Raw genomic sequence first — 72089 nt, forward strand, 5'->3', positions numbered from 1 at the left:
TCATTTTTAGGAAATTATTTTTTAATAAGTGTCCAATGAGAGTGTGTCACATGTTAGGTAATTGATGATATTATATAAACTCTCTTAATTCTAGGTTTTAGGGATCTTAGATCTTTTTTCGGAGAGTTTGACATGGAAGGTGGAAGAAGACAAGAACTTTGGTTTGTTTTCTTTTTCTTCTTTATTAAATATATTATTTTAGGTTCTTTTGATTCAATTTATGGATTTTTACCCTATTATGGATTGTGAATGTGACATCACCCCCATGAGAGGCTAGGAGCCAACTTGGGGCTTGAAGCATGAAAACCTAAGGGATAGGAAACCTATAAGAACAATGGGTAAATTATTATAACAATGAGATTAAATATTGGTTGGGTGACAATTTATCGATTTTTTTATCCTATCCTTGTGAGTTAGTTTAGGGAATTATATGATAGGTCATTACCCAATACTAGTGATTCTTAATAATTCTTGATCATTAGTTATTTTCTTCTTCCCTATCGTTATTTGCCCCAAAACAAAGCTATAAGGAGTAGAAAGGGTTAAAAAGTCAAATTTTAAACTAGTAATCAATCTCATTCATTTGATGGTTTTAGGAATTTGTTTTAAAAAAGAAAAATTAGGTTTCGGATGCAATTTTGAGTTATAGAACTCAACTTGATCTCAAGCAGCTAAGGATCCCAAACCCTAAGATCATATTACTTAAAAGACCCTTGTTTTCTCTAATTTCTATACCCTAGGTTGGATTGTGGAAACCCCAAACTTGAATCAGTTGAATTTAAAATCAATATTTATTTTTTTATTAATTTAATTTCTTTTACTTAGTTTCACATTATTCACATATTGTTTTCACTTTAGGATTTAAACAGAAGCAATTCATTTATTCTAGTATTGACAATTTCCATAAGCCAATCCTTGAAGACGATCCCCAGAGTACTACAAAAGTCGTAGTGACTCTTTCTCTAGTTTTTCTTGACCAGAGTTGCTACGTAAAAAGGCTAAGTATTTTGGTACAACAGAGAAGTTCAGTCAAGAAATTGGCTCGTTGTCGGGGATAGGCAACCATCATAACTAGGATATAGTGCATTACTTTGTTTTAGTTCTTTTATTTTTTTTTTCTTTATATATATTTTTCTTTTATTTTATTCTTGGTTGGGAAAGAGATATTTCAAGTAGACTTCAAAGAACAACTGAGGAATCTCAACCAATATGGAGAAGACTAAAGAATCCAACAACAATAACAACAAACCACGACCACCTATGTAGGACCAAAGAACTTTGAGAGAGTTTCGAAATCCTCCCAAGTGGAGTGCACAATCGTGTTTTACACTACCTCCAAATCACGATCATGTTACCATTTGGCCTCAAATGGTATCTCAACTACCCATTTCTAGGGGGACAAAAAAAGAAAACACATACTCTCACATCAAGGAATTTGAGGACATCGTTTCAATTTTTTGAGAAGCCAATACTCCTTTAGAGATCTTCCGCATGAAGTTATTCCCCTTGTCATTGAAGGATAAAACTAAGACTTAGTTAAACAGTCTTAGACCCTATAGTATCATAAATTAGGGGTGATTTACAATAAGTGTTTCTGCAAAAATTCTTTCCAACACATAGGACTAGTGCATTGAAAAATGAGATCTTGAATTTCAAGGCTATAGAGAATGAGAAATTTTTTGCATGCTGGGAAAGATTCAGGGAGATGGTTACAGCATGCCCCTATCATGGATTTGACAACTGGATGCTAGTATCATATTTCTATGAAGGCATGTCACCACCAATGAAACAACTTCTCGAAACTATGTGTAGAAGAGATTTCATGAATAAAAACCCCGATGAAGCATTTCAATTCCTTGATTATGTTGCCGAGGTATCTAGAAGTTGGGAATAACCAATTGTCAAGGAAACACCTAGAGATAAAACAATGAATAAGGCAAGAGCTAGTAGAGTGTATACCTTACTAGAGGGTTTAGATGTCCAGGAAAAGTTTGCAACCATTATGAGAAGGTTGGATGATTTGGAAGTCAAGGGAGTTCAAGAGGTACAAATACTCAATGAGGGAATAACTCAACCATGCTTGATATGTAAGTCTATGGAACATGGTGTGCAATCTTGTCCCACTCTACCTGCAATGCAAGACATGTTTTCAGGGCAAGCCAATGCCTTAGGGACATACAAACAATATTTTAACAATTCTCCATATTCCACACTTATAATCCAGGTTGGAGGAATCATCCAAATCTATCATGGAGAGGAGGTAACAATGACTAGTTTCAGCAGCCAGGAAACTGATTTCAAGGTAATCAGACTAATAAGCGGTTTCAACCACAAGGTATGTCATCTAAAAATTTTCAACAACAACATCAAACCTCATCATCTAACTCAAGCTTAGAAGATATGATGAGAAAGTTTATACAGAAGCAAGACAAGTGTAATGAGGATCAAAATAGGATAAATGCTCAAACATCTCAAGAACTAGCAGACATTCGAACCACTTTGAGCCAACTTGCTGCAAGTTTATCTCAAGAGAAAGGAAAGTTCCCAGCTCAACCACAAAAAAATCCGAGATGAGTAAATGAAGTTTCTAAAATGCAAAAGAAAGATTGCAATGCAATTATCACACTCAGAAATGGGAAAGAATATGAAGGACCTAAGTTATCGATAATTGAAGATATTCCTACTAGAGATGAACCAACCATGGAGAAAAATGCTAGAAATGAGAAAGAGTATGAAAAATATGAGGAAGTCATTGTGAGCAAAGATAAAAGGAGTGTTTCCAATCATTTTCTTTTCCCTTCAGCTTTGCAGAAACACAAAGTGGGGGATAAGACTTTGGAGATTTTGGAAGTTTTGAAGCAAGTGAAGATCAACATTCCACTCCTTGATATGATCAAGCAAGTGTTTGCTTATGCAAAGTTCCTTAAGGACTTATGGAATATGAAGAGAATAATTAAATTAAGCAAGAAAGCATTCCTCACCGAGCAAGTTAGTGCCATCATTGAGAACAAGGCAATGGTGAAGTACAAAAATTCAGGTTGTCCTACCATCTCAGTCTAAATTGGCATTTGATTCCGTGCCCAGCTGGTGTCTTCTAATTCAGTCCTCAGACGAGAGTAATCAACAAAATTTATAACCTATTTCACCATGTACTAGGATAGCCTCATCTAGCATAGCATAATGGCTCTAGGATCATTCACTGGGATGGGTTTTCATTTCACACCTGATATTAGTTTAAAGAATTGGATTGGTGCTTTTTCTTTTCTAAGTTAGCTTTAAAAGAAAACATAATCTTTGATTTGGAAAAGGCTGGTTTTAAGCTAACCAAAAAATAGTAACTGAGTTTTAATTACAAAGAAAATGGTCTCTTGGATTTTCAGGTTACTAAGTTCAGGCCTCTTATACAAAAGTGGAGATTCCGGATCTTTCCTTGCATTAGGGATTTAACCTATAGTTATCCTCCCAACCAATGTGTTACAGTTGCTTCCCATTAATGGTTTCAACACTAATTCTCTCTCACTGATGCATCTTGCAATGGTTCATGCCTCTCACCTAGCATTTGCCATTCAAGGTGATCCTTAACCTTGGATTACCCTTCACAAGCTCGCAAGAGATAACTAATGGATGTCTCCTTAGAGTCTAAAAGCTTACTAAGTGTTGGCTATTCTAGAAAATCCTACCTTTAAACCACCTACCAAAGGCTCGCAAGAAATAAATTAGTGTAACTCAATGGATGGAGTCCACTTGCTTTACCAAGTGTTGGCCCAGGTGATTTTAAGGCGTTTTAAGTTAACTAAAAATATAAAAACCATTAACAGGTCACAACTTCCTCTTCATTAAAAACTGAAACAAGGAAAACTCCCACTTTTGTAGTCGGGTCCCTTACCTAGCTTCCTTCAATCCAAGAAACAAAAAGAGCCTAGCCACTCATCCTCGAGGCCTCCGAGGATGTTGGCTAGAAAGAAAATGAAAACAAAAATGTGAAGGAAAAAGCAGAGCAAGTGCTCTGTAGATATATTTCTTACAATCCTCCTCCGTCTATTACATTACATACCTTCCTTTCTTTACATGATATCAAAGATATCTATAGAAGATATTTCCTAAGAAATATCCAAAGAGATATTTTTAACCTCCCTTTAGATATCCTAAACATCCCAGAAATATCTTTAGCTAATTATAAGGAGGAAATAAGTAATTTACACAAAATATCTTGAGAAAAAATCTAATTGAGTCGGTGCACAAATATTTGAAGATTGCATGAAAATTTCGCAAGTGGTTGATGGTGTAGTGAAAATTTCTCATTTGGATTTGTTGGTGCGAAAATTTTCTCATTTGAGAAAGGTGATGCGAAAAATTTCGCACTGGAGAAAGTCAATGCGAAAATTTTCGCATCAGGGAATGTCAATGCGAAAATTTTCGCATCAGGAAATGTCAATGCGAAATTCCTTTTCAACTTTGCGCAGTTGCCTTCAAATAGCCATAACTTCTTCATTTCAGCTCCAAATTGCACATCGTTTAAGCGTTGGACTCCTGACTTCCCGAGCTTCGAAATTATATATAGTATGTAGACAATGGACTCCAGGAAGTGCTCCAAATTTGCCTTGAAACTGCTATCCTTTGAATTTGGCATAGCATGTGAAGATTTCGCATTACCATGTGAAATTGCTTCATGATAGATTTCTTTCTCTGATCCTCTTCCTTGCATCTCTTGATTGGCTTGGAAGCTCATTCCCAAGGGTTGCACAAAGTTCTCCCTCATTCTTGGCTTGCTTTAATGATCAAAAAGCTACCAAAAACACCAAAACTAGCCAAAAATTGATTAAAAACATTTGCAAGGGTCCTTAATGTGCCAATTGAGTTAAAAGATATTAATTTCTACTCAAAAAGGTTTAAAAGAGTTTATAACAAGCTATAAAAGAGCACTTTTTGAGTAGTAATCAAGACTCATTTGTGGAAAGGGCTTTGTTAGATTTGGGAGCTAGTGTAAATTTGTTTACATATTCAATCTATAAGCAATTAGGATTAGGAGAGCTTAAGGCTACAACCATTACACTCTCTTTAGCAGACCGTTCAATTAAAGTACCCAAAAGAGTAGTCGAAGATGTCTTAGTGCAAGTTGAAAAGTTCTACTACCTAGTGGACTTTGTGGTGTTAGATATAGAACCGTTGAAAAATGGTTTGAATTCTATTCCAATTATTCTTGGGAGACCCTTCCTTGCTATAGCCAATGCTCTCATTAACTGTCGGAATGGATTGATGCAGTTATCTTTTAGGAACATGATAGTGGAAATGAATGTCTTCAATTTATGCAGCAACTGATGGACCATGATGATATGGAGGATGAGGAAGCATGCCTTATAGAGGCCTTGGTGCAAGAATACATAGAAAAGTTAATGGAAGAAAATATAGATGAATTTTTCTCTACAATCGTTAAGGAAGAACATGTTGAAGTTGATACAAAGTGGAAAGAAAAATGTACCAGTCAGTCTTTGAACAGTGTTGAGAATGATGAAGAAAGCAAAAAAAGGGAGGTTGAGATTAGAAAACCAGAGTTAAAGCCCCTACCACATGGTTTAAAGTAAGTTTATTTAGATGAAAATGAAGAAAAACCTGTGGTCATTTCAGCTACATTAATTGAAAAGTGAGAAATCAAACTTTTGAGTTTAAAAAGAATGAAATAGCAATTGGTTGGTCCATTTCAGATTTGAAAGTGATAAATCCCTTGATTTACACGCATCATATTTATTTGGAAGAGAATGCAAAACCAGTAAGGTAGCCACAAAGAAGGCTAAATCCCCTTATGCAAGATGTAGTTAGAAAAGAGGTATTGAAGCTTTTAGATGCAAGTATTATTTATCCTATCTCTTACAGTAGTTAGGTGAGCCTCACTCAAGTAGTACCTAAGAAAAACGAGATAACTGTGGTGAACAATGATAAAGTAGAGCTCATCCCTACAAGGTTGACTATAGGTTGGCGAGTATGCATTGATTTTAGGAAGTTGAATGCAATCACCAAGAAAGATCATTTTCCATTACCTTTCTTAGATCAGGTTTTCGAGAGGGTAGCTGGTCATGACTATTATTGCTTCTTGGATGGCTATTTAGACTACTTTCAAATTGTCATTGCATTGGAGGATTAGGAGAAAACCACATTCACATGCCCATTTGGAACCTATGCTTATAAGCACATGCCTTTTGTTCTTTGTAATGCGCCGACCATATCTTCAATGACATGGTAGAGAGAATCATGGAAGTTTTCATGGATGATCATACAATTTATGGGAAGACCTTTGATGATTGTCTCTTAAATTTGAAAAAAGGTTTGAAAATTTGCATTGAGAAAGATTTGGTCCTAAATTGGGAGAAGTGTCACTTCATGGCAACCTCAGGGGTAGTACTTGGTCATATTATTTCTAGAGATGGCACTCAGGTAGATCCAACAAAAATTGAGCTCATCTCAAAGCTACCTTCACCTACTACTATTAAAGAGGTGAGATAATTTTTAGGGCATGCAAGTTTTTATAGGAGGTTCATACAGGACTTCTCAAAAATTTGTCAACCTCTTTGTGCTTTATTGCTTAAGGATGCAGAATTCATACGGACTAAAGCATGCCAAGAAGCTTTTGAGAGGCTAAAGTCATTTCTCACTACTGCACCAATTGTGAGACCTCCTAATTGGTCTCTTCCATTTGAATTGATGTGTGATGTCAGTGACTATGCAGTGGGAGTCGTATCAAAGGGATGGAAAACCATATGTGGTGTACTATGCTAGTAAGACCCTCAATGATGCTCAGAAGAACTACACAACTACTGAAAATGAGCTCCTTGTAGTGGTGTTCGCACTTGATAAATTCAAGAACCACCTTTTAGGAACTTTAATAGTAATTTTTACTGATCATTCGGCCTTGAAATATCTACTTAACAAAAAGGATGCCAAAATAAGACTTATTAGATGGATCCTTCTTCTTCAAGAATTTAACATTCAAATCAAGGATAAGCAAGGGGTTGATAATGTGGTTGTTGATCATCTCTCCCAAGTAAAAGTAGAGTCACATTTCAAGGAAGCATAGATTAATGATGAGTATCCTGATGATGCACTTTGTGCAGTGGAGAAGTTGCCTTGGTTCACAAATATAGTCAACTACTTGGCAACTGGAGAGCTTCCCTCATAATGGAACATGGAGACGAAGAAGTATTTTCTTTCGAGAGCAAAACACTATGCTTGGGATGATCCATATTTGTATAAGTTTTGCCCAAATCAAATTATTCGGAGATGTGTTCCAAAGGATGAACAACAAGACATATTATGAATGTGCCATGAGGGAGCTTGTGGATATCATTTTGCTATGAGGAAGACTTCAACAAAAATTCTATAGAGTGGATTTTATTAGCCAACTATGTTCAAGGATTGTGACACTCACTGCAAAAGTTGTCCACAATGTCAACAACTGGGGAAATCAACACAAGGTATCAAATGCCATAAAATTATATTTGTGTTGTTGAGGTCTTTGATTGTTGGGGCCTTGACTTTATGAAATCATTCCCTCATTCTTTTGGTAATCTCTATATTTTGGTGGGAGTGGATTATGTTTCTAAATGGGTAGAAGCAGTGGCATGCAAGAGCAATGATCACAAAGTGGTGGTCAAATTTTTAAAGGAGAATATTTTCTCTAGGTTTGGCATTCCAATAGCAATCATTAGTGACGGAGGTTCACACTTTTGTAACAAGCCCTTTTCCACTCTTTTGCAAAAATATGGAGTGAGGTATAAAGTGTCCACCCCATATCACCCTAAAACAAATGGGCAAGCCAGTCCTATCATTTTGAGTGGGGACACATGTGAAAAATACAGATCCACACCCACCCTCCTTCCTTCTTCCCAACCCCCCTAGCCACCACCCACCCCCTCCTATTTCCTTTTCCAATGACCCCTATTCCCCCTCCCTTTTCAGATTATTTTTATTTACTTTATTAGTTCATCTCTATTATTATTTATTTTATTTTTTATTTTTTATTTTTGAACTTTATTATTTTTAAAACTTATGATTTTAATTTAAATTAATGAAAGCATTATAATTTTAAATAAATTTTTTATTTTAAAATAAGTTTTGATTTAAAAATAAATAATTCTGATATTAATTTAAATTTCTAATTTGAAACTAATTTTCTGATTTTCAAATAAAATTTTAATTTTTAAATAATACATAAATTATATATTTATGACTTCATCGGTTCCACCACTAGTCCAACTAGTGAACCATGAACCAGTAACTTTTCGATTTAATAATCAATTCGATTCTGTAAACATTTGATGAAAAGATAAATATAAGTGTAGGTTAGTATACGAACCTTAGGAGAAGTACACTACTCATCTAAGCAAATCCATGTAATTTTTTTTTGAAAATTAGTGTAGTTCTATAGGTAATTTTTTATATATATAATGGATTTCATATATGATTTGCTATTTCTTTTCCTTCATGAATATCATAACCGGATCAAAATAATACATAATCAATCAAAAATCAAATTTTAGATTTTAAAATAAGGATATTAAGGAAAAGAACTTTGTTTATTAATAATAAAAATAACATCCAATATCTTTAATTTAAATCGGTTTTTCCTGTGTTACCTACTACCTTCTTTGCCTTGACCCACTCTAAAATTGATTTTGAAATCAAAATTTCCATTTCAAGCATTGCCAATGCGCTTCTCTTGTGACTCTAAATCGATTTAAAATCAGTTTTCCAATTTTAGCCACCGTCTTTGGGCCTCCAAACTGAAAATAAAATTGGTTTCGGTGTTCTCAAATCAAAATTTGTGTTTTGTTTTAAATTTTAGGTGAAGGTTATCATAGCTTGGCAGACAATTGGTTGACTTTAAGCAACTTTGCCATGTGTCTTTTGCTGTACTCTCCCACTAAGTGAGATGACTTAATATAACTTAATAACTTAATTTAAATTATTAAATAAATTAAAATTATTTGATAAAATAACTTAATATCACAATTTAAAATTAAAAATAACTTTAAATATTAAGTCAAATTAATTAACTTATTCTTAATCTCTAATCATTTTCACCTCATTTTGTCATATATAATAAGAGTGCAGTTTACAACTATGAGTTTATATTCACGGTTCTTATAATAAATATTTTATAATTACCTTATGTATTTATAATAAAGATAAATATATCAATTTGATGATTAAAAATAAATTTTAAGTTAACTTTACTAAACAACCTTAATAATCAAAATAAGAAATAAGAAATAAGAAATAAGTTTCAAGTTAACAACTAAAGAACAATTTAACTTAAAATCAACTTAAATCAACTTAAATCATTAAATAATAAATCTTAGATTTTACCAAATATAAATCCCTTTTCAACTAATTTCGTGTAGACAAATAAATTGCTATTACAACTACTACACAACTAAGATATGAAGCCATCCAGGTGAAAGCTCTTGGCTATATGAGTGTCAAGTGAACTGCATCAGCACAATTCTTATTCATGTACTATATGAGGGTCTAAGCCTATTCTCTTCCTTGTTTTTCCAACAAACAAGTCCCTTGATTTGATCATACCAGGAATGTGTCCAATTGTCGTTGTGAATGGGAGTTGTGCCACTGCTTCTCTCCTTCCCAGTGAAACTGAAACAATCGCCTTCATTGATTGAGGCTCATAAGTTGCCATTTTGCTTTCTTTTCCTCCGCCCATCAATAGCTTCAAGTTCGTTGCTACCACTTCAGCATGTTTTTGTGCCAGATACCCTTGTTTGATTTCCTGTTTTAGTTTTTTCATACAACAACGAAGCATCAGATTAATTCACAAAAGAAGAAAATAAATCATGTGAGAAGATGTTGGTTATTGTTATTTCTACTAATAGAAACTCATGTTGACACGTACGATTAATCCTTGCTTAGGAATATATCTCAATTTGTAGGGACAGGAAAAGCCCTTGAAATTGTGAAAGTTTGATGCTTCATTTGCTTAGTTTTAGTTTTGCTTTTCTCCTGGAAAGAAGAAGGGAGAAACATAGGCCTGCTCCCTGGTGGCTCTCTTGCTGTTAGAGGTGAAATAGTTTTCCCAAGGCTTCAGAGGCACAGCTATGCAATGAGCCTTGTAAATGACTAATCATCTCCCTTAAACCCCCTAGCTAAGATTTTATTCTCAGACCTTAAACCTTTGGCTTATAATTGTTGATATTAAGGCCAAGGAGTGCTTTTTCAGCCAATGACTCGACTGACTCCTCTCTTAGCAGTGTCTTATCCCAAAACTTTGGTGGTGTTGACTGGGTTTGCCAAAATTAGGCCACAACTGCCTGCAATTGCCTAACAGCATTCTGTTTTGTCCCTTACAAATCAGTTGGTCTTTTATTTAAGGTTTACAAGGGGCACCTATGGATCTGTCTCTTTCTTCAAGAGAACTTGATGAAAATAAAATTATCATAGCAACCAAACAGAAATGAGATCAACAGTCAGCGGTTAGTACTTACTGGAATATCGGTAATATCCCCAATGGCGAAGATGTTAGAGTGATCCTTGACTCTCAAGTTTTTGTCAACCATCAATCTTCCATGAATATCCAATTTATCCTTCAAGAAAGTCTCTTTTAGCCATGCTGAACCCAGTGGACTCCCTGTGCACAAGAAATGGCAATCTGCTTCGATGGTTTCTCCAGCAGAAGTTTGATATGTTCTGCTTCCATCTGAAACCGAATTCAAATTGACTGATTGCTCCAACTTCACTTCAACTCTCTTTGATCTCAACCAATCTAGAGTCTTATTGGAAGCTTTTGGCCCAATGAATTGCATCAACCTTGATCCATTATGCACCAGAGTGACCTCCTTCTCTGGGAAGTCAACAGCAATCTCTCCAGTGAGTTCAACACCAGTGGGGCCTCCTCCGATGATCAAAATGGAACCTGCTGATCTTATCTTTTCATTTTCTGCCATTGAAAGATAACCAAGTTATTTAAGAAAGTAATATTAAAGTAGTATAAGGCCCTAGTGACTTTATGCAATGGGTCGGGAATGGGATTGGATACCAGGTTTGATTCCATATAGCCAAAAAAAAATGTTAATTATCACCTATTTTTCAGGACTCATTAATCTGAGTTATTTCTATATGTTTCATGTTTTCAGAAGAGATTTTTTAGTAGCATCTTTCTTATTTTAATGGATAAATGATCCAAGACAAGTTTGAGTACTTAGACCAGAGTGCCCAAACTCAACTTACATGATAAGGCTTGGGGGTTGGGTAGACTCAGACCTCTAAACTTGTCTTAGTGCTACTGGTAGCTATGGTTTGAGTGGGACAAGTTTCCTGGGAAACCTGGCATTGTGGCAATTCACACAAATAAGAACATTCCTACACAACTTTACCTGTTTCGTATTGACTAAGCCTCTCAGTTCTAGTTCTGGGGACAGAATACAAATGGCCAGTGGCAATGACAAGATAGTCGTAGACAAGTGCACGGCCCTCTGCAGTCAAAACTTCTTTGTCAGTAACATTGATTGCTCTGGATGTAATGATCCGACCATTAGTGAGATAATCTCTGTGGTTGATGACTGATCTCTCTGCAAATGACGGTTCCACCATTGCCCTCAAGCTTGCCCATGGGATCTCAAAGTATTCCTTCCTGATTTCAGTTTTATTTTGGACTTAGCACCCAAGATAATAACAAAGGTATATTCTTCTAGCTAGCTTGTTTAATGAATTAATGAATTATTATTCAATTTTTCCCAGAATTAAAAAACTACAAATAAAAGATAAAGAAGTGATGAGAAAACCAAGAGAAGGATGATCCTCAAGGATTAGGTTCCAAGGGAGAACATGTCTGTTGGGACGTCATTTGTCTTATCCGGGCAGGGCCACGGAGTATATTTGGCTCTGTGTGATGCTCGAGTCCGGAGACTACACGTTTCCCCACAAAGTGGCCTCCCCAGGATTCGAACTCAAGACCTTAAGGTCTTTTGGGTAGCTCAGATGGTACCAGGAGGGCAAACTAAAAGACCTTAAGGTCTTGAGTTCGAATCCTGGGGAGGCCACTTTGTGGGGAAACGTGTAGTCTCCGGACTTGAGCATCCCACAGAGCCAAATATACTCTGCGGCCCTGCCCGGATAAGACAAATGATGTCCCAACAATGTCCATCATATGAGTGGTATCAACTGTCTCCTTTTGGGGTAGTTCTGGGGTTCCATCTTTTGACCAGGTTTCACCCCGCCTAAAATGAGATATGTTCAAAACCAAGCCCAGGCTTTGAATCATATTTTGGTATTGTTACAATCATTTCATAGCTAGTATCAGTGAACCAACTAATTTTAGTCTCCTCTCCATTCCATTGTTTGAAGCTTCCCTCAAGAAGAGCCTTTGTCATTGGTTTGAAGACACTAGACAAGAGGGGTTATCTCTATCATTTTCTAACTTATCTTCTATTGTCCAAAATAGATTTGGTCTTGGATTAGCACTGGTGCATATGAATCAATAACATTCAAATCTTGTTCATTATAAAGATGTATTTTTCTTGAACTTCTCTCAACAAAACAGACTGGGAGTAATTGGCATATGAAATTTAGACAAGCGTTTGATCAGTTTCAGACATCTCTTTCACCGTCCACAGTGGGTTTGGTTATGGATTAGGATTAGAGGTAACACTACCACACAAAATTGGAAGACATTCTACACAATTTTGTGAATTGGGAAAGATATGCAGGAGTCATAACAAGAACAGTGGAGGTTACATGGCAACCCCTAAGTTTTTTCAATTGTGGATTCCCAAACGAATAATACCCTTCTCTACCTCTCTCTTTTGTCAACTTTTATAGAATTTTCTCCTGGGGTCACCAGTTTTTTCCCATTCCAATAGGGTGCCCTACATAAATTGATTGTTCTGGGCTCACTCGTGTTTGTTTTGAAGGAAAAGAATGAATAGAAAACAAAGGAGAGAAAGAGAAAGATACTCACGGATCAAGAAGGGTAACATCAGCATGGAATTGAAGAGATTTAGCCAGGAGAGAGCCTGCAACACCCCCTCCAATCACCACCACCCTTCTATTCTTTAAGTTCATCAATTCTGTATCCATGTTGTCAACACCTCCAAATTCGGATACGATTGCAGAGAAGAGATGAAGAGATGCTTGAGAAACAAGATTTCAGAAGGCAGTAGGTAGCTTCATTTATATAATTATTAATGAGAAGAGGTAAATATCAAATCCTTCGTTCATGTGAATGAATGTCAATGTCTGCTTTCTATTGCCGATGCACCAAAGTCAACACGGTTGGAGGGACTTGGTATTTTCTGGGCGTATTCCTCTAATACTTGGTCTTCGTTGAACTTTCCGATGATTATGCATTTCCCCATTTCGAAGGGTCTTTTTTGTCTGGGGGTGGGGGAGGGGCGTAACTGGGTAATAGGAAGCAGATCAGGTGAAGATTGGGCTGGGTCAAACAGCCAAGTGTCTATCATTCACCAGAAAAACTTCAATTGTTCTTTAATTTATTACAACTCCCGATAAATATTATCCTTCCGACACTTTTCCTCTTCAAATTTGACAATCCCAAGAATTATTTCTCCTCTTCCTTTTGTTTTTTTGGTCACCTTCAAGAATCATCATCCTCCCCACTTCGTCCTTCTCAATTTTCCCTTTTCTCTTTTTGGACTTAGTTTTGTTATCTTTTGTTATGGTAAGGAATGGCACGTCCAACGAAGTTTCTACTTCACACTTTCCAAACTGACCCATACCCAAAGGGGCCGCAATTGGGCCGGTCCCACAGCTGGTTTGTATTAATCATGGACTTGTGGAAAAAGGCCCACCCCACCCAAAGCGGATTGGGCTTTGTTGAGACCGTGAGCTACCAAACCCTACACGAGCCCAATACATGTTATGGGGATGATATAAAAAATTTATAATTCATAATTATAATTTTATATGATGTAAAATATTGAAATCAATTCGAATTAATGTTCTACAACCGTATACAAATACTTTATTTGTATTTCTCATTTGGTGTCTTTTACTTTGTTCACTTTATCTCATCATTTAAAATATCAAGCATTTTAATAATTTTTTTCCAATTTTAAATTCTTTCCATTGTGTCGAACCAAAAATTATTAACATACGACATCAAAATTATAATTATAAAAATAAAAATAAATATTAATTATAACACCTACAAAGGAAATCAAGTGTTGCCCAAGTTCAAGTTCCTAATGCCTCAACCAAATTTGATTCAGACAAAATCAAAATTTCTCAACCCAAAATATTTTTTTAGGATTTAGATTGCTCGTAGGAACAAAAAATGTGCTGAAAGAATATTCTCCTTTGTTTCTCAATTGAGTCCCCTCTTGTGAGGATTAAGCAACTACCATGCATGTCATGGTCAAGTGGTACCCACAAGTAAGACAACTGATGAATACGGTGATTTGTAAATGACAAATAATTGTCAAATCATACCACTTAGTGGGCATAATCTCTAATATTTTCATGGTGTAAAGGCAAGTAATGAGTCTTTTAAGAACACGGCTAGCATGATTGCTACAAGGAGAATGACAATCTTCTTGGATAGAACTCGGATATTTAGGTATAATAATGTAATATTATTCTGAATCAATTATGAAATTGAGGAAGATCACATGTCACAACTGGATTGAACAGGGGAACGACTGATTATTGATTCTCATAATCCTCAAATTTTCAGCATATGTTTGGTGGTATGATGAATCATTAAAAACCCGTTCCATAATTATTATCAAAAACATATTTTTATATTTGAGAACGTAAAACACAATTTTAAAGCAGACAACATGTTTGACAAGAAGAGAGTGAAAAACTATTTTTTGAAAAATTACTCTAAAAATAAGGTGTTTTCATAAAATACCTCTCAAGTTGTTTTTCCTTATTTTTGATATTATTGTAATAATCTACTTCCAACCATATAAATATTATCTGTTTTAAGTTCAAAGGATCATTATGACTTCAAACACGTTTACAAGGTTAAAAATAGTTCATAATTATGTAGTATCAAAAACTTTTTTTCTTATACGATATAAAACATCACAAATATTCTTCATATAAATACAACATCTTCATTGTGTTATATGAAATTGTAAAGTCAAATAAATAAACATTCTTCATAGGTCAAACAAACCCCTACATTAAGGTCAATGATTGGATCTAATACCATTTATAATGACTTGCTCTCAATCGTGTAAATATTATCTATTGTATACTCAAAAGACTTTCACAACTTTAAAACGCATTCATAAGATTAAGGGGAATTCATACTTATACATTAGAAACTTTTTTTCTTTATTTAACGTGAGATATCAGAATTACTATAAGAACAAAAACCAATCAAGTGAGCTATTCTAAGAACAAGAACAAAACAACACATACCATTCCTTCTTGTTCTTCAGCTTACTTCTCTCTTCTTTCCTTGTTGTTACTGGTTTATGTTCCAGACTTCACATTTTATGTTGCTTTTTGATTTTACAAATTCGAATATCTGTGAACTAAATATTTCATTTGTATTATACAATTTTTAATTTGCATGAATGACCCACCTCGGGTTAATCTATCTCAGTGTTCATGCAGTAAACAACACACATACATGTAGACTTTGTTTGTATAATCGAGACTCCGGATATTTATTAATGAGATCACATGTAACCATATTTCTGGATTTTGGATTTGTGCATTAAACAAGTACAAAATTGCGGATTGAATACAAGATTTCACAAATCATACAGGTTCTGTAACCCAGCTAATGCACACAGATAAACAATCTTCTCAGATGCCATTAGCTGGAGGACATTCTACCTGAAAGACTATAGACTAAATAAATCACTTTCTCAAGTCATTTTCTCCCATCCATGGCTACGTGAGAAACTAGGAAAAAGCATATGGAGCAAATTGGGGTGGACTTTTGGGTATATATCGAAGGCCCCAGTCACCAAACTTGGAATTGGAACCGGAATCGGGGGCCCGGCCATGCCCACACCGATTCCCAAAAAGATAAAAGGAAAGAAAGGAAAACAAATATATAATTTTAAAAAAAATAAAGAAATAGCTGGCCCAAACTCAAATCATCCGAAATTATTTGATTGCAATAATTTTTTAGTGTGTTGGATTGGTGGGTCAATGCAGTAGTATTCACTGACAGTGCAATCCACTCTCCATTGAGAGATGTCACGTGGTTTGTGGGTGAGGATACCTGCAACTCCAAACCACATTTTTTGTTCGCTTCCTTCTGCTTTGTTTTGTCTCACTTAACTTTTTTTAATCGCAATAATGAAGTTTGTTCACTAGAACAAAATGTTCAAGTCCTTTGTAAAAAGACCCAACATACATTATCATAACACTAAGGTGTGATGTTTATTTTTTTTATTTTTTGTTGAAAGTAATTTGTTTTCAGAATTTAGTTCCTTTGTTTTTCTATTTTTTCATAACTTATTATAAATTTTTTATTAAATAGAAAAAAACTAAAATATCTAGTTTTTTCTAAATATAAAAAATAATATATTATTTTTTTTTACTTTTTAATAATTAATAAAAATAAAATACTCCAAAAATAAGCAACCTAATATTTAACACTATTAAATATTAAGATTCTATTTAAAATTAAGTAAAAAAACAAACACCACCTAAATTTATGAAAGGAGATCAATATTTCAATAAGAGCTTCGGGCTATGTTTGAAACAGGTTTTTGAGAATTATTTTGAAAATATGATGTTTTTTGAAAACATATTTAATTATTTTTATTTTTTAAAAATAATTGTATTAATATGAAAAATAATTGAAAATAAAATATTATGTATAGGACTTGATTTTAAAAATATTTGAAAACATAAAAATCACATTAATAACATTTTCAAAAAATACTAAAGGATTGTTGATAAAACTCATTATTAAAAACTATTTTTTTTAAATTGTTTTCTAAAATATCGTTTTAAATAATGTTTGATATTTTTACTTAATTTTAAATAGAAATTAAAACTAAATAATATTTAACAGTGTTAAGTAATAAGTAAGTCGTTTGTTTTTTAATATTTTATTATTATTAAATATTAAAAAATAAAAAAAATGTATATATTATTTTTTACTTAGAATAAACTAAAATTTTGATTTTTTTAATTCGGTTAAAAAATTATAATAAATCATAAATAACATAAACTCTAAAAACAAATTACTTTCGGTAAATGGATAAAAAAACAAACACCATATTACTCTTTTTAACAAGATGGATATTTCAAAAAGGAAGAAAGAAAAAACAGAAATAATAATAATGTGTCATAATAAGTATTGGAGGCATGTGGTGTTTATAACTTAAGGTGCAGGGAAAGGACCACCACGTTGTTGAAATCGCACCAAATCAGGGGCAGCTTTGAGAGGAACATGGCAGAGGCTCTGCCATGCACATGATAGTGAAACTCTCCTGTCCAATTTTATATCATACAAGTATACATCTTCTCTCGTCAAAGATTCCATTGTTGCTACTTTTATTAAAATGTTAACCCACTTACCTAATTTTTTATCAAATATGATTGACAGTGGCCCACTTTCAAACTCCACTAGGGACTTTGGCTCCTCTCAATTGGGATGTATACCTACCTTCTTAACTGTTGTATGATATATATTCAAAGTGGTAATGAATACTAGTGGCATACTCTCCATTACTAGATCTCCACACTTGCACTTTCATAATCACATTAGTCTGTAAGCAACGGCCGGAGATTGGTTTTATATAGTACAATTTCCATCTTAAATAATCATGTCTATGATTGGGTCACACACATGTCATCTTGCTTCCAAGTGGCTGCAGATGAACTGTCCTTGATTTCATTGTGACAGTCCAAGTGCATGAATAAACATTTAGTAGAGTTAGGTGAGGGCTCTAATAATGAATTTTACATATGCCGTGTTTCAAATGCTTAAATTGATTTTATAAGTAAGATTCTAAAGATCACCAATGATCATCTTGTACGATTTTGGATGAGTTAAAAAGAGATAGACCTCGTTGGACTTGCTGCCTAATTTTGACTACTCCAAAAACTTAAAATAAAAAGTTTAATATAAAAATTAAGAAAATATTATTTCTTGTAAAAACTCGATTTTAAGTCATATAAAAAGTTTTTTAGTGTTTTCTATCATTTTTATATTATCAATATTGCTTTTTACAAATTATGACTTTGGTTCGAATCATACCAACTTCTTGGTAAAATTAAAATATAAAACTATCTAAAAGAAGGCTTAAAAAGATTAAAAATATTTTCTAATACTTAAAAATACATTTTCTTTATAAATAAGCGTTTGACATATTGACGAAGATCACCTTTATTAATTTAAAGAATGCTTGAAAATCACTTTTAATAATCAAAGGAATTAGTGAAAATAATTCTTATATTAGTATTTAATAAGTATTTTTATTAGTCTAAGTTTTTTTCTATTTGAGTTTTGATGATAATAAAATAAGGTTAATAGCACTAGTGATTTCATTAAGATTAATATTTCAATTTTCAATAAATTTAATCAAGCATCAGACATGAACAATTTTAAATCAATGAAGGCTTCGACATACACATTCAAAACCCTATGGAACCTTACGTAAGATTGTTTCATAGTACACTAAGATTGTTTTGAAAATCCCATGCACCTAAAAGTTTTCAAACTCATTCAAAATTTGTCTAAATTGAGCTTGAATTCCAAAAATTGGATGAATCTATACTTTAAATGAAATTTGAGCTTAAATCATCTCAAAATCATGTTTATAGGGTTTATAAAGTGCTTTGAAAGCTTAGTTGTCATTTCTCATTGATAATTTGACCTTAAAACTTATAAAATCATTTCAAAAATCATCAAGTACAAGGGGAATTGGTTCAATTGATTAGGCTCATATTAGCATAATGATGATTCAATTGATTAAGGTAGAACCTCAATTAATCAAGGACCAATCAAATTGTATTTATGATATAAAAAACTAGTACATTTATTACTTACTTAGCAAAAACTTTTTTTAGTATACCTTGATTAAATCCTAACTTCTGATATATTTTGTGAGATAATCTTATAAATTGAGATTACTTTGATTTTTTTCTTTCACTTTGAAAATCTCAGGAGTGATATTAAAGTGAGCCTATTCACTTGCAAAAGAATTGTAATGGAGTATTATAATCATAATATAATGATACAAGTTGGAGGCTTAAATTGAAGTTTTAGAATAATGCGTCTTAGTTAGAGTTTGAGAAGAGTGGGCATAGGTCGGGATCAAACCAAATCACTATAAAATGATATTTACATTTTTCTTCCCTTGTCTCTGTTTCAATGATCATATGTTAAGGCATTTAACGTCTAATGATTAATTAATCAATTTAACTAGTTATTCAATTAATCGAGCCCAAGTGATGAATCTAAGGTTTTGGAGTTGTTCATCTATATATCAAAGTATTTAAGAGTTTTTACAAAAGAAAATACCTTGATCCGTCAATTGCTTACTTATCATATTCTCTCATTCAAAACCCTTTTAGTGCATTCAATTCTCAACTTGTGAATCTCTAGCACACCTTCAACTCAATCCTAACTTTCCATTGTGTTGTGAGCTCAACTTGCTATACTAGTATTGAAGTTTTTCAATCTATCTTTTATTCATCTTATAAAAAGTATTTTTTAAGTGAAGTAGATTAGTTGAGGCATTTGTGAAAATCCATTGGAATTTTAAAACCCATACAGGATGTAGACAAATTGGACTCACCCTAACATGAGCAATTGTGCAATTATATACTTGATCATGATACAAGTATTTTTATCAAATTCTGATTAAAATTTTTTAATAAAAGAGTTTATTTGATATTTAGGTATAATTTATTTGAGATGAAGTATAAAGGTGATTTTTATAATTTACTCTTAGTTATTTTTTATATAAAATTAAATAGAATTAATATATTTTTAAAAAATAAAAGGCTAGGAGGAAGTCATACCCCAACACGTAGAAATAAAAGGTAAACATTATGCAAAAGTGCAAAACAAATCATAGTATTTTAAATTTAGATTTTCTAGAAAATAATTTTGGGCACATACATCTGACTGAGCACGTTAGCATTTGGCAAAGCCGTGGGTCCTGCGCCACCGCAGACCACCAACGGAGTCACCCCAAGTTATCCGCGTCGTTTTCCGAGAACTGCATGTGCGCATGGTAGCCAAATCCAGCACTTGCCGGAGCATTACCAGACTGCACCAAACCCTTAGGGGGGCTCCACCGAGGGAACTCCGGCGAGCCAAAACAAAAACCCCCAACGTGTCACCTAGTGCATGTTATCATTTGACAGTTGCGAATCCACTCATTCACAGCCTACATGGCGTACGTTAGAAATGGAGGCAAACTACGTGGCTGAGAATAGCCCGGACACTGTGCTGCATTACTGCACCTTATTATATTGCGAATGGATAAATACACTAATCATTGATTCGATGAATTGTCAACTTGCTGGACTGCGTTGGTCTTTGGTCAACTATTTACAGGTGGTAGATTTTAATGTTGGGGGGCTGGGATCTGTAGATGAAACGACGCCGTACGTATGACGTTGATCTGCCTAGATGATGGACTGGACCTCTCTCAAATTAACATTTTTGACTCCGGAACATTAACATGGGCCCTGTTTGGTTTTCGACAAAAAAAGGCATTCTATTAAGGCTTCATTCAGTCACCGAAGGATAGTTTGGTTTTATTGTCCTTAGAAAGTAACTTGCATAAGGATTTATCTTCATTTTTTTTAATGCTCGTTTGGAAATGTTTTTATTTTTATTTAAAAGAGAATTATGTTTTAGGGCATGAAAAGTAATATTTAATTTAAATATAAATTTTTGACATAATAAATTTTGAATTAGAAATAAATTTACCATAAATTTTTAAAACTCAAACTCTTATAATATAAAAAACCAAAATAATCTAACTATTATCATTTTTTAATAAAAACTCCACAACATATCTATTAGAATTAATAATTCTAATCATTTTTTTTTAAGTTAGAATTTGATACTCTTTCCCACATTAAAAATCCAAAAATTAATGAATTAATTTCAATGATAAAACACATTTCAATCACCAATGCATGAATCCAAAGGTACAATATATGAAAACAATTGTTGATTTAAAAACTTCCAATATTTTATTAGCCATCAATCATAATTTAAAAATTTAATTACTATATAATTACTAATATCTTATTTCTTAACTATTTAAATGTTTAATCATTATACATTTTTTTTTATCATAATTTAAATTATGATATTTAAAATATTTTTATTTTTTTTCAAATTATTAGTTTTTAAATTAAACTAAGAACAAATATAACAATCAATTTTATAAAAAAAATTTAATGCTTAATATTAAATAAATTTAATATTTAACACTTAATAAAAACAAACAACTTATCATTTCGTATTTTGTCCAAACACTAACATGATGAAGCTTTATTTAGAGGGTATTTGATAGTGATTTTATTCAAAGTGTTTTTTAGGAAAGTATTTTATTTGAAAGTGTTTTTAAGAAGAAACATTTATTAAAAGCTTGTTTAACAATAATTATAGAAAGTATTTCTAGTCTTATTAGCACTTGAAAACAATTTTTTTGATAAAAATTCTCAAGCGTTAGAAAGCTTAATACTTGAAATTTTTTATTATTCAAGTACTAAAAATGTTAGAAACATTTTATAGAATCACTGTCAGTTATTGATTCTAAAAAACGTTTTTGGTTTTTCTAATACTTGGAAATTTTTATTTTTAAAGTATTAGAAATATTGAAAACACTTTCATAAAATCATTGTCAAACGCAACTTAAGAGTGTGTTTAACAATGATTTTAAAAAGTGTTTTTAACATTTTTAATACTTAAAAGATAAAAATTTTCAAAGTGTTAAAAATATGAAAAAAAAACTTTCTAAAATCATTGTAAAAAACGAGATTGCATTTGGTAGTGATTTTAGGAAGTGTTTCTAGTTTTTTATTTATTATTATTTTATTTTATTTTTATGCTTGAAAGATAAAAAAAATTAAGTTTTAAAAAGACTAGAAATACCTTTTAAAATCACTATCAAACACATCCTAAGTATTTTTTAAAAAACATTATAAGTTATTTTTTAATATTATAAATTATTTTTCAAAATTTTAAAAATATTTGTTAAAATTTATCAAGTACTTTTTTTTTTAAATATATATTTTAAATTAAAAATATTTTATAAAATCACTATAAAACTGACTTTTAATTAGTAATATTGAGGTGACCTCTACCGTGTGACCATTTTCACTAGTTTGTTGCTGATAGACTCCTTTGATGTTTCAAAGGCACTTCCTATTTTTTAACAAATATATTAGGATCTTCTTTCTCTAAAATCTCTCAAACTCTCACACATTATATATGATTTATCATATAATTCTTTTTGTCTAAAATTCATTTAATTGTTGAATTTCGATTCATTTATTCTTTATAGCTTCTTGAAGGTAATTAAGGACCTCAAATTTTGTTTTGAGGATTACAAGAGTTCAAGTTGAGACAATATTGATGCACTAAGATCTCTATTGATACCTGGTCAACTGAGGATGGATTCCTCCCTTAGACGAGGCAGAGAAAACTCCTGTTCCAATATCAGAATCTGGGTTTTATGCTTCACTGCACAAAAATGTCAAGACAAGTTGTCCGGACACACCCTTCGAAGTTCAAGTTAGATTTTTGAAGTGAATAGATGCCCTTGGAGAGAGAAAGAGAGAGAGCGATCATAGAACTCACAGTGTCCCCGCCTCCATCTGTTCTATTTTAGTAGGGTTTTTATAATGTTCAAATGTGGAGTTAGGCTCTGTAGTGCTGAGTTGGCCCTTGTAGTGATGATTGCGAAGTAGTGACGGGGCAATCATCACATCTGCAGGCGGTTGGGGGCTACGTCAAATGGCACGTCATGACACAGATTGTCGTCCCTTCAACCTTGTTGATGGCCTGAGATTGAGCATGCTTATCTATTGAAGTAGACGTGAGGATGGAAAGAGTCCCATCAGTCAATCTGGTGTCAGCTAGTCATGGTCTCGTATATCAGAGAAGATTTGAGGCTATCAAGGAGATGTGGGCCGCTTCAGCAGGGCAAACAGTCTAAAAAGGATGTCTCTGGATGCCTTGAAGGTTGTCTGAGTAGTGATGAAGAATTGACAAGTGGCCCAGCTGGGGTGATGCCACGTGGATAGACACGTGGAAGTACTTGTGGGTGGACACGTGGGATAAGGCCCCCACAATACCCCCCTCAGCACGTTTGCTTATGTCCGGGCAGGGGTGGACAAGCTGAAATTGTCCCTTGGAGTCCTCCAGTGTGGGTGAGACATGTCAGATGTTTATAGGAAGGCTACTTCCACCAAGGTGTTTTGTCAAGGGGTGTGTCGCTTCGGGCTATGTCCCCTGACGACTATCTTTTGGGATCCCTAAGGTTTTGGTCCCCTATAAATATAGGACCCTAGACCTTTTAGGATTCATTTGGACGTTTCTTGTCTCCAAGGCTTTCTCTTCTCTCGCCATTATCTTTCTGCATTCTACAATCTCCAGTCACCACCGTCGCGTTGCCGTACCATTCATTTTCTCTGACGACTCTTGCATTCTGTACCACTACAACTCCAATGGCGATCCATCTTTCCGGTGACTCCGCCACTTTCCCTAGTTTTAGCTCAAGAGGGCTTAGCTTTTACCAGTAGTGTTACTTCTGAACCTTGGTAAGCCTTCATTCCCCATATTGGTTCTGTATTTTTATTGCTTGATTGCTATTGGGGATTTTTTGGAGTTTGGAATTTTTGTTTAGTTGTGGTGTACAAAATGTAGAACACTTTTGGTTATTTTTCGGGTAAGGCGGCCACTGCCAATGATTGGTTTGGTGAGGTCTTAATAGGACCAGGGCTTTTTTAGTTTGGTTTCTAGTTGGGTCAAGACCTTTGTGGGGTATGGTTAAAGGAGGAGACTCTTGGATGGGGTCTACCCTGTAGGTTGCGCTGCTAGGGCTCTGTCCGCATATGGGCTTTGAGCTAGTGTAGGTTATCCCTTGCACAACTGAAGTATTGCTTACAAGCAAGAGGGCCAGGTGACTACCTTATAACATTCGGTTGTTGTGTCGTGCGGGTCTTACTCAGCCCATCGCTTCAGCATGTCATCACAAGGGGGTACTGCTTCTACCAGTGAAGTTGGTAAAGGTAAGAAAAACGTGAAACCAAGAGAAGACGTCAGACGGATGAATGAGGAGAAGCTCATCAAACTCTTTACTACACAGGAGTTTAGGGAGCGCTTCTGTGTGTTGGGCGGGATTGTTATTCGTTTGATGGATGGTAGTCCCGTGTCAACCGAGGAGGAGTCCTTTAATGCTATCATTTTCAGCAAGGAGTAGTTTAATGTCGGGCTCCGCTTTCCTCTTCCTTCCCTTTTCAAACAGTTTCTCCACTTTGCAAAGATTCCCCCAACCTTTCTCCATCTGAACGCAGTGAGGATACTGATGGGGTGTAGCATCTTGAATATGCTATACCACTTGGACCTTTCTTTGTTGGAGGTTCTATTCGTCTATACAATCAAGATGAGTCAGAAAGAAGTTTTCAGTTTGTCTTCTCATATTCCGTCACTACAATTGGTGACTGGACTTCCAGATTCCACCAAGGGCACGACAAAAGGACATGTTGTCATTTCGAGCCCTTGGGCTGGTTCATATGAGCATCCGACTCATGCTTTTGAACCACGTCGTTCGTTGGGGATTCCTTACTTGCTCAACTCTATGGCCCATTTCAGCATTCTTCCAGACATGTCATGTTTATGCAAATTTCTGAGTGGTTGATTTGTGAGTACGGTTACCTGATGGGCTTAAAAGTAAGGATTGAGCTTCTATGCTATACTCTTTAAGGCTAAAGTCGTCTACTCCATCTTGGAGTATCGTATTTCTGCATCAACCATGGCCTTGCTTACATAGTAGATGGGTCTTTGTTCTTTATCTTTTTCGTGGTGAAAGAGTACAACAATGACAGCTCAATCAAATACTACTAGATACATGTACAACTCTTCGCTGGGCTGAGGGTTACTTAGAATGGGTGACTGCGTAAGATAGCGTTTAATTTCTTCAAATGCTTGCTCGCAGTCACTTGTCCATTCGGTCATGCTGACTGCTTTTAGTGTGAGAAAAAAATGCCTTAACTTGTTTGTGAAACAGGCTATAAAGTGCCCCAACGCAGCTAGATGGCCAGTGAGGCACTGCAATTTTTTTTTGGAACTTGGGGGGAATGTCTCCATGACGACTTTGATTTGGTTTGGATTGACTTCTATTCCTCTTTGTGTGACCATAAATCCCAAGAACTTGTTTGTGCTGTCTCCAAAGGCGCACTTGGCCGGATTCTGCTTCATGTTGTATGCTTTTATCAAACGAAAGGTTTCTTCTAAATGTCAAGTGTGCTCGCCCCTGGTTTTGCTCTTCACCATAATGTCGTCAATATACACCTCTGCAGTGTGTTCGATTAGAGGTTTGAAAATCTTTGTCATCAACCTTTGGTAAGTGGCTCCGACGTTCTTGAGCCCAAACGGCATGACTCTGTAGCAATAGAGTCCATGTGGTGTTATAAAGGCAGTTTTTTCTTCATATGGTTGGTACATAGGAATTTGGTAGTACCCGGAAAAAGCATCTAAGAAGGAGAACATTCCATGTCTGGCGGTGGAATCTACTATTTGATCCATCCGGGGCAAGGAAAAACTATTCTTTGGGTAGACGTCATTCAAGTTAGTGTAATCGACACAAACTTGCCATTTTCCTCCATTTTTGGCACCACGACCACATTTGCCAACCAATCGGGATACTCGACTTCTCTAATAAATTCGGTTGCTAGCAACTTGCCTATTTTCAGTCTGAATGATCTTTTGTCTATTTAAATGGAAACGTCGGACCTTTTGGCGGACAGGTCTTGAGGATGGCATAACATTAAGCCGATGTGAGGCTATTGATGGATGGATTCTAGTCATGTTTGAATGGGTTCATGCGAATATATCTTTATTTTGCTAAAGTATTCCTTCAATAGCTTGCAACCCTTCCGGTTCTAGGAGGGAGCTGACATAAGTAAAGTGATCACCTTCCTCTGATGTATGGACTATAGGGGGTTAGCCGTCGGCAGGTCTCTCTCCGTTAGGCTCTGTAATTGCTATTGTTCCGTCACACCCATTGGTTCTGTGGGTGATTCGTTATCACTGACGGACTCGGACTCGCGTGCTACTTGATAACACTTGCGTGTTGCTAGTTGGCTTCCATAGAGGTTGATTTGTCCGTCTTCGGTTAGGTAACTCACCATTTGGTGATATGTGGATGGAATGACTTTCATGCCATGTAGCCATGTGCGCCCCATGATGGTGTTGAACGAGGACAAGTCTTCTACCACCGAAAATTATACGTTCAGAATAATTGGCCCGGCTTGGACGACCAACACAATATCACCCAAAGAGGTGGTAGAAGCTTCGTTGAATCCTAATAGTATTCGCACGGGATTTTCCAAAGCTGATGGTGGGAACTCCATCTGTTTGAATGCGGACATCTGTAATAGGTCAGCTAAACTGTTTGGATCAACTAAAATCCACCTTACATCGAAATCGTTGATCCTTAGTGTTAGAATGAGGGTGTCTTGATATGGCTGTAACACCTAATTGGGGTCTATCGGAGGAAATGTGATTACCCCATCTATTGGGCGCATGCCCCTATTAGCCAATTCGGGCTGGATGGAACTAACCCGTTCTCGTACAGAGGCAGCTCTAAGTAATCTTTGCCTCTTCTGTTTAGAGTTATATTTCTCATCAATGGGCCTCCCATGAATGTAGTTGATTACAACTCTAGGAGCTGCTGAAGTTGTGGGGGCTGTGGTGGCCAGATTCTAGGCTACTTTCCCACGTTTTTTCTCTGACCAGATGTACTACTTTAGATGCTCGAGGCTTTGGAGCTCCTAGTTGAGTCATTTTTGGCAAGTCAACTAGTAACGAGGACTTGCTGAGTAGCTGTGCGGACGCCATCCTCAAGCATGGAATATTTGTTTGTTCGTTTGAACGAATCGTCCATAGTCGTTAGAGGCTTCTTAACGAGGGATACATAGAAGGGTGTACCCGGGCAAATACTCATTTTAAAAATTTGCAGGACAACGTCCATGCTGTAAAATTCTACTTGGAGCACAACCTGTTTGAATCGCTTCACGAATTTCCTCAGTGATTCATTTTCCTGCATTCTTATGTTCTGCAGGGGACTGAAGTTTTGTTTATGTCGTGTTGAGCACAGATATTGTCCCATAAAGGCCTCCGACAAATCTCGAAAGTTGTTCACGGAGTTCGTCAAAAGGTGGTGGAACCATGAAAGAGCCTAGCCTTGTAGGCTGGTTGGAAAGACCTTGCACAGTAGAGCGTCATTCCCTATGTCAAAGGTCATGAGTTGCCTGTAGTGCATGATATGGTCGAATGGATCGTTGGTTCCATCATATGTAGAGAATTTTGGAACCAGGAACCTCCTTAGAGTTCGTAGTTTATGATATGAGGGCTGAAAGGCGTGGAGAGCATGTCATCCAATCGCCTACTAATAGAGCCGAGGGGGACCCCTACTGACCAGATCCCCCACTGGTTGTTGTACTGGTGGATGAGGGGGCTAGCCAGTTACGACTGGTGCAGTTGAGGGACCAGGACATGCCTCCTGGGCCGTCGCTATACACAGTTCCCCCCCCCCCCTCCCATGCCAGGCATTTGAGGCCCCAACCTTGAGCACATTGCATCCGATAGCTGAGACTTCCTGTCGTGTCTCATTTTGTTGAGACGCTAGTGGAGTTAGAGCTTTCGTCTGGTTACATGTGGCAGGTTGGCGGGGATCTTTGTTCAGGCTGCATTCCTTGTTCATTATGGAGGAACTTTGCATTCCTAGGATATGTCGTTTCCTTGTTTTGCTTGGAGTTAGTGCATTGACTTCTAGGTTGTTAACTACGAGGGAAAGTTGATGAGGATACCTAAATACGCAACACTTCGTTCTTTTCCTTGAGTCTCCTTGTCTCGTGGAGCAGGGCTTGCATCTGTCTCTCGCTCTTGTGCTGGTGTCTTTCTATATTTTCGCGCTAGTTGAATTAGTCTTCACTACTAATGACCGACGATCGACTTCTGGAAAGTGTTGACATTTTGTATTTCGCTTCCCACAGACGATGCCAATGTTGATAATTGGTCAACTGAGAATGGATTCCTCCCTTAGATGAGATAGAGAAAGCTCCTGTTCCGGTACCAGAATCTAGGTTTTATGTTTCCTTGCACAAAGATGTCCGGACATACCCTCCAAAGCTCAAGTTAGATTTTTGGAGTGAATAGATGCCCTTAGAGAGAGAGAGAGAGAGAGAGAGAGAGAGAGAACGATCATAGAACTCACAGTGTCCTCCCCCTCTATTCTATTTCAATAAGGTTTTTATAATGTTCAAATGTGGAGCCAGACTCCATAGTTCTGAGTTGACCCTTGTAGTGATGATTGCGAAGTAGTGACGAGACAATCATCACATCTGCAAGCGGCTGGGGGTTGTATCAGACGACACGTCATGACACAACTTGTTGCCCTTTCAATCTTGTTGATGGCTTGAGACTGAACATGCCTATCTACTTAAACAGACGTGAGGATGGGAAGAGTCTCATCAGTCAATATGGTGTTAGCTAGTCATAGTCTCGTATACTAGAGAATATTTGAGGCTATCAAGGAGATGTGGGCCACTTCAGCAACGTAAATAGTCCGAACAGGATGTCTCCGGATGCCTTGGAGGTTGTTCGGGTAGTGATGAAGAACTGACACATGGCCCAGCTGGGGTGATGCCACGTGGAAGTACTTGTGGATGGACACGTGGGATAAGGCCCCCACAATCTCTAAATTATATTTCTACATTATATTAAATACTGGTTATAGCTTATTTTTCTTTAAATTATTTTATATTCTGGTTATCCCCATTTCTTAAGACCTTGTTTTGTGGTGTGATTTAAAAATGTTTTTTTTTTTGTTTTTAAAAATAAAAAATTATTTAAAAAAATTTGTAACATTGTTTAGATGTTGTTCTTTAAAAATAATTTTTTAAAATAAAATAAAATAAAAAACAATTTTTAAAGAATAAGTAAAAGTTATTTTCATTAATTTTTAATAATAAAAAAAATATTGATCCTATTTAATCATATTTTTTGAAACTTATTTTAAATAAAAAAAATTAAAAAACGTATTTAAAAACAAATTTTAGAAAATATCAACAAAAAATTTACAAAGTATACATGAAAGCTTGTTGTTTGTTTTGGGTAGAGGTGGTTGAGCCATTTCCAACTTAAAATTGACATGAAAAAGCGTGTCCATGAACCCTTTCAATTTATTGGTTATCTTCTTGATTGACACCTTTACAATAATTAACTCTTCTCATAATTCGTATGCCAATGCTCCTATCGAAACTGACTAAATTGATGGACCTATCCATCCACCATTCTCCTACCACCTCATTAAATTCATACCATGTACCACTAATAATCACCATTACAAAAAGCCATTAATAATAACAACAAGATACCTTCGATGGATGAAAATTATTGGGTCTAAATTTGATGATTACAACAAATGAAATAAATATCAACTTTATCAGTCTTAATAAATCATACTAATACAATCTTTGCCTGCTCCCTTTTCCAAAGAAATTAAAAATTGTTTTATAAAAATAAGGTTTTCTTCTTTTAATATCAAGTTTCTATTTGATAATCAATATCGAAACCAATTCTTTAAAACTGTTTTTTGATATTTATAGAACAAAAATCTATTTTAAAAAGATTTGTATTTTTAATAAATTTTAAAAATAATTTTTATATCAAATATTTTATTTTTAATAATTTAATATGTTTATATAATTATTTGTTAAAAGATCATTAAAAAATAAACGAAAATAACTAAAAATTAAATGAAAATAACTTAAACTAACTAAAAAAATATTATCCAAAAATAATATGTTTTCTATTTATAAAAACAAAAAATAGAAATAATTTTCTGATTATTAAACTTATTTTTTTATTATGCTCTAAAAAATAATTACCTAATGTGCGTTAAGATTTTATGTATGGCATCTTTGGAAAACCAGAGATACTTTAATAATTAAAATAATTCAACAATATAATATAATTAATACAGATATTTTTTTAAAAATAGAAATATTTCTACAATAATCTTTCCCATTTCCTGTGGAAAACAGGCCCCTTCCATTATTGCTCAACCACTGCCATCCCCATGGTTCCTATCGGTCTCTCAAAAGTCAAAACTAGATTTCATCTCACAGTCTTTTAGTTCTCTCCAACTTTTCTCGCCTATGCATTGTCTGATCCCTCTTTTTTAAGAAGACTCACTCCTATTTTTCCATCTTCAAGCGTAACCTCTCTCCTTCCTCTGTCCAATCAATATTTTCGTCAAATGCCCACATGCAGCTTACTTACTTACATACGTCAAGTAGGCTTTATTTATTTATTTTTTATTTTAATTTAAATAATATTATTTTCACAAGCAATATTTTATAAAATATTTTAAAATCACAACACTTTCTCAAAAACCGATTTAGAATTCAAATTATAATATAATTGAATTTTAACTTTCATAAGAATTGGAATTTATTCTTATTTTCATATTGAATGAGTGATTTCAAGTCGTGATTAATACAAATAATTGAATTGATTTCCTTATTCTTATATTTTAAATATGTTGAATGATTTAGAAATAAGAATAAAAATGAAAATAATATCGAGACACACGTGATTAGGACATTTTCAAAACTACTCTTGAAGAATATTATTATTATTATTATTTTTGAAAATAATATATTGTTGTTTTAGAAAAAATCATTTATTTTAATTATTGAAATTTATTTTTTGTAAATAAAAAAAGGTGAAAAGACATCAGAAGCTTTCTTTAAAACACCCATTCTGAACAAAATTGGCAGAAAAATGAGAAAAGGCGTACTGCGAAGTGCCAAACACGTTTTTACACCCTACCGGACCCAAACTTTCCTGCTTCATCTCCACTGTCCGTTCAGAAAAAGAGAAACCATATAAAGCGACCCATACCAAAAATCTCAGATGCGTCCATCTCATAAAAACCAAAATAAAACCAAAAATCGTTCCCGAAAAACACGTTTTCTGAATCTCATTGCCAAACGGACCCTCGACAGTTCGCGGCCCAGCTGGTCCTGTCGGCATACTACGAAGCATCCCCACGATCTCTCTCTTATGGTTTTGGTCTATACATACACTCAAAGCTCACTTCTAACTCAAGTACTGAACTCTGGTTAACTAACCACACTCTTCAGTTATATACACTCAATCCACAAAAAAAAAAAAAAGAAAGAAAATCGTTTGCGTATTTTTATTATTATGATTATTTGTTTTTCGAAAAACGCTTTGTTTTGGAGAGACGTAGAAGAGGGGAGAGAGACTGGCGCTTTTGCTGTTTTGGTGATCAAACTCGGATTTGAAATGAGCTCATTTGGGAGGCATTCAGTGTAATTTGAGAGGGAAAATGATGTGATTTTTGTAATTTGAGTGGAAGATGATGTGATGTAGAAATTGGATTTGTTTTTCTGGTTTGGCATTGATCTTGTTGGTTGGTTGTGGATCCGGATTCATGGAGTCTCGAATGGATCAGTACGAGATCATGGAGCAGATCGGACGCGGAGCGTTCGGGGCTGCCATTCTTGTGAATCACAAATCGGAGAAGAAGAAGTATTTTTATGATTTTTTTTTGGCGCAATCTATGAATTTTTGGTGAGTTTTGTAATGAGATGGTTTGGTTTTGGAGTGATCGAGTGGTTCGATTTTCAGGTATGTATTGAAGAAGATCAGGTTGGCACGACAAACGGAGAGGTGCCGGAGATCTGCTCATCAGGAGGTAGGTTTCATTAGGCGCTGTTTGGTTTGTGTTTTGGAAGTTATTTTCTTGCTTTGCTTTGCCCTTTTTCCGGGAACACAGTTTGAAAATGCTGGTCATGCAATGCCTTTGGCGATCCTTCAGTTTGCCTTTTGTTTTATTGATTATGTTTTCGCTTATTTGGTCTTTGTTTTTTTCCCCCTACATTTTGGCAATTTGGAGTATAGATGGCTCTAATTGCGAGAATCCAACACCCTTACATTGTTGAATTTAAGGAAGCATGGGTAGAGAAGGTAGGTCCTGGAAATTCTAGTTTTTTGACGAATTTTTTTGCTGTAAATGCGACCTTGTACTGAATCGAGAGCTTTGGGTTGGAATGCAGGGTTGCTATGTTTGCATTGTCACTGGATATTGTGAAGGAGGAGACATGTGAGTTTGCTGTAAAAAGGAAAAAAAAAAAAATGCAGATAAAGAGCTTGAAACTTCATTTACATGATTATAATCCAAAACATTTTTTACATTTTTTCCTTGCTTACCTTTAACAGGGCAGAATTGATGAAAAAATCGAATGGCGCCTACTTTCCTGAGGAGGTATGTGCTTCCATATTGGGAAATTTGATTCTCCAAAAATACATATCACGAACTATATGGCAGGGGTAGTTTTGATAATAACTGGAGATATTTAGTCATCTTGTTTGAGATTGTATCTAGCATTGCTCTTTCTTGTTCATTTCTCTACTTTGCTGCTTGGTCAGCCTATGATTCCTTTTGGTTATGACTATGTTGATATTGTGACCACTTTCAGAAACTTTGCAAATGGTTTGCGCAATTATTATTGGCTGTCGAATATCTGCATTCAAATTATGTTCTACACCGGGATCTTAAAGTATGTAAAAATGAATGCTTATTTGAGATGGTTGTTTTATCACTAAAGACTATAAGACTCACTTTTTAGCATTCTCTTGGCAGTGTTCCAACATCTTTCTTACCAAAGATAAGGATGTCCGCCTTGGTGAGTCAATCTAAATCACTGTCAGTGAGTTGAAAAAAATTTTACATCGATTTTGGACTTGATCAACTATCATGTTGTTTTATAGAATTTTTCCCCCATTTTACATCCATTTGGGACTTTATCAGCTAAATGTTGTTTATTGATTTATCTTGTTCATGTCTTGTTTGTACCTAGGGGATTTTGGACTTGCCAAAACTTTGAAGGCTGATGACTTGGCTTCTTCAGTAAGTGCTATATGTTCAAATCACAATTTTCACTTTTCAATGTTGACGTTCTATTTCTCTTATAATATAGTACATTTCATGCTATGTTCTCTTTATTAAGATATCTTTATTTATTAAGTCATTTATTTCACTTAGTAGAAGATCATATATTCGTTGAGGATAAAACTATAAACGAAAAGATGATTGAGAACTCACAATACCTATATGTAAGACTAAAGCTTAATTGATAAAGCCATGCACTTTCTACACAAGAGAGATGTGTTATTACTTGGAGTATCTATGATGCTCTAGTAGTGATAATTGCAATTTTTTTTTTTTATAGTTTTTCGGGAATTTTAATAACTATATTTGATGAATGGTAATGAGATTTACCAGTATTAATATAGAGAGACTTTTTTCACTTTTTTTTTAGTTTTTCTATTGTGTTTGTAATTAAAGGTCTCTAATTTTGTAGGTTTGTACTTCAAACCTTTCTGTGTTCAGCTCACCATAGCCTTTCTCCTTAGATTCCCAACTATATAGTGGTGGTTACATGAATCTGGTTTCATACCTCAATATACACATATAGAGATATCTTCCTCACTATATATCAATCCACGTCCTCTTTTTGGATTTTGGCCTTGCAGCACCTTTTCCCATCCTGTCTGTTATTGGTGCTGTTTCCAACTTCTTGCAAGTTTATTTATCTCTGGTTTCAACTTTCATGGCTTGTAACACATACTTCCATCTTAGCATTCAGTCATTCCTATTTTATAAACATGCCTTTTTATTGCTCAACATTGCTCTCGTAAAGCATGGCTAGAGAGAGAGGTTTTCCCTCACTACAAATCAATCCATGCCCTCTTTTGGGGATTTGGCCTTGCAGCACCTTTCCCCATCCTGTTGCTTATTGGTGCTATCTCTAACTTCTTACAAATGCATTTATTTTCTAGTTTTCCACTTTGATGTCATGTAATTCATCCATCTATTTCAACAATCATTCATTCCTATTTTATAAACATGCTTTTTAATTGCTCAACATTCTCTCTCACAAGAGCCCGGCCAGAAGTTCACTTATAGATTTAGATGTTTATTACATACACTCTGAAGCTCTCCATACTCTCTTCATACTCTAAATCTATTGTTGATGCCTCTTCAGCCTCTTCTTAATTTGGTGTACCAAAGCCTAGATAATGAAAATGGTAAACTCTTTGTTATCAATTGGTCCCCAATCTTAACTACTTTCTCTTTCTATGTCTAGTTTTGCTAAAATATGGTTTCCTACATTTAGTTCATGCTATTTCTCTTAAAATGTTCTGATTCTAATTGCCTCTCTATTGTTCTATCTTGGGCTCTACCCCTAATTTTGTTTCATTAACTGAAACTTGATCATGTGCACATTATATGCTCAACAGGACCTGGTCTTGTTTATGTCCACATAGTACAATCACGTGAAAGTAAAACATAGGAGCTTAATGCTAATCCTGATGTAAGACTATCAAGATTGGAGATTCACTTGTTTCTCCTCCATTCTCATGGTTGTTTGCACTTCATAATACATATGGTATATCACATTAATGTGTTTCTGGTAACTCTTTTATTTTTTTTTCTCTCCCTAAAAGTCACCATACTATATCAAGGAAATTATGCTTTCTCTTGAGTCAATCAAGACCAAATGAAGGTATTCATCACTATCTGAATATGTTATTGCTGAGTAAAAAAAATGTGTGTAGTTGATCTTCCTGACATGAATCCAGATTTAATACCCTTTTTTCATTTTTTTAGGCTTTACCCATACTCTTGCCCTAAATTTCATAATATGATATCCGCTTATCTTTTCCCTTTGCTTGGTATAATATGCGTTTCTCCTGATCCTTTTTTCCTGGGTTCCTTAGTTACTTTAAAATAATTGACGTTCTTATATGCTACATATTGTTATACAGATTTAAAATATGATTCTATTTGGTTGTTATCCTAGTTTCAATTTTATAATGCTGAAATGTTGTGCCTAGTAATTTTATTTTTTTGAAATAAAAAAGTTTACTTCAAAGCAACTAAAAATCATCAGCTAGGGTTATGTTAGAACTTAGAGTGCTTAGATGTTTCTTATACGAGTTGAAATCTTGCCTGTGCTTGTCCTGTTGATATTCACGGACTTGGTAAATTTGAGCAATGGGACACGCTCACCTATTCATTTCCTACTTATGTGCACAGGTAGTTGGAACTCCCAATTACATGTGTCCTGAACTTCTTGCAGATATTCCTTATGGCTTCAAATCTGATATCTGGTCTCTAGGTATGTGTTTTCATAGTGTCTGGTGATATTTATGGATCTGCAGTTGTTTGTGGCTAAATTTTGCATTGCTGATCAGGTTGCTGTATGTATGAGATGGCTGCTCATCGCCCTGCATTTAAGGCTTTTGTAAGATTTCACATAGTTCTTGTACTTCATTTTGTCTCCTGTGTTTTAAGATTATATTTTGTAAGCATTGTTCCTGGTTCAAGGAACTGGTCCTTAGAATGTGTTAATACAATATAGAGTATTATAATATCTTTTTTAAGTTGGTTAAGATTGAACAAGAGCTTGCTCTATATTTTCAACACTTGCCATTCACTCTCATGCAACCTTTTTTTTCTTTGGGCTTTTAACTTTCTTGGTATGTAGTTTTCTGTCTTCTCTTGGTAAATAATACATCTTTATATCAATCAACAGGACAGTAAAATTGTAATTTGATGTGCTCCAAGGAATTTGTGATATTCCATGTGGCCCAAGGGCATATGAATTGTCCCTATCACCTGAATATGGCGTTGCCCTTCTATATTTGTGGTGGAGGTGTTTTCACTGGCATAGAATTTAGTAAAACATCTGTTCACGCTTTCTGTAGACTTGAAAAATGTGTTCATCCTGTGTTTTCTGCTTGTAAAGATGTACCTTAAGAAAGCAAACCTGCTTTAGATCCTGCAATTGTGTACCTTTTCCAGAGTTGTTAAAGGCACACTTGGGCCGAAGGTGCAATGACTCCCTAGCTATTGCGCCTCGCTGCCCAAGGCACATGCCTTGACTATTTTCTTTTTTCCTTTTTGACACCTTTATTCTTGAAATTTCTATTTGCATATTGAAAATTTGTATAATTTCATTAATTTTTTTGTTGGATGCTTCTTGTAAATGCTTGCAATCTAGAATGTTTTATTGCTTGAATTGAATTTTGGATCATATTTTATAAAATTGATCCAACATAGAATTTTTTTTGGGCTGCAATTTGCTCTAGTGCTTGCCTTGTATTGCGCCTTGTGCCTTGAACCTTTCAAAACTATGCTTTTACATGATACTCCATATTAATGTTAATCCACTTTGGAAATTCTTAATTATGTCTCATACAGCCTCATCTTGTCCACAAAGGCTTTATATGTGATTTTAATTTGTTATCACCCAAATATGAATTCTGAAACTGTTTACTCCATTTTATTTGTATTCTAACATTGGCATTCTACATCTGGTTTCAGGATATGGCTGGATTAATAAGTAAAATAAACCGTTCTTCTATTGGTCCTTTGCCCTCATGCTATTCCCCTTCTTTGTAAGTCTCCATGTTAAGATTGAATTTCTTGTGTGCTTGATATGCAAAGAGATTCTGGAATATATCATATTGTCTGTGCAGCAACTAGGCAATGCCTAGAGCTACTGCTTTGTCTAACCAGGTAACCATGCCTTGGATTCCTGCATGGTGATGATGAGGTGGTTGATGGTGATGAGGCAGTTGCCTAGTTGGTGGTCAGGTGTTTAAAAATTAAAGCTGTTTCATTAAAATAAAAAAAAAAACTTTATGCTCTATCATGCTTCTTGAAATTGCTTATGTTAAAAAGGATTTTATTGACTTGTGCCTAAAAATTTTAAATGACCTAATGGTTAACTGGGAAAAATAAACGTATTTGTAGACAGAGAAGAAGTAGTTATGTTTAATTTGAGTGCTTAACCATGACTTACAAAATTACAGTGTATTCATCAATTTTCCTTTTTCAGTTGTATTCATCAATTTTCCTTTTTCAGTTTGGGGCTTGCTTGTGCCTTGTCGCATATTTTTTTGGTAGGTACAACAATCGGAGGTGGAGTGCAATTATCCCACAATTTAAGATGGATTAAATATCTCTAGATCTGTTTATAGCCATGTGTATATGCGGTAGATTATGGTTTGTAGGAAATTAACAAATGGGTACTTTTTTGTCACATCTCATAGCAAAGTTTAGTGCTCTGAGTCATCTAGAAGTCTCACATGCACCCTAAAAACACTGGAAGAAATTTTGAAATTCCAAATAGTGGGGACAAGGTCTTGGTGGAGCTTATTTTAGTTCCTTCATTCTTTTCCTTTCATCTCAAGGAAACTTGCATGGCTAGAAATATACCAAGTTTTGCATTCCTTTTCTTATTGGATTCTGTCCTAGTACTAATTGTCGTCCCGTATGAAACAATTTATTTTCTCATCTAACTTCTCCTTCAATGAAATTTATAGAGAGTGCCTAGTTAGAAATGGAAGGGGATTCCTCTGTTATACTTTAACAATTTGCAGTTCTTATTCCATTATTTTTGAATTGACCACCAATTCCAAAGGCTCTATTTAGCAACCAGGGAACTAATTTGGCAGTCATAGGGCATGATTATGATGATGAGCATGATTTACATATATTATGTATGCATGTATGTATGTCTATAGGTTTTGGAATTTGGGTGTTTCATGTTTAGGATGCTGTGTTAATAGAGAGGCAAATGAAAATCTTAGTAATGGGGATTGACACACTACCATGACAAGAGGGGGTAGGGGGAGAGAGAGATCATCCTTTTCTTCTTTTTCAATATAGCATTAGATAGACAGTGTCTAAGATCATAACTGATCTGATAATATTATATGCATGCAGGAAAACACTTATAAAGGGCATGCTGAGAAAGAACCCTGAGCATCGACCAAGTGTAAGCTTCTACAAAACATCACTTATAAACTCTTGAGGATTCTTTTCCTGCAATTTCTTCTAACAATCTGGATTTCGACTTTTGTCAGGCATCCGAGATTTTAAAACACCCCTATCTACAGCCTTATGTTGATCAACATCGATCATCCTTCAATCCTCCTACTGCCTATTCCTTAGAGAAGCCTATATCTACTACTCGTGATTCTCGTAAGAACATGGCTGAAAGCCAAGGCAGTAATAGTTCTGGTAGTGACAAAGATAGTTTGCTTTCAAGTGAGAAAAACATCTCAGCAATGGTTATCAACTGTGATAATAAAGCCAATGACACAGATTTGGGATCTGTTGATGATGAAGTTGGCTCTGACCAGCCCTCACCCAGTGGTGAAAATGGAGCCAACACGTGCACTGTCAAAATGGATGAACGAGAGGTAATGAAATCCTCGCATGATGAGCATGGATTAAATGCTGAATCAAAGCAACCAAAAACAATTAAAAATATTTGGATGGCTCTAAAAGAAGGAAAAGTTAGAGAAAATAGTTCTCCAATGAGAGGCAACCGTACAAAGCCTGGAGGTCAGTCAACCCAAAAAGCAAACACAGAAGCATCACTCAAAGTTCCCAAGCCCAGTATGGTCTCTCCTGGTTTCAAGTCTAATGCAGATGCTCCAACTTCAATCCCAACCAAGGCAGTCTTTGATTCTGCAAAACGGATTCAGGGTTCACATCCTTTAAAGCACCAGGTATAACTTGAAAAGCATTTTGTTTAACTTTTGTTTTATATTTCGAACTTATCATTTTATTCCATGATTTATCTATGCAGTTACCTATGTTTGATCCCTCTCCAAAGACTAAACCCAGACATGATGGTATTCCTCTGCCTGGTCCGTCAAAACAAGTTGTTGAAGATGGGCTTCCTGCTAAGCCTCGACAAAGAACACCCCCATCAAATGTGGTGAGGCGATCCTCATTTCCAGGGAGAATGAGGCAAGTGGGGCCTGATGTTCCAAACCAAACGAACAATATCATAAAGGTAGGTCCAAGTGAGATAACTCAAGAACCTCATAAGACTCAGTATTTGGTGCCAAATGGTCGTGCTACGCATGTATCAAGAGAAATTATACAACAGTCGCATAAGGCTCTGGTAGGAGCTTCCAAAGGAATGCAGACAGATAGCAGCAATTCTGTCTCATCTTCAGTGTCACTTCAAGGGTTTGAGCTTTGTGATGATGCAACAACTCCTTTTGTTAACATGGCGGAGCAAATACCTCCTGAACATGATAGAGGTACTCGCACTGAAAACTTAGAATCATGTCCACCCACCTGCTCTCTTGTGTCAGATGAAAGCCATGGGCAAGATAACAAATCTGTACAATGCTCGGTTGACAGCTCTGGTTTTGTTCAAGATCCTGAGGATATTACTATTGGTGGTGAGAAAGTGAGTTCAGGTGCAGTTACAGAGCACCCATCTCCAGTCTCCAGAGAAGTATTTGCTTGTAATGATGACACCTCTTTGGGCAGGTCTATTAGGCCAGAAACAGTGACAGAGTCCATCCTTACTTCTTCATCCAGTGGTGATGACAAGTTTACTGTAAGAGAACTTTTGTCATCACTAGCAGACGCCAGTGCCCCTCCCAGTGCCCCTCCCAGTGCCACTCCCACTGTCCCTTCCACTGCCACTGCCACTCCCACTGTCCCTTCCACTGCCACTCCCACTGCCACTCCCCCTGCCCCTCCTACTCCCTCCATCTTGTCTGCCCAAAAGAATTTGCAGCTGGATAAAGGAAATATTTTGCAAAATCAGTTAATTGAAAAGCCTGCCTCGGGCCATCTTCCTTCAGCTTTTGATGATGTCATACATGTTATCCGGCACAGTAGTTTCCGTGTTGGGGTTGAGCAGCCAGTGATTGAAACTGTGGAGAGGAATATGGACGTGGGAAAACTATTAAATGTAGTAAGGGATGAGTTGGAGATGAGAAACCTGAGCACTCCTGCCACTCTGAAATCAACAAATTGCTCAGAACCCATGGCTTTGAAGTCAAATCTTTCCGATACTCCTGGCATTAAGGAAATGGATGTAAGGAACACCTCCTCTTCAGTTCCAAATCCCGATTCCCCTGAGCCGACAAAACCTTGTTCTCCTGTGACAGAAGATGAAACACCAGCAAAGGAAACTCTGGATGTCAAGTCCTTTAGGCAGAGGGCAGAGGCACTTGAAGGGCTATTAGAATTGTCAGCAGAGTTGCTGGAGCAAAGTAGACTGGAAGAACTTGCTGTTGTTTTAAAACCTTTTGGAAAAGATAAGGTCTCCCCAAGGGAGACAGCTATCTGGTTGGCAAAGAGTCTTAAAGGAATGATGGTTGAGGACAGTGGACGAAGTTCATGAAGTACCACGTCATGTTAGTAAGTGTTTTCTATTTTTATTTTTATTTTTCATTGCTCCTGTAGTTTTTAGTTTTTTGTCATGCTTTCCTCATTCAAGTTCCATTTGAATTTTTAAACAGAACCCATGAGGCCTGGTCACCCCACCTTTATTTAATTTTTAATTTTTTGTCTTCTTCTGTAATTCTTTCAATGCAGTATGTTGTTGTACATATTGACTATACAAATTGAATAAGTTCTGTTTTCAGCCAAACGTATGTATATGCATGCTGTAGCATATAGTGAGTGAACCTATTATATTACTGGGATTATTAGTAAGATGCTGTTGTTGCTCTTGGCTCATTCTAGACAAAATGATTATTTTGAGGAAACAGAGGAAGAAACCAATGGTATGTTTTGATGCAGAGACATATTAAGATTGGATTTCTTTGTAAAGTATTATCATATTATTATTATTTTGAAGAAAAGGGGGAAGATTTTGTTGGTGAAAGAAGACTGGGCTCTCTGATTATTTGATTCTTGAAGGATGAGGTCCGCGGAGATATTTGAAACAGAAAAGTGACCAAAATTTCCATTTATTTTCTGAGTTGTATGTGTGATTTATGTGTTATTCACTGGGGACTTCTTTTTTCATTATGCATTAATATCAAGTATCAAGTAGGGTAAAGAGATGTTGGAATCTGAAAGTAATTTCTTAGTGAATGATGGATTTAGGGTAAAGTAGCTTATCCCTGGAGCTTGCCGATTTAATACCTGATAAATGAGGTTTGCAAAAGGTTGTCTTTTTGAGGAGAAAGATTTATCTCTACATACGAGGGATTACCTTTTTCTGAATCAAGATCAGGAGTAGGGTTTGGGTTTGCAATGGGACACCCTTATCTCATTTCCGTCCCAATCAAATAATTTTCTCCCATCCCATCCCAAACCTGACATTGGGTGGGTTGATACACTCCCATCCCCATTTAATAGAAGGCTTGTAATCTTGTTCCCACTCGGTAAATGCAAATCCCAAACCTTGTTAATGGAAACCCATGCTCTAGATCTATCATGGATTTGGACCTCTCTCCAAATAAATCCCTACATCAAAACCTTGTCAAATTCCTTGCTTCATCTTCTTCAATTTCAAGGCTCACATTCACCCCAAATTGTGCCTTTGGACAAAGACTTCTATTTCTTTTACAATTTTGATAAAGTTTGTTGCACATATTTGATCAATAAGATTGGGACGGGGTGGGTGACCGAATATCCGGTGAAATTGCCATCCCTAATGAGGGATTCTTGATAAATATACTGTAATTAAAAAAAATAATATTTAAAATACCATAGTTTGGAAAATAATTCCAATTCTACAACACTTTTGAACACGTAGGATAACACGTAGGATGAGATATGAAAACCCATTCCCCCCTTTCCATTTTCCTTCATGTTTTTCTTCTCTTCCCTTCCCGTTTTTCTTCTCTGCATCAAAACTCTTCTGCCCGAAAATCCACTATCCCGCACGCTGATCATGAGGTGGAGATCCTTGCTTCAACACGGAAGGAAGTGAAGTGCAGATCTGAGAAACCATTGCCCCCGGTGTTTTCTGTAAGTTTTGTGGTTATATTTGATGGTGTGGTTGTGTTTGGTTACCGAGAAAGTGTGGGAAAGTTGTAAAAAAAATAAATTTTTTGTTTTTTTTTACAATGAAACTGAGTAGACTAAAAATAATGGAGAAAGTTTTAATTTTTTTTGTGGTTCGGCTTGTTGTGATTCTGTTTGGTTGCCAAGAAAGTGTGGGAAAGTTGAAAAAATTTTTTTTCCCAATATTTCCTACCAGTCCAGCCCGCGCACAGGGTATCTGTCCAATTTTTTTTAATAAAAAAACATAAGCTATTTGGTAATCTGATCATGATTTGAGGGGAAAGGTGATCATGATTTGAGGGAAAGGTTGTGTTTTTCAACGTGGCTCAAAAATCGTGGATTTAGGGTTTGTGAAATTTAAATCCAATGGCACAAAAGCAAAGAGACCCCTGAACAGATCCAGAAAGCATGGAGCAAAAAAAAAACATTTTTTTGTTTGTTTTTTTAGGGGGTTTTGTATGGACTTTCCCGGGAAGCAAATGGGGGATGGATTTTCTTGGGAATCAAATGGGGATTGCACAAACTTGGGAATCAAACGGGGGTTGCAACAAAATAAAAAAATAATAACCTGATTAGATTAGTACTTACAATAATTGAAATTGAAATTTTGTTTTTTTAGGGGGTTTTGCATGGATTTTCCCGGAAAGCAAATGGGGGATGGATTTTCTTGGGAATCAAACGGGGATTGCACAAACTTGGGAATCAAACGGGGGTTGCAAAAAAATAAAAAAATAATAACCTGATTAGATTAATACCTACAATAATTGAAATTGAAATTGAAATTGAAATTTAAATTCAAGGAGATTCTTCACTTTTTCTTTGTTAAAATAAAAAATAAAAAATAAAAAATACTATCTTTTTTTTTTTTTGTTAAAATTAAAAACAAATAAGAAATATTTTTATTTGTTTCATTGCTCTCAATTGTTGCAAGAAGGTATGTTGATCTTTAATAGGCAATCCACATACATCAGTTGAAGAAATATTTTTATTTCTATATGAATCCGGTTAGATTGATATCCATACGGAGTGAAAATTAGACTAAACTCCAAGGTAAACGGAATCAGTTAATACGATGAATAAAATTATGATATATTTTTATTAATTGAAAATTTTTCATTCAATTATAAAATAGTTATAATTAATTTGTTATTTAAAGTGTTTTTTTAATATTGTATTTATATCCTAACTTTTGATATATATTTCTTTAGTGCATATCATTTATCATGGGACAAGTTTGTCCTAGTGGAGTTGGGATATATGTTGAACCTTTTGTTGGGGGTTCGAATCCCCAAACAGTGGAAAAAAAAATTCAATTTTGTATGCATAAAAACTATAAATTTGATAAGTGTACATTGATTATTAAATGATATAAAATATTATTTGATTATAATAATGTGAAATGTGATTATAACATGTTTAATTTTAAAATCTATTTAATATTAAAAAATTATGATATATTATAAAATAAATTATGATAAATATATAAAATTTTAATATATTAATAATATTAAAAACACTATGAATAAAATTATAATATATTTTTACTAATCAATTAAATGAAATTTTTTCATTCAATTATAAAATAGTTATAATTAATTTTTTTATTTAAAGTGTTTTTTTAATATTGTATTTATATTCTAACTTTTGATATATATTTCTTTAGTGCATATTTTTATGTCATGGGGCAAGTTTGCCCTAGTGGAGTTGGGGATGCATCTTGAACCTTTTGTTGGGGGTTCGAATCCCCCCAAGAGGCAAAAAAAAAGCTTGTGTATGTACATTTTATAAGTGTACATTCATTATACAAAATATTATTTGATGATAATATTGTGAAATATGATTATAACATGTTTAATTTTAAAATCTATTTAAAAAAATTATGATATATTATAAAATAAATTATGATAAATATATAAAATTTTAATATATTAATAATATTAAAAACACTATGAATAAAATTATGATATATTTTTACTAATCAATTAAATGAAAAATTTTCATTCAATTATAAAATAGTTATAATTAATTTTTTATTTAAAGTGTTTTTTTAATATTGTATTTATATTCTTACTTTTGATATATATTTCTTTAGTACATATTATATATCATGGGTCAAGTTTACCCTAGTGGAACTAGGGGATGCATGTTGAACCCTTTGTTGGGGGTTCGAATCCCCCCAAGTGGCAAAAAAAAGCTCAATTTTGTATATACATGTTAATGAAAACTATAAATTTGATAAGTGAATATTGATTATATAAAATATTATTTGATGATAATATTGTGAAATGTGATTATAGTTTAATTTTAAAATATATTTAATATTAAAAAATTATGATATATTATATGATGATAAATATATATAATTTTAATATATTGATAATAGTAAAAACACTATGAATAAAATTATGATATATTTTTACTAATCAATTAAATGAAAAATTTTCATTCAATTATAAAATAGTTATAATTAATTTTTTATTTAAAGTGTTTTTTTAATATTGTATTTATATTCTAACTTTTGATATATATTTCTTTAGTGCATCTTATATGTCATGGGGCAAGTTTGCCCTAGTGGAGCTATGGATGCATTAAAATAAATTTAATTTGATTTAGTCTTATATATCTTTTATTTGATTCTTTTTAGGTACATCAATGGAAAGTTTGCTTACAATTGTGTGTTATAAGGATGGTGAAATAATTGATGGGCCAAATGGGGTGTGTTACAGTTGTCCTCCTAAAAAAAGTGTCTTAGTGAACAATTTGATCAAATATGATGAGTTGGAGGATAAGTTGTGTCATGTTATGTCGACCACCTCATACGAGGAGTAGTCCACCACCTCATCAGTAGCCGATATCATCCATCACTCGATCAGGAGGTGTACGGACTAGGGGAGGAGGGCCTCATACGAGGAGTAGTCCATCACTTTATCAGCAGCCGATATCACCCATTACTCGATCAGGAGGTGTACGGACTAGGGGAGGAAGGCCTCATACGAGGAGTAGTCCACCACCTCATCAGCAGTCGATATCACCCATTACTCGATCAGGAGGTATACGGACTAGGGGCCAAGGGGCTCATACAAGAGGGACTAGGCATACGTCTGTTCTTAGAGATGCACCATCGACTAACATTAGCCTGCCACCTGTTCAGGAGACTCCTATTACACCTATGGAGGTGCCATCCACTCCACCTGTAGTACCACTTGTTGCATCATCACCACCATCGATAGAGGCTACATTGGTTCATGAGGAGTTAGTTCATATAGCAAATGATGATCAACAAGGACAAAAGACTAATCGTGGTCGAGGACATGGTCGAGGACGTGGTAGGAGACGTGGTCGTGGAGCTCATGGAGGGTTACATGTTAGCCCCATAGAGCCATTAGTGGAGCATGCACATCATAGACGTCCACTACGGAAGAGGAAGGCTCCTTCGTGCGATACACATTGAGGATGTTACTACATATGACTTATATTTTGGATACTATTAGTATTTTGCATATCATTATTTTGGACAAATACTCTAGATGTATGTTTTTACTTATTATATTTTGGATTAACTAACTTTTTATTAACGTAAGTTCTATAGTATTCTATCTATTTTGGACTTATTTTACACAAAATAGTATTGTTACTATTTTGGAAAGGTGCTGATTTTGATATTTGGTTTACTTGTTTTCATTGGTTTTGGATTGAATGTCAAAATACTGATTATAATGTATACAAGTGATAAACTTTAAACATTTGGTTGTACAGTAGGTAATATTAATTAAGAGATAGAATTTTTTTTTTCTTTTGTGGAAGGTGTCTCTTCAAGAGACACCTTCAGCATAAATTCGAAATTTTCTACTGTGTATGGAAATTGTGGAAAGTGCCTCTTGAAGAGACACCTTTAGTATAATTTTATTTTTTGGGAATTGTAGAATGTCCCTTTTCAAAATTCAAAATTTTCACTGAAAAATTGTTGAAAGTGTCTCTTGAAGAGACACTTTTAGTATAAAGCAAATTTTTTTACAAATAATGAAAATTGTGGAAAGTGTCTCTTGAAGAGACACCTTTAGTATAATTTTATTTTTTGGGAATTGTAGAATGTCCCTTTTCAAAATTCGAAATTTTCACTGAAAAATTGTTGAAAGTGTCTCTTGAAGAGACACTTTCAGTATAAAGCAAAATTTTTTACAAATAATGAAAATTGTGGAAAGTGTCTCTTGAAGACACACCTTTAGTATAATTTTATTTTTTGGGAATTGTAGAATGTCCCTTTTCAAAATTCAAAATTTTCACTGAAAAATTGTTGAAAGTGTCTCTTGAAGAGACACCTTCAGCATAAATTCAAAATTTTCCACTGTTTGAATGGAAATTGTGGAAAGTGTCTTTTGAACAAGCACTTTCAGTATAAACCCAATATTTTTAAAATTGTGGAAGGTATCAAGAGACACATTTCACAATTCCCAAAAAATGGAATTATATTGAAGGTGTCTCTTGAAGAGACACCTTCTATTATTTTAAAAAAATTGGGTTTATACTGAAAGTGTCTCTTGAAGAGACACTTTCCACAATTTTCATACATTAAAGAGAGACATCTTTAGCTTTAAAATCATTTCCACAAATAAAATACATATTGGATTTTGTGGAATTGTGTAAAGTGTCTTTCCAAAAGACACATTTAGTACAAATCTAATTTTTTGGAATTCTAGAAGGTGTCTCTTAAAGAGACACCTTTGGTATAAATTAAAATTTTTAGGAATTGTAGAAGGTATCTCTTCAAGAGACATCTTTAGCTTTAAAATCAAATTTATAAGACATTCAAATTTTTGAGGAAAGTGTCTCTTCAAGAGACACCTTTAATGAATATTGGATTTTTTGCCACGTGGAAAGTGTCTCTGCAAGAGACACCTTTAATACATATTGGATTTTTTGCCACGTGGAAAGCGTTTTTTCAAGGGACACCTTTAATGTAAATCAAATTTTCTGAAATTGTAGAAGGTGTCTCTTCAAGAGACACCTTTAGCTTAAATTCAATTTTTTTCATGATTTTGAAAATTGTGGAAGGCGTCTCTTCAAAAGACACCTTCCACGTGGCCAAAACTGCCGTAAATCTATCAATATTTTCAAAACTACCATTTTTTAATTATAATTTTTTAAAATTGCCACAAAAGTTAAAAAAGCCCCCCTAATGAGGGGCTTAGAGATTAAATTATGACCATAAGTTGAATTGAAACCTAATCTAAGATGTGAACTGCATTTAAGATGATCGCGGTTGTCTATCTCAAAAGATGCGGGTTCAAGCTATGCGTGTTGACTTCCTTTTCAACTGGAAGACCCTGGTGGGGGCCAGGTGAGTATGACAGGGTTAGCCGTAATTTTTGGTTTGCTACATTTTCTGTTTTTTATTTTTTATTTTTTAAAAAGAGACTTTTATATAGCAACTAGAGGAAGACACGTGGGTGAATGAAATCATTTGATAACTATTTTTAAAAATATTATGAAAAATAGTTTTTAACAACAATTTTTCTTAAAATAAAAATGTGTTTGAAAACTTAAAATATTTTTAACCTATTTTTAATATTTTTAAAAATAATTTTTATATCTAGTGTTTTATTTTTAATTATTTTATATGTTTGCATGATTATTTCTTAAAATAGTTCTCAAAAAACAAGTGAAAATAATAAAAAATAATTAAAAAATGTTTGAAAATACCCTTTTTTTTTGGGGAAATTTATGTAATCATATACCAAAAGGCAAAATTTTGCCTTTTAAAAACTTTGTTTTTTTACTTTTGAAGGTCAGTGGATTTTGGGGAAAATAAATGTCTTTCCATACACTATAAAAGAAATGTTGAGACTTTTTCAAAAATGCCCTCTTGCACTTTGACAGCTCTCCTAGTTGGATCACCCACTTGGAAAAGTCACGTAAGTAAGGTCCAAGTCAGCTACCCACTAAAGCTGATGACATGTCTCATGTACATGTCACCATCCAACTAGACATTCCACGTGGATTGATTTTTTTTAAAATATTTACCCCCAAAGATCTTCTTCTTTCTTCAACCAAACCCTAACACCAAAAACCCATGTTCTTTCTTTTTCGTTCATAGGCACAACCCATCACAAGACGAAACAATCCATAAAAAATTTGGTAGCTTCTCAATTCGCCATAACCCATCAACCCCAAACAAACCTCCAAACATGATCCTTTAGTTTATTTCTCCTCCATCACCATAAGGAGGACGACATCATCATTTTCCCACCAAACATCAATTCGAAAACAAAAGTCCAAGTGTAAACCCCCTAACAAAGCTTAGGTAGACAAAGAACCCCTTTCTTTCTTCTCATTTCAGCACCGACAAAGTCATTTATTCCCTTCTTGTACTTCCTCTTTTACTTTTACGTTGAAGAAGGAGAAAGAAAGCAATTGAGAGAAAGAGGTAACGAAGCATATAAATATTGTAGTTGCATTTAACTTTTAAAGCAAGGGTTTTTCCAGGTGATCTATGTATTTTATTAAATTTTGTAATAACTATTTATTTTGATTTGTCATTTTGATTCTTTGAGATTTGAAAACTATCATAGTTATGTGATTTGTGGAATTTTGTGATTTAAACTTGATTACATTGCATATTTGTACATGTTGAATGTTCAATTATATTGTATTTAATTTTATAATTTAATTTATTTAGGGTTTATTTGAAATGAAATATGATTTAAAATTTGATAAATGATGGGAAAATGAGATGGTGGTAAGCTATATTGATTTTGTTTTATTTTTTGAATTATTGTGTTTGCGTTGTATATGGTTGTTGGGAAGAATACAGAAAGAGAAGAAAAATATTACTATTGAATGAAAAGGAAATACAATTTTTAGGAATGTTCAAACATTTTTTTTTGTTTAATGTTGTTTATATGGGATTCAAGATGTTTTGTTGTTTAATGTTTGTTTATATAAGATTCCAAAATGAGTAGGTTGAGTGATTTTTTATAGTTGTTAATTGGTGAATTTAATGCATGAGAAAAAAATTCATGTTTAGTCATGAGTAGATGAGTATAAATTTTAAAAATGATTAGGAGTAAAGTTTGAATAAATTTCTTCATAAAAGTTTTGAATTTGTAATGAATGAGGGTTGAATTGAAGAAAAAAATAAAACAAATGTAGTAAAGAAGACATGAATTTATGTGAGAATTAGGGAAAATAGTAGTGGAGCCTTAGGTGCAAATCTGATGGTCACAACCACAAATATGAAATTTGTTTTGCTTATATGTGTGCAGTGGTCATAGTAGGGGTCTACCCTTGGATGAAGGGGTTGACTGTAATTTAGGTAATGACATATGGATGAAATAATTGTTTTCGTAAGATGTTGCAGTAAGTGAATTAGAGGCTGACCCATTTGTTTGGAGATAAGCCCTTAGTTGTAAACATTGTTGTGGTCTAATATGGGCAGTAGGCAAAGTAAAGGAAAACCCGTTGTTTCAGGGGTTGACCCGAAGACAGGGGCATTAGCACAATTTGGCTTGAAGAGTTACAAAAACAATGGTTGGCCCATGAATTGAGAAGTTCACTTCCCAACTTATATAACATAGCAAATTACTACCAAATAAAATAGAATAATTGCATTGCTTAATGTTAAGTATACGCTATGCATGTCCATATTTACAACATTAATTGTAGACCATGAAATGTAAATGAAGCTCACTTGTAAAGTTCCAAAGATAAACGATGTATTAATATATGATGGTCATAGGTATGATAATTAGTTTTGTTATAAGTAATTTGGTTTAGGTAGTGTTATTAAGAAATTAGTTAATTGTTTTAGCTTGACTAAAGGTTCATGTTTCTAAACAAGGGCTGCACATGATTGAGTATCATTTAAATGGATCCAAGTAATACAATTTATTGTTATCTGCTCATTGGAGGGAAACTAGTAAGGGGTGAACATGGCAGTGTGGAACATATGGGTGGGAGATGAGAGGGTATAAGTTTAGAACGATCAATGACATATAATGATTTTGTTTCAAGGATTTGTGGGAAAATGAACATCGATATAGTGGGACCAACATTTTCGTACACTCTCCTATTTGATCTATATGCACTTCAACCATTGAAAAATGATGAAGACTTGACAAATATGTTTTAATTTAGTGATCGATCCGCACGTTTATATATATGTTTAGCATCAATAGTTGAAGACAATGAAACAGTTCAGAATGGAGGACAAAGGTAAGTTACATCAAAAGAATATCTAATCTTAAATGATTCCGTGTATGAAAAGTTGATAAAGAAACATATTTATAATGCAGATTGAATAAAACAATGGTAGGGTCTAACTCACTGGTCCCATATTTAGGAAGAGATGTTGATATTAGAATGCAATCACGAGGATTTCATCAAAGATGTGTTGAATCATATGTTAGTCCACTAGAGTCAAGTCGTTTTGAGAGTGCAATATTGGGTAGTGGGCATACCTTCTCAACTGCAAATGACTTTTGGGATGCAATATATCTCATGTCAATAGGAGACCGTTTTAAATATAAGTTCAAGAGAAATTGTCTTAAGCATATGACTGTAATATGTGTTGTTGAAGGATGCCCTTGGAAAGTAATTGCTCGTGCCGTTGGGAGGACAAAAATAATTCAGGTGCATACATTTAGAAATGAACATAACCACTTTTTAGAAGATGTGTCAGTTTCCAAACTAGTAGTTTGTTGTAATCGAGCCACAACTATGATTGATGATGTTATTCGTTCAAATCCAGATTACTTGTCTCGTTAAATATGTAAAGACTTTCATCGACAATATAGAATGCAATTGAATTATTGTCAAGCATGGAACTTGAAAGAGAAGGCTAAAAAACGAATTCACGGTGTGCCCCAATGTTCATATAAGTTATTGCCTTGGTTGGGTACAAGATTTATTGAAACAAATCCATGGACGATTGCTGAATATAGATGTTCGGATGATGGTCATTTCATGCAATTGTTTGTTGCCCTTTCAGTGTTAATACATGGGTTTAAAATGGGGTGTCGGTTTATTATATCAATAGATTCATCCCACATGAGTGGGCCATACAAGGGTGCTTTATTTTCAGTTTCTTCGTATGATGCTAATGATGACATGTTTCCACTTGCTTATGGCTTATGGCTTATTTAGCTTCAATGATTATGAGGATTGGCTTTAATTCTTAGAGAAATTGAAGATATTCATAGGTGAAAGAGAGGTTATAATAATATCTAATAGGCACCAGGGGATTATCCATAGTGTTTCAGAGGTATTTGATTGTGAAAACCATGAACATTGCTATCGTCACATTAAAGAAAACTTCAATAGCTTTCTAACAAAGCTGAACACTAAAGGGAGGAAAGGGAAGGAAAATGCTTTGAAAATGCTTGATTCTATCGCCTATGCTAGGTTAGATTGTGATTATGAGGTTGCAATGGATACTATAAGGACATTTAATCATGATTTGGTGAAGTGGGTTGAAGAAAATAACCCTCAACATTGGGCAATCTCTAAATTTAAGAAGATGCATTGGGATAAGATGATAAGTAATCTGGCCGAGTCTTTCAATTCTTGGTTAAGACATAAACGACACCATAACATTTTTGTTTTCTTCATTGAGCATATGGATAAGTTAGGATCTCTTTTAGTCGAGTACAAAAATGGACTTGTAAAATGGAATGGGTGCATTGGTCCTAAAACAGAAGAAAAGATTGCATTGAACATTGCAAAAAGTGAAATTATATCACTTATTTACACTTGGGTAGTTCGATGAAAGTATCCAATGGAAAAACATTCCTAGAAGTGGACTTAATGGAGCGAACTTGCATATGCAAAGCATGACAAATGTCTGGAATCCCATGTGATCACGTTTGTGTAGCTATCCGACGAATGGGATTAGATGTATCTGATTATGTTGATGATTGGTATAAGTACAATTTTCAAGAGAAGATATACTTTAGATGCATGCGTACTTTAGTAACGCATGACATGCCAATGATTGATGAAGATGGAACCGTTCATGATGCCTTGGGTCATACTTATCCCTTTTTTAATCCTCTAACCACAAAGCGACCTCCTGGAAGACCTAGGAAACATCGAATCTAGTCTCAATTCATGTAAAAAAAAAAAAAACAGTTCATTGTTCTCGTTGTAATGAGCCTGGGCATAATCGTGTGACATGCAACAAACCATTGCCATAACTATTGATTAAGCTTCATAATGTAACATCCACTTTATATTAGTGTGTAATAGTTTAGTAACCTTCGTTGTTGTTTCCCTATTATAAACAATGACTAATTTATTGGATTTGTAGTGTTTGGTGTACACATATTGCGATTGTATGTTGTTCTTCAATATTATGGGATATGTTACATGATAATGTAATTGTAATAGCAAAATGTGTACCTTGGTGATGATTGTTCGAAGATGCCATTGAAGTCACGTAAATTCACATGGTGTCATTGGCAAAAAAACAGATTGTTAACTAGTGGGCATAATCGTGGCAAACCTTTACATGTAGGGGTTACCGCATTTTGGCTGATGACCCTTAATGATATTATTTAAATTTGTGTGAAGTAGGTAGTAGCCAAAATAAGGGCCGACTTGTTAGGTCATAGTTAGCCCTATCGTTTTTCTTATTTAAAATTTGCTTTGTATTATGTGAGGAGTTTGTAAAAAAAAAAAAGATTGATCAATTGACACCATGGGAAGGCATTTGAATGTTTACACTTTACCCTTAGAATCAATGGATTTTTTTATATACAATAACATTAGTTTGGTATGTTATGTGCAGAAGTCAATCTAGGGGTGCACCCTCCATTTCAAAGGCATGCCTATGTGTGAATGACATTATATTACTATGCTATATGTAGAAGGCAAAGTAAGGGTGCACCATTCGTTGCATAGGCATGAACATAGGTATGATAACATTATTTTGGCATGCTATATGCGGTACACAAACTAGGGGCACACCTTTGATTTTAGAGGCATGCCTATTGGTGAAATCATTGTATTGGTAGGCTATTTGCAGTAGTCAACCTAAGGGCACAACCTTCATGGAAGACGTATGAATGTGGGTAAAAAACTTAATTTTGTTAATCTATGTGCAGTAAGAAAAAAATAGGCATGACTCTCTGTCAGAGGCATGCCTTGAAGATGACTACATTTGAGGTGTGGGTTGGGTAGTAAGGCAAATGGAGGCGTGCCGATAGCTTGAAAGGTTGGCCCTTAACGTTCATATGAAATAAGTGACCATAAAAGGAATAGATGAATAAAAGTTATGCATTATCAGATGTTTGGAAGAGACCATATGTTCTAATGTTTAGCACATTAATGTCATACCATCTAGTGTTAATGAAGTTGAGTTGTATTGTTTATAATCTAAATGAGGCATTAATCATAATGACAATAGGTGTGAATGTGACAATTGTTATAGTTAATTAATTTTGGCAAGGTTAGTTATAAACATTGTTGTAAGCAATTAAATACCTAATGGGGTCCAAAGAGGGGTTTAAAATAATTTATGCTTATTTTATAAATGGTGTAAGTCTTTTTGTAAGGAATATACGTATTATTGCACATATTAACACACACACACACACACACACACACACATATAGATGTATTAAAGTAAGAAGGCATGAGGTCTCTAATTGATGTTAAAAAAAATGTACAATACTTTATTAAAATTATACGGAACACTATGGACAATGTTACGAGGGTTTGAAAACTCCATTAGATGGTGGTGAACGAATTCCCATCAGGTTTTATGGGTTCTCGGTAGCATGAGGCCTTGAAATACCAAATTTTCTGACAAATGTACCAAATTTAATAAAAGATGTACCAAAAGTTGTAAATGATGTAACAAAATTTTTCAAGGATGTACCAAGGGTTTAGAAGTTTGTTCAAGAGTAGAAAACGACCTTTCATCAATTAACACAGATCCCTAAATGAAATAATGGACCATAGGTGATAAGATGGGTCTCTTGGTGGCAATAAGATTAGATGTACAAAATTTTATAAGGGGACCCCACAATAATCGGATTAGATGTACCAAATTTTGTGAATGATGTACCAAATTTTGTGAATGATGTATCAAGGGTTCCAACGTGCATTTGGATGTGGGGATTGGCCCCTAAGAACTTTATTATGGGTTCCCAAATGAAATTATGGACCCTATGTGATAAGATGAGGTCCTAAAAGTAATAGGATGGAATGTAGAAAATTTTATAAAGGATGTACCAAATTTTGTGAAGGATGTACCAAGGGTTCCAAAGTGCGTTCCGAGATGGGGATCGACTCCTAATCATTTCCTTATTGGTTCCCAAATGAAATTATGGACCATCCATGTTCAGATGGGGGTCCTAGAAGCAATACGGTTGGACGTACCAAATTTTGAGAAGCATGTATCGGATTTTGTGAAGGATGTACCAAGGGTTCCAAAGTGCGTTTTGAGATGAGGATCAACCACCAATAACTTCCTTATGGGTTCCCAAATGAATTTATGGACCTTAGGTGATAAGATTGGGGTCCTAGAAGAAATAGGATGAGGTGTACCAAATTTTACAAAGGATGTACCAAATTTTGTGAAGGATGTACCAAGGGTTCCAAAGTGTGTTCCAAGGTGGGGATCAGCCATGAATCACTTCCTTATGGGTTCCCAAATGAAATTATGGAACCTAGGTGATAAGATGGGGGTCCCAGAAGCAACAAGATGGGATGTACCAAATTTTACAAAGGATGTACCAAATTTTGTGAATGATGTACCAGATTTTGTGAATGATGTACCAAAGTGCGTTCCGAGGTGGGGATCGATCCCCAATCACTATCTTATGGGTTTTCAAATGAAATTATGGACCCTAGGTGATAAGATGGGGGTCCTAGAAGCAACAGGATGGGATGTACCAAATTTTGTGAAGGATGTACTAGATTTTGTGAATAATGTACTAAGGGTTCCAAAGTGTGTTCCGAGGTGGGGATTAGCCATGAATCACTTCCTTATGGGTACCCAAATGAAATTATGGACCCTAGGTGATAAGATGGAGGTCCCAGAAGCAATAGGATGGGATGTACCAAATTTTATAAAGGACGTACTAAATTTTGTAAAGGATGTACCAAATTTTGTGAAGAATGTACCAAGGTTCCAAAGTGTGTTCTAAGGTGGGGATTGACCCCCAATCACTTCCTTATGGGCTCCCAAATGAAATTATGGACCATCCATGTTTAGATGGGGGTCCCGAAAGCAATACGATCGGACATACCAAATTTTGAGAAGCATGCACGATATTTTGTGAAGGATGTACCAAAGGTTCCAAAGTGCATTCCGAGGTGGGGATCGATCCCCAATCACTTTCTTATGGGTTCCAAAATGAAATTATGGATCATCCATGTTTAGATGGGGGTCTTGGAAGCCATAGGATCAGATGTACCAAATTTTGTGAAACATGTACCAAAATTTCCAAAGTATGTTTCAAGGTGAGGATCGGCCACGAATCACTTCCTTATGGGTTCCCAAATGAAATTTTGGACCCTAGATGACAATATGTGGGTCCCAAAAGCAATAGGATGGGTTGTACCGAATTTAATAAATAATGTATCAAATTTTGTGAAGGATGTACAAAGGATTCGAAAGTGCGTTCCTAGGTGGGGATCGACCCCCAATCACTTCCTTATGGGTTCCAAAATGAACCACAGTGGACCATAGGTCATAAGATGGGGGTCCCGCTAGCATTAGGATTTGGTGTACCACATTTTATAAAGGATGAATTAGTAATATAAACACGGATAGACACTATTTAAAAATATACCTTGATTAATATGATAAGTATGATCACCATAATCGAAATTTTATAGGAAATCTAACAAGACACTTTGATTGCGTGGGAAGTAACAATTTGTTTTTCCATAACTACCATAAAATTCTACCTACTTTACATTGCCAAAACTCATTGTAACAAAATTTTGTAACGCAATTATTTCCATCCATTACTCGGGCTCATCTTCTAACATATGAAAATCAGAGCTATATTTTGGCATCATATGGTGATAGTTGACTTCTATGTCAAATAGAATTCTATTGTTATCCTCGACGTTTGTTGTGGTAGCATTAAAAATGTAATATCATGTCTTTTGAATTAGCATATGATTGTTCTATTATCTTATTTATAAAACAATTGTCGTATATTCCACTATGTTATGACTAGCCATTGTTAGTGAATGCCTCCGCACTCTTGGGCAATTTAGCGCGTGAAGATCTTTTGCCAATGCATTCGACTCATCAACACAATCAGACCATTCACCTTCTAACTTTCCATAATATGCTCTCTGATCCTTATACCATAGGCCTCCATTGCTATATGGTTCCCCTAACACCCAATGACGATTGTATCGCTTGTGGGAATGTAGCCTCTCTGTAATGGGATCACTCATTTTCCTTGTATGGAAGACACTTTGTTTACAACATTGTGTTTTAAATACAGTCAACATGGCTGAAATGAAGCAGTATTGCATTAATGTTGATGTTGTTTCCTAGCTATCATATCAAAATATTGCTTCTTTTTCATTTGCTCGAATAACATTGTAGGTGTAAGTACAAAGGCATCAGGTACTATACATGTGATAATGTGGCTAGTCATGTTAGGGATTAGTGCATAGTTAAATCTATCGTTTCATATGAGACATAATTGTTGTGTTATCTAGTAGCAATAAGTATATTAAGGTATAAAATTGTTTCTTTTAGCCTACCATTGCAAGAAGAGCCGAACAGATCCATAAAGATGAATAATAACTAGCATCACTCAATGAGCTGTTTCGGTAAATTTTACAGCCCGTGACAAATCTATGAAATCATTGATTGATATTGGGCATTAGAGAATGAGTTCCATTACCCAATGACGCCGCGTTATCCTTATAGTGATGTTATTATGCATACAATGCAACAAGAGTGGATGTCCAGAGTAAACCAAGATGAATATTGAGGGAAGATCTTCGATTCTTAGGGAGTCCTACTCCTAAACGCCATGCCATAACATTCCCACGAAACACTAACTCCAACCTACGTAAAGCAATTAATATGATTAGAGAGGAAAACAATAGAATGACTATTCGTCATGATAACTACTATATGTTACAGAATTTCCACCAAATAGCAGAAGAAATAGGAAAGGTGCTTGATTCATCTATTGTTAACAACATTACATCTATGCGAGAACACCATTCTAATGTAGAGATGTTGGATGAGGAATCACCGGTGTAGATTTCCCTTCAGTGGTCGTATTCCTGTATGCATGATGATGTTAACAATCTACTATTGTACCATTATATTTCCGTAATGGTAGCACATGAATTGTTATCATATTAAGGACTGCATTATGATAATTGAAGTTGTACTATTCCAAAGTTGTTATGTTAAAATTGTGTTACATTATGCTGGGAATGATCGTCCTAATATATTCTTTTGACATAACATGACATGTATATAGTTCAACATTAATGATGGTTGGAATATATTCCTCCTACGACAATACATCAGGTATATGTACATAGGGTTCCATATATTGTGGGAATCTAAAGGGGAATATATTCCCTACCTACACTATGTAGAAGGTCTGATGTACCAAACAACTGTGCATGGAAACCTATTTGGAAGGAACATATTCCCCTTATGTGTATGATGACATCCCATTGTCTCATCGGTAGGAGAACAAGGCTATGGATGTACATATGGATGTGAAGGGATTGAGAGGAAGATACGACCTCCAATGACATTGCCACAGGTAAATTAAACTAGATGTATAATCCATTATATGCATGATAGAGGTGTATAAAATGGGTGAGCCAACAAATAATTCATTTCATATGTGAAACATTTACAGAGCACCACACATTTGGGGACAAAATTTGGAGCGTTGCTTGACCAAATCCACACCTGAAAATAATTTGGTTTGGTAGGGTAGGTGGTGGTTGAATGTGTTTTAAAATTCTGTTCAAACACTTGTTTTATGTAAAGATTATAACATATGATTCGTAGGTCTTTCAATCATGTCAATCCACTTTGTTCATGCCAATACCCTAATTTGAAATGAATTGTTCTTATTTTGCAGTTATTATGGATGGCCAATGAAGTATATTATATAGTTTTCGTTGGTGCCAAAATGTCAAGAACAAGTCATTGGGTACAAAGGAAATGTGTATAAGTCGTACAAAATGTTCGAAGAGGCTAGACGGGCTTAGGTGATCTATGAACCACGTTGGAACTGTACGGAAAACACATCTATGCCAAACCTTGGAGAAGAGGTGAATCTCCCAACTCTTATGGAACATAAAGGGGACAAGGGAATGCATTGGGAAAAAAAAATCAACATTTCATAACTCCTTTCATCATGGATTGTATTTTCACTATTGTTTTTATGTGGATAATATAAAAAATTTGAAAAAAAAAATGATTTTAGGTCCTTCATGTAATAAAAATGTACTGCTAAAAAAACTTGTATGGCAAATAAGGTTTAGTCTATGGAATCATCTTTATCAAAATTATAAAAATTAAAGTTAAAACTAGGGTGAATAATCATGTATACATGATTAGGATAAATACTGGTAATATAAACCAATGGATGACAAAGTATTAGGTAATGACAACGTTTTTGTAGGCATAGGCCTGAACAAAAACTAGGGCCACACTCTTCATGTCATAGCCATCCTCAGTGGTATGATAACATTGGAATGTTATGTTGTATGCAATACACAAAGTAAGGGCCCACTCTTTATTTCATAGGCATGTCTATGTGTCAAAGTAGTATATTCGTATGCCATGTGCAGTAGGCAAAATAGGGGTGCACCTTTCCTATAATATGCATGCAAGTGGGTGAAAACCTAATTGTCATTATTCTATGTGCAATAGCAAAAAGATAGGCATGCCCATTGTGCAGGCGACATGCCTTCATAGTGAGCATATCTGACATGTGGGTTGGCTAGTATGGTCAAAGGAAGCAGACCCAAAGCATGAAGGGTTAGCCCTAGACGTTCACATTGTAATAAAATGTATGGATAGTTGCTTCATATGTGTTGAAGCCTAAAATATAGAGCCACTACCTACTAAGATGGGAAAAAGGGAAAAATTTCATCCACACGTTGAAAATCATTTAAACCAACATCATAACTAGCATCACAATTACACATAAATATTGCATAGACTATTTATAATTGTTACAAGAGATTATGAAGTTTAGTGATAATTCTCTTGCGCACACATAAGCATTCGGTTGTAAGATCGCCAGAAACTAAGGTTACTCTTCTCTATCTGCTGGTACAACTTCGTCTTCTTCATCACCACCATCATCATCATCATCTTCCTTATCATCTGTGTGTGATGGCATAGGAGGTAGAACGTCAGGGTGCAAAACGATCGCATTGTTGATGTACAATCTTCAATTGCTTGTTCATTGATTTGCACATTGCATAAATGTCCCCAAGTTGGGAACTTTTACTCAACCTATGTGAAGAAGAGGTTTCCGTTTGTTTGTGCATTGACTGTTTCATGCACATAGGTTGCATGTGCGACATGGATTCATAAGGCAGTGACTTGAAATCCAACCTTGCATTTTGTAAAAACAAGCAAATAATTGAACCATATGGTAATGCACATGTGCTCACATTACTACATCGTGCCTCAATCATGTTATGGCAAATAAGTGCGAGCAAATTAATTTTACGGCGACGTGTCATATGGAACAAAATGTGCAGAACATATAGTGTAAGCTCATTAAGATGACCTTTCTTATTCAAGATGGTATGAAACAAGATCAGACTGAGAATATTGTATTTTGGCATAAGGGATCTGCATTCAATACTTATACCCAACTGAAAAGAATGGCCACATAATTCCTTTGTTATTGTGTCTGACATTGTCTTTATATCAATATCTAGAATACAAAAGTTGATCAATTTCTTGGGTGTTTTCAGAGAGAAACTGCGTGTAACAAGGGATGGAGATACTCGTACAACAACTCCCTTGAACGAAGAGTGAAACAAATATTTCTCCTCGTCAACATTTTTGATATTGTTATAGAATGCTCGCACAAGAGTTGGATAACATTCTTGCATTAGCTACATAAATGGTCTCAACTTGTAAAAGTTAAGTAACTCAGTGACACCATGTTCTTGAAAACCAACAATTAGTTTGACACGCTCTACGAAAATTGGGCATTTTGCTATGAGCTTATCACATTCGTTCTCATTTGGTGGGTGGTGAGGCATGAAAGGGTCATGTGGGACTTCCTCAGGTGCAGTTGACGTTGAGCCATGTCTAACCTTCTTTTTAGGAGGCATGATGTTTGGTGCTTGTAATGGCACTACATATCAAAGGTTAATTAAAAATTCAGTGATGCAAGGTAGAGATGAAAAGTATCGAATCATTGCATCCAACCCAACCAAAAATAGCTTAAAAAGAAATTCATGCAACTCCCAAAAGAGTGGCCAAAACATCCAAGATAAAATATGTGTAGAATGGGAATGAAGTTAAAAAGATAATGCAATGGAGCATGGAAGACAAACCTTATTAGTGCTATAGTGATAGTAACTGTTAACGAGTATGACTATGAAATTTTGAGAGTGAATGGGTGGGTGGAAGCTAATGGTTATGATGTACAGGTGGTAGAATATGAGGTGTAAATGGAAATGAATGAGAGTCGATGAGGATGTGATGTAAACCAAATTGAGTAAATGGTTGAAGTTGGAATGGAGGTCAACTTGTCAAGAGATGTAGCTAGTACATACAACCATTTAATGTTCCATAATGAGTGCATAGTTACAAGTCACTCTAGTTGGATGGGATGACACTACATGAATGGAGTTTTCTACCACCCTACCATTTGGGACTATGATTATGTATAGTGAATGTGAAGTTATTATGTGGTAGGTGCATCATAAATATTGGTAATAGGTTACTTGTAGTTATTAATGGTCCATTGTGGTACAATCAAATAAAATGCTACAACAGTTTTCCAATTTTTTTTTCTTGGACATAAAATCGCCAAATTTGAGATGGGTTGTTGTATACAAGGTTTAAAATATCAGTAAAGACGGATATATCGGTACTTGGATTTTACGGATATATCGAAAATATCTGTGGATAGTTTGACAAAAATATTGATGAGGTGAAAATTATTCAAAATCCACGAGAATGCTTGAAAAAACTCCAAAAAATGATAAAATAAGTAAGAATATATATATATTAAAGTTATTTTGTAAGTGTAATTGATATAAGTATGATTAAAGATAATATTTATCAATTTTTTATAAAAAAATTAGCATAAATTCCTTTAATATATTCAAGAGAATTATTTTAAAATTTTAAAAATACTTTTATTAAAACACATTTTATTACATTTTAAATAAAAAATTAAATTGATTTATATAAAATATTTTATTTGAGAGTTGATTTCTAAAAATTTATTACAAATATATGGTGACAATTTTTCTATTAACATTAATTTATTTAAATAATTAAAATTATTAATAATTTATCTTATCAAATTAATTTTAATTTATAAAATATTAGGACTTCATTAATTTTTTTTATATTGTAGCAATTTTTGAGTGAAATTATATTTTTAATATTTTAAAATAAAAACAATTAAAATTAAATTAAAGTAAACAGATAAATAAAAGAAATTAAGAATGAAGTGATAGTAATTTAAAAAAAATAGCATTAATGAGATAAATATAAAAAATAGTTAAAAATAAAAAGATAATATAAAATAAAATGATAATATAGATTTAAAATACAAAATAAATTTAAAATGAATAATTTAAAAAAAATTTAAAAAATGATAAATATTTTAAAAAGAAAACTTTCAAAAAAATCTTTGATATTAAATCAACAAGGATTCATTTCCATCCAGAACCCACATGGACTGCAGAAATGGGAATCCTAGTATTGATCTCCTTCTAAAGAGGTTCCTGTGAACACTATACACTATTCATTTCTCAAATCTCAATTTATAATGACATAAAACCATGCCACCCAAAACCCATTTCCAAAAGCTAACATTGTTAAATGCAATGAAAGAGGTAAAAAATGACTGCATTTACAAACCCATTAAACACAAACCTAGAAAATGACACCACCACAAATTAATGATGACACCCATCCATAATAATTCAAAAATGCAGCCAAGAGAAAGTATGTAGTGAGAAATTCCTATTCAAAAGATTCTTCTTCAATGGTTGGGCTCATGGGTTGAGAGAGATAGAAAGACAAAGATACAAAGTGAGAGATGTGATTGGAATGAAAGAGGAGGTATGATGCAATAAAAAGATTAGGAAGAAGGGAAAGTAGGAAGGGGGCAGCAACTACTAGGAAAAAGGCAATTGATGACTATGCAAACAAGTTGGAAAATGCATTCAATTTTGTTTGCCACTTTGTTAATTTATTGGACTGCCATAATTTAAATTTGGAGACAGAATTGATTTCCAAAAGATTTCCTTAGGCAATCCGTTTCTTCTATAAATTCAGCTCATATAAATGTTTTTTCTTAAAGCAACTACTTTTTTTGTTCCAAATGTAATTAAAATTTGATCCTATAATCATAATTATTTAACACAAAAAAAAAAAGAAGCCAAAGTCCATGAAGTATTCTCAACCACTTAAAAATTATGAAATCTGATCAAATTTAATGCATACAAAAAATGTGGGAGGAAAAAAAAAGATTAGTAATAAGGAAAATAAAAAAGATACAACTAAATGTACATGTTATGATAGATGTTGAAACAAACATTACTGAAGCATGGTAGAACCATTTGAAAGGCCTCACTAGACCATCCATGCCAGGAATAAATTCCATTAAACGCCCAATCCTGCTGAAAGGCCTCACAATGGTGAATTGTAGGCTATGCTTTGCCTCCTCAACTGTAAAGAATGAAACAAAAATTCAGTTGAAGCCTACATAATACACATGCATGGTAAGAAACATCCACATTGATGGAAAAGTTCAGTCACCATAAATCAACCTCTAAATCAATTGCTTGGCACAAACATAAGATCACTTTTGCTTCTCAATTGGACAAAAAATACAGGGGGAGAAATATTATTTGAGGACATATTCAGTGGGATCCTAATATCATATGATAATATACAAATTTAATTTATTTGAACAATAACATAAGAAGAAAACAAATAACAAATAGCATATGATAGCTTCAAAAACAATTTCTATTTCTCATTCTGCATATAGAAATAATAAAACAATGAAATGTCCACTATGATCAAGACCAAAGAAAAAACCCTTTGCAGTGGAGGTAAATACTTGTACCAATTACTCTAAATCTATTAACCAAAGAAGAAAAACATTTAAATGCAAGCTAATCAGAAAGAAAAACACTTGATGAAGTGCTTTCTGATTTTACATACCTAATTATCAAATGACAATAACTATTTTCACTAAGGTGATTGCGAAAATCCCGGAAACACCTTCTGATTGTAATAGACCATAGATGTCCATGTCTGAACCACTTGTTGAAGAGCCTCAATCACAATTGGAGCCACTACAAATGCCGTATCTATTTACTAATGAAGCTGAGATGACTAAGATAACTGTCTTGTAGGGTGCTTATATGTATTATCCATTGGTCTGCTAGTACAGAAGATTGAGGGGTTTTTAAATCTCATCAATTTAGCTTTTAATATAAGTCTTGTATGGAAGTTTCAATTACAAAGAATGAGTACAACACAACTATACTCCTAATAAACACTAATTTATGGAAGCATAAAGAAATTGACAATAATATAACCTGAAAAAATAAATATGTCATTTACTATAGTTTTATATATATAGAGAGGGGATATCAGCTAACCTGGTAGTAAAATGAACCATGCATGCATTGGAAGCAGAGGTATTGATAACTTATCCCTTCTATTGTACCATAAAGAAGGCATGGCATAACCTCAAATTCTATTATTCACTACCGATGGCTAAGTAAGAGTTTGAATTAGAATGCATAGTTAAAGAATTGAATGAAATATAACAAAATAAATGAATTGTAAAGGTTACCTAATACTATTATGCATCGTTGTTTGACCAAATATTAGCTGCAACCATTTCACCAAATTCATTTTCGCTATCAAGAACCATTTGAATTTCAAATTTCAATCTTTCAAGGCTCATGCGTTCCTACACATTAAACTTATGTTAGGCCCTACATCCTGGTAATGTTTAACATGTAGATTTGAAAATAAAAGAATAACATCATATTTAACAACTTATAGAATTAATGGCTTTATTAAGACCACTTCAATCCCAATGTTGCATATAGAGAATAGCATACATCCCATTATGACATCTACAATAACGAGCATGATTTGTGACATATTATTAACACAGGACCCAATTAGGATTGAAAATAAATATATGAATAAAAAGAGAAATTTAATTGACAATTTTGGATTTCTGACGACATTTGCACACTGTGGATGTAAATTCTTTATATTGACATCATTTCATTTGAAAGGATTTTTTAATAATTGCGACATAAATCCAACAACTTTGGAAGCTTCATTAACAAAGTGAATCCATTGAATGCTATGATATGATGAAAGTAGATCCACCCTTTTAGCCTCCAAATTGATGACCATGATCACCCATTCATTAAATTGGAATAAGGGGATATAAAACTACAAAACATACAATCATCATAACAACAATGAAATCTTAAATATTTGAATTGGTGTCTCAGCTGATTCATGTCCAGCTGGTGCTCTTTGATTGAGAGAGTAATCAACAAAATTTATAACCTATATCACCATGCATTAGGATAGCTTTAGCTAATATAGCATAGTGGCTCTAGGATCGTTCACTGGGAAGGGTTTTCAACTCACAACTGATACCAATTCAAAGTTAAATTGGTGTTTTTTCATTTCAAGGTTAGCTTAAGAAAGAAAACACAAACTTTGGTTGAAAAAAGTTTTGTTTCAAGCTAACTAAAAAAAAATTAATGGAAATTACTTATGAAGAAAAACATTCCTTGGAGATTTGGGTTCACAGGGGAGGTTCCTTATGCAAAAATAGAGCTTCGGTCATTTGGTTCATTTCTTCGCATTAGAGAATTAACATATAGTCAATTCTCTAACCGGTGCTGCACAGATGTACCCTTTAAATGGATTTCAGCTCTAATTCCCTCTCACTGATGCAATTTGCAATGGCTTGTGCCTCTCACCTAGCATTTGCCAATCAAGGCGATCTTTAACTTTGGACTTCCTTTCTCAAGCTCGCAAGAGATAACTAATGGATGTCTCCTTGGAGTCCAAAAGCTTACCAAGTGTTGGCAATTCTAGAAAATCCTACCTTCAAGTCACTTCCCAAAAGCTCGCAAGAGGTAAACTAGTGCATCTGCATGGACGAAGATCACTTGCCTTACCAAGTGTTCACTCAAGTGAATTGAAGGTGTTTTAAGTTAACTAAAAACATAGAAATCATGAAAGGATCACACTTTCTTTTCATTAATGGCTGGAACCACAAAGCTACTAATTCTTGCACTTGGAACCCTTCCCGGCAATCTTAGTTCCAAGGAACTAAAAGTCTAGCCACTCATTCTCTGAAGAAACTTCCTCAGAACTTGTTTGGCTAGTAAGAAAAAGAATGATAAAACAAAAATATATAGGAAAAACAGAGCAAGTGCTCTGTAAAATATATTTCTTGCAAAATTGTACAAAGGATGCGTCTGAGAACAAGCTCCCGACACTCTATCTCTAAGAAAATTACAAACTATATATATGAGGTTATTCACCTTTTGTTCTTACTTAAAGACTAAGGAATCTTATGATAGGTGGGTTACAAGGAGAGTTTAAGGATTTAGACAATAAATATCTAAAGCAAAATATCTCAAAAAGTCGGTCGGAAATATCAGGAAGCTTTAGGAGAACACTGCGGCATTATATACTGAGAGAAAAACTCTCCAGGTAAGCGCTATCAGAGGATCCGGACGTGTCTAACCGGGGAAGTTGAAACGTCCTCCTCTTCCATCCGGCTGTGAGATATCTGGATGTGAAATATCCGGAGAAAGTGGAATGTCGGTCTGATTGAATTCTTCCCCGGGTGGAATAAGCTATGCCGCGCGTCGCTATCCGGAGCAACTCCATCCGGATTCCCCAAGAGGACACGTGGCGCGCTCCCCTATCCGGATTCCCTCAGGGAGAAGCACACGACACTCGTGAACATCACACTCCGGACGATAGCATATCTTATCCGGATATGTTGTCCGGATCATTGACTTATGTGAGCAAGCCTTGCTACGTCATTCGGACAGCCTGCCACAACCCATATTCCGCCGCCCTCCGATGGTGTGTCCGGACGCCCTGTCTAGACATCTTATGGATTCCAAAGAACTCTCCTCAATCTCGGATTGCTTTGGTGATCAAAAATCTATTAAAACACCAAAACTTAACACAATTTGATTAGAATTGATTGCAAGGGTCCTTAATATGTTAATTGGGTTAAAAGGTGATAACTACTACTCGAAAGTGTTTAAAAGAGTTAATTACAAGCTATCAAATATCACTTTTTGAGTAGTAATCACTCCCCCCAACCAACATATTGCTAGTCCCTTAGCAATGAAGGAGAGAAAAATAAAAATAAACAGTACTATAATTTACAACATCATGTTGATCAAAAAACAATTTTCAAGTGGCATGATGATCTAACTCTCACATGGAACATTAAAGAAATAAAACTCAAAATTCAACAAGAGTTATCAAATAACTTGTCTAATCACAATTCTTAAAGAGAAGACATTATGCAAATTTAAGCTTTAAAAGAGTTTCCACTCCCAAAGGGTCAAACCTTACTCTTCCACAAAAATCTAAGTGTTATTTATTAGTTTCCGAATATAGTATGTTGAACTAATCTCTCCCCCAAACTCAGTTCTTTTTCAAAGCTTAGCAAACTAATCAATCTCCAATAGGCTAAGAACGCACCTCTTTTTTCACAAAATTTTTCTTGTAGGAGTACAAGGCTTAAAGGTATTCTTTTCTAAATTGTCCATGTAACGGGGGTCCATCGATGACTCCCAACCAATTAAGGTTTAGGGCATTAAGCTTTAAGGATCTTTCAACCACTAACTCCTCGGATTTTACCCCGGACTTTTGAGAATGAATTTTAATACCCAAGCACCTACAGTATGTTAAACTCCACCTATTCACCCTTGTAACGAGCATTGAGGTCGGTGACTCGCAACCAATGAAGGCTTAGGGCACTAGGTTTTAAAGATTTTCACCATATACCCTTCAGACCTTGCTCGGGTTTCAAGGCAAGCAAACATTTTTTTCTTTCTTTCTTTATTCTTTTTTCCAAAGGCTCATTGGCCTTTTATAAGGTGTCCTAACACTATTAAATGAGGTCAAAGGTACCAAGTCTAAAATTTTCCTAAGTCAAGAGGGAAATAGTTTTTCATCTTATAAATGGAACCTATTGTGCACAGTGTGTGAATAGCTTAAAGTGGAAGAACTAAGGTTGAATTCAATAGAAGCTTCAATAATTCATCAACTTTAGTAAGCATAATACAAACTCTAAGTCAAGTGAAAAGACAAAAATTCAATTTCTCCCTTTTCAATTTGAAAATTTTTCCTTAATAACCATGGAGAGTAGAAAAATTTTAAAATTAAACAAAAAGCAACTAAATTACCAAAAATAACTTAACATTAATAACAAAAAACTTCCTTCCTTAACTCTCCCCCCAACCAAGCTAAACATTGTCCTCAATGTGATAAAAGTGATTGAAAAATAGGGAGGAAGTCGTACCTCCTGAGTGACGTGGAGTGATGCTGTGGAAATGATGGCTCAGCTGCCTCTCCTGTAGGAGGCTCTTGATGAGGCATAGGCTGATCAACAAAAGGAGGGGCTTGCGACGGCTCTGATGTGCTGGGAATGGCATGAGCTCGGAGCAGCTTCTTTCGATTTTCTTGCAATCCCTCCTGATTTTAATCATTCAAAAAGATTAAGTTAGTAACAATTTACATAATTTCAAGACCAAAATTACAATCAAATAATTTACAAAACTTAAAAATTAACATATTTAACAAAATTATGGACTTTGGTGAAACCAAGTCTATCTAACCCTTCTCTGATCAGGCTTTTTGTGGCTCAAGGAGGTTGATTTCCTCATTTTCTGGCTTGAACGACTCAATGAATGGCTTGAGGCGATGACCATTGACTCTAAAGGTGTCTATGCCATTGGAATTTAGTAATTCCACCACTCCATTGAGAAGTACTCGGTGAATAATAAAAGGACCTATCCACCTTGACTTGAGCTTCCCTGGAAAGATATGGAGCCTTGAGTCATAGAGTAGGACTCTTTGTCCTTTCCGCAATTCTTTGTTGGAGATTAGTTGATCATGCCACTTCTTCATCCTCTGTTTTGCAACTTTGGAATTGATGTAAGCATCATTTCTTAATTCCTCCATCTCATTAAGGTCTAAGCACCTATTTGCCCCAGCTCTGATCAAGTCCATGTTCAATCTCTTGATTGCCCACCAAGCCTTATATTCAACTTCCATAGGGAGGTGGCATGCTTTGCCATAGATGAGACGATAGGGGAACATGCTAAGAATAGTCTTATAAGCTGTTCTATATGCCCATAATGAATCATGTAGCTTAATAGACCAATCTTTTTTGCTTGTAATCACCACTTTCATCAGTATGTTTTTTATTTCCCTGTTTGCTAGCTCCACTTGCCTGGAAGTTTAAGGATGATAAGGTGTAGCTACCTTATGCTTTACTCCATACTTGGCTAATAGGGCTTCAAAAGGTTTGTTGCAAAAATGAGTACCTCTATCATTGATTATGGCCTTGGGCACCCCAAATCTTGAGAATATGTTCTCCTTAAGAAATTTGAGAACCACTCTGTGATCATTATGTTTACAGGGGATTGCCTCCACCCATTTGGAAACGTAGTCCACCCCCACCAATATATAAGAGTTACCAAAAGATCAACTATAAGGATGGGGTTCATGGGCATTTGGTTTCTTTTTGTAAGCTTCCCGAGTCTTTGGCATCTATCACAACTCCTACACATGATATGGGAATCTTTGAAAAGCGATGGCCAAGTAAACCTTGATTGCAAGACCTTCATGGCTGTTTTCTGAGAGGCAAAGTGGCCTCCACAGGCATTCTCATGGCAATGACTGAGGATCCTTTGTTTCTCTTCTTCAGGGACACACTTCCTTATGATCTGATCTGCACAATACTTGAAAAGAAGGGCTCTTCCCAATAATAAACATGAATCTTTGCAAAGAAGTGCTTCCTGTCTTGCACTTTCCACTCACTTGGAACTTCACCAGTAACCAAATAGTTAGCAATATGAGCATACCAAGGAGCTTTCTCTAGCAACATAAGTGATTCCTCAGGAAAGTCATCATTAATAGGTAATACATGGGAATTATGTGCTATAGCCAACCTTGAAAGGTGGTCAGCTATCACATTCTCCACCCCTTTCTTGTCTCTGATTTGGAGATCAAACTCTTGTAACAAAAGAATCCATCTAATCAACCTTGCTTTTGCATCTTGCTTTTTCAATAAATACTTTAAGGCCGAATGGTCAGTGAAAACAATGATGAAAGACCCTACCAAATAAGCACGAAACTTGTCTAAAGCAAACACCACAGCTAACAATTCTTTCTCTGTAGTTATGTAGTTTCTTTGAGCCTCGTTCAATGTTTTGCTTGCATAGTAGATCACATAGGGCTTCGCATCTTCTCTTTGGCCAAGTACAACTCCTATAGCAAAGTCACTGGCATCACATATTACTTCAAAAGGTAATTGCCAGTTAGGAGCCCTTACTATTGGAGCGGTTTTCAAAAATTGCTTCAATTGATCAAAACTCTTTTGACATCTCTCATCCCAGACAAACTTAGCATCCTTAGCTAAAAGTTTACAAAGAGGCCTTGAAAGCTTAGAGAAGTCTTGTATAAATCTCCTGTAGAACCCTGCATGGCCAAGAAATTGCCTTACTCCTTTTACATTGGTTGGGGATGGCAATTTGGCAATAAGTTCCACCTTTGCTTTATCAACTTCAATGCCTTTCTCAGAGATAATATGGCCAAGGACAATTCCTTGATGTACCATAAAATGACATTTCTCCCAGTTGAGCACTAAGTCTTTTTCAATGCATCTTTTAAGAACCGCTTCCAAATTTACTAAGCATTCTTCAAATGTACCTCCATATATGGTGATATCATCCATGAAAACCTCCATAATTCGCTCCACCATATCACTGAAGATACTAAGCATACATCTTTGGAATGTTGCAGGTGCATTGCATAAACCAAAAGACATTCTTCTGTAGGCGTATTTTCCAAATGGACATGTGAAAGTGGTCTTCTCCTGATCTTCAACATCAATTTCAATTTGGAAATACCCTGAGTACCTGTCCAAGAAACAATAGAAAGGATGGCCAGAGACTCTCTCCAGCACCTGATCAATAAACGAGAGTGGAAAATGATCTTTCCTTGTCACAACATTCAATTTCCTATAGTCAATACACACCCTCCAACTTGAAGTGAGACGTGTAGCAATTTCTTCTCCTTTTTCATTCTGAACCATAGTAATCCCTGACTTCTTTGGTACCACTTGAGTAGGACTCACCCAAGGGCTGTCAGATGTGGGATAAATAATACCCGCTTGGAGTAGCTTCAGTACCTCAGTTCGCACCACTTCTTGTAAATGAGGATTCAATATTCTTTGAGGTTGACGAATTGGTTTAGCTTCTTCCTCCATATATATGTGATGTGTACAAACCAAAGGACTGATTCCTTTCAAGTCAGATATTTTCCATCCTATTGCTTTCTTGCACCTCTTAAGAACTTCAAGTAGAGAAATCTCTTGATGACCGGTAAGAGATGAAGATATAACAACAGGACATTGGTTATTTTCTTCCAGGTATGTATATTTTAACTCCATGGGCAGAGGTTTCAAATTGAGCTTCGGGAATTCTTCTATTACATCATTTTATCCTTCCTCTTTATTGAATAGAGGTAGGATCTTTTTTTTCCTCCTCCAACCTTGTAGAGTAGCAAGGACATCAACGGGTTCAAACAACCCTTCTTCAAGATCCTTAAGACTTTCATTCAACTCGTCTTGCATATTCTGATTACAATGCTCCTCCACTAGAGTGTCAATAATGTATACCTCTTCTGGACCTTCTTCTTCTTCCGGATTAATTAGCTTCTTTGACATATGAAAGATATTAAGCTCAAGTGTCATGTTGCCAAAAGTGAGTTGCATAAGTCCATTCCTACAATTTATGATTGCATTTGAAGTAGCAAGAAATGGCCTTCCAAGGATGATAGGAACATAATTAGCTTCCTTAACTAAAGGATCAGTATCAAGAACAACAAAATCTACTGGATAGTAGAAATTATCAACTTGAACTAAAACATCCTCAATTATTCCCCTTGGAATTTTCATTGACCTATCAGCTAAAGATAGAGTGATTGATGTTGGCTTTAATTCACCAAGTCCCAATTGCTTATAAACAGAGTATGACAAAAAATTCACACTTGCTCCCAAATCTAACAAAGCTTTTTCCACTACCTTTCCTCCAATCATAATTGAAATGGTAGGACATCCTGGATCTTTGTACTTCAAAGGAGATTTGAATTGTATGATGACACTCACTTGCTCAGTCAAGAAGACTTTCTTATTCACATTCAACCCTCTTTTGATAGTACACAGGCCCTTTAGAAACTTTGCATATGATGGAACTTGCTTAATCATATCCAACAATGGAATGTTGACCTTCACTTGCCTCAATACTTCAAGGATTTCTGATGCATTTTTGATCCCCTTTTTCCCATGCAAAGCTTGAGGAAAAGGTGGAGATGTGCATTTCTTCATCAATTCTTCCTTAATAAGCTCTTTCTCCGGATTTGCATTCAGTGTTGAATCATGGTCCTCCTTCCCTTCACTGATATCTTTCTTCTTTCCTTTCATTTCCTCCCTCTTCTTTGTCTCTTCTTCTTCCTTTTCTTCA

At 34.8% G+C, this 72089-nt stretch overlaps 2 protein-coding genes across 2 annotated transcripts; one reads left to right on the forward strand and one right to left on the reverse strand.

Annotated features, from left to right (window-relative positions):
* Window positions 1–9354: 9354 nt before the first annotated feature.
* On the reverse strand, window positions 9355–13667 carry LOC100241104 (uncharacterized). The gene is made up of 4 exons (XM_002278865.4): window positions 12962–13667; window positions 11379–11635; window positions 10491–10942; window positions 9355–9778 (listed from the first exon to the last, which is right to left on the reverse strand). Exons 1-4 carry the CDS (start codon window positions 13078–13080, stop codon window positions 9500–9502), a joined length of 1107 nt encoding a protein of 368 aa, XP_002278901.1. The 5' UTR covers window positions 13081–13667; the 3' UTR covers window positions 9355–9499.
* A 17414-nt stretch (window positions 13668–31081) lies between these two features.
* On the forward strand, window positions 31082–40716 carry LOC100258125 (serine/threonine-protein kinase Nek5). Its single transcript, XM_010653343.3, has 14 exons — window positions 31082–31762; window positions 31862–31928; window positions 32135–32200; window positions 32290–32336; window positions 32453–32498; window positions 32713–32793; window positions 32877–32919; window positions 33094–33143; window positions 35337–35418; window positions 35495–35544; window positions 36627–36700; window positions 38034–38085; window positions 38174–38824; window positions 38905–40716. The coding sequence occupies exons 1-14, from the start codon at window positions 31665–31667 to the stop codon at window positions 40465–40467; spliced, it is 2970 nt and encodes a 989-aa protein (XP_010651645.1). The 5' UTR covers window positions 31082–31664; the 3' UTR covers window positions 40468–40716.
* The last annotated feature ends 31373 nt before the right edge of the window (window positions 40717–72089 follow it).

This window comes from Vitis vinifera, chromosome 6 (genome assembly GCF_030704535.1).
Source record: "Vitis vinifera cultivar Pinot Noir 40024 chromosome 6, ASM3070453v1".
NCBI classification, from domain to species: Eukaryota; Viridiplantae; Streptophyta; class Magnoliopsida; order Vitales; family Vitaceae; genus Vitis; species Vitis vinifera.

What these genes read in the sequence shown, in the direction of transcription:
- LOC100241104 (XM_002278865.4), bottom strand. Translation starts at nt 13,080, where the DNA reads ATGGATACAGAATTGATGAACTTAAAGAATAGAAGGGTGGTGGTGATT. An exon ending in GATGTTACCCTTCTTGATCC is followed by an intron (nt 11,636 to 12,961) that starts GTGAGTATCTTT and finishes AACTGAAATCAG; the next exon opens with GAAGGAATACTTTGAGATCC. An exon ending in GGGATATTACCGATATTCCA is followed by an intron (nt 9,779 to 10,490) that starts GTAAGTACTAAC and finishes AAACTAAAACAG; the next exon opens with GAAATCAAACAAGGGTATCT.
- LOC100258125 (XM_010653343.3), top strand. Translation starts at nt 31,665, where the DNA reads ATGGAGTCTCGAATGGATCAGTACGAGATCATGGAGCAGATCGGACGC. An exon ending in TATTGTGAAGGAGGAGACAT is followed by an intron (nt 32,337 to 32,452) that starts GTGAGTTTGCTG and finishes TACCTTTAACAG; the next exon opens with GGCAGAATTGATGAAAAAAT. An exon ending in TTCTACACCGGGATCTTAAA is followed by an intron (nt 32,794 to 32,876) that starts GTATGTAAAAAT and finishes TTCTCTTGGCAG; the next exon opens with TGTTCCAACATCTTTCTTAC.